Raw genomic sequence first — 70,990 nt, forward strand, 5'->3', positions numbered from 1 at the left:
GAAAAGAAAGAAATGAGAGGAATGGAGGGGCTGAAGGAGGAAAGCAGAGCCGGAGTTTGGACGAGCTGACAGTGTGGCTCAGGAGTCAGCAGGCAAAGGCACATTACCCCGGAGCACTGGGTCCTGAATTGACAGCATGCTTTATAATGAGCCATCTTCACAAAGCATCCAACATTCGACAGCACAAACTTTTCCCCTACCGCAAAAATGGATTTTTTTTTTTTAAACCAAGCTGACTGGCAGAGACCTTTGGAAATATCGAGTTCCAATGAATAATTTTAGTGTGGGATTTTTGTCAGGGAGGGGGGTGACAAATAGCTAGTTGCATGCTACCAAGGCTGAGCGGGAGGTCTGCTTGGACTAATTTGTTTAATTTTTCATGAGTCGTTTCAAACAGAGGAACAGAGAGAGTGTCCTGCTTTCTCTATTTCTCTGCTGGCAAAATATCTATCACTGACAGAACAGAAAGCTTCACAGGCTACCAGGGAAGAGGGCAGTGGGTGAGAGAGGAAGAAAAAGGAGACGGTTGTGTTCTGCGTGCTCATTGTTTGTGGAGTTAAATTGGTTCTGCCAGCTTAAGTTCTTGTTTGATGCTTTGTTTTCAACAAAAAAGAATTAATTCAACTTTAGAAAGCCTTTCTTATTCTGAAGAGACATCCTCAGTCTCCTCACTTAGAAGATAACCATTGTAAAACGTTCTCCAAAGATTAGAATATTACAGAATATGTTGCTGATTTTCTCTCAAAATAAATTTTTTGTTTGTTTGTTTTAAACAAGTTCTGTCGTGCTTTTCCTGTGACAATACGCAAGCGTTTGTTGAAAGTGCACATGCGCAATTATGATGGATGTTGGTCAAACAAAAAAAGCACATAGGTGGTCGCAACTTAGCAAGGACGCCCATGAGGAGGAGCTCACAGTAGTCCAGTCTGGAATTGACAAAGACAAGACTGAGCTCTCACGAACATGGAATCTTGGTTGTGAGTGGTGGAAGCATATTGCTTAGTGTAGGAAGGATCAAACTTTACACCAAAATTAGAGGCCTCTAATAAAGGGAATTGTACTACCAGTGATGGTGATGCCAAAATTACATGCAATTTTCACCTTGACTGAACAGCATGGTCTTGGTCCCATAGCTTTTTAATTTAGAATAGGTTTATTACTTATAGGTTTGGATTTCAGCCATTTTTTGTGTCATCTGTATTACTTTGTAACTTTGTATTACTTTGTACTCTCTAATGTGGTGCCAACTGATGATGTCATCTGGGGTAACATTTAATTTTAGAAGAGCAAAGGACCTAAAACTGAGACTTAAGAGATGCCAGAAGCTAACATGGAAAGTGATATATAGTCTTCTGTCTTCACAGTAAAAACAAACAAAAATAAAGACAGTTACTGAGAGGTCAGGGAATGTCTTTAGTTGTTGTATCATGGGACTTTATCATTTTGACAGCGTAGTACACTGAGTTCGGCTCCAGAAGGGAAAGTGTGCTTAGACAGTCTGAGTGTGCAGCCATCAGCAGATCATTAACTACTTTCACTAATGCAGTCTCAGCACTGGGCCTTGATCTGAACCTAAATTTTCAACCTACATTTTTTTTTTCCAGGGGAGGAATTAAAGGAGCACAGATGCCACCACTTCCTCTAAAGCTCTACCAGCAAAACGCTGTCATGCTGGACACTGAAGCAAAGAGACAGTCTTTGTACTACACAGGCGAAATATGGACTGGATGATTACATGTCTTTGGTAGTGTGTGTATTGTGTACAGTATGTACATTTCAGCGTGTTTGGCTCAGAGAGAGAGAGGGTGTGTGTTTGTTCAGGGTGTGAGTTTTACCCGCTTGTCAAAGTGGAAGTGAATCAAAGATTTAAAGATATACAGCCCTATTTTGTCAGTGAAATGGTGCTACAGTTGCATTTCATCAAGGTCTATATCAGAATAAAATTTGCAGAAGAAAGTGTAGGAGGCTGGCGCTCGGGGGAGTCTAAAATTCAATCTGACGCACGTGCTGTGTGGGGGTGTCTTCAACTCTCTCACTCCTGACATTTTTGCCATCACTTCTAAAGATCTACCACAATATATACTTTTGAAGCGATACAGAACTGCTGCTGGGGAACTGCTTGTGTTCCAAATCTCCTCTCATTGCTACTGAGGCTGTATCTCCTCTCATTGCTGCTGAAGCAATTGCTGCTTTTCTATCAGACTTTAATTGTGTCCAGCCCACCACTCCTAATGGATGACCTCCTATCTGCCCTCTTCCTCTTCATCCCTCCATCTCTGTTCCTTGACTTCTTCTTATTCTCCATTCCTCTTTACTGTAGCTTTGCCTCTTTTTTTTTTTAACTTCTCATCACTTCTGAGTGCTGGTGTTTTCAGAAACTGTGCAACAGTGATTTATTACTACTACACTGCAAAGCTTCCTGGGAAATGTATTTTAGTTTATTTCACAACCACATGTTAATGTCAATGGATTACGGTAAATTGACACTGCTGCTCCCTTATCACCATTACTTCATTTAATTAGTTACCTGAAGGCCTCATGAGAGACATATATAGTTTATATATAACATGTATACAGCTGAGACAATTTTATCCATGTATCTTGCTAAAGAGTACAACAGCAAATCTCCACCCAAGGCTGAATCCTGCAGCCTTATGGCTAAAGTCCAGATCACTAGGCAACATTGCCAGCCTAGTGTGTCTGGAGATGCTTCCCTATAGCATCATCACTCACACCTTAAATTGGCCCGTGAACGCAAGAGCCCTTCACAGCTCACTGGGATAACAATAAAGGTCACATCAGCAGGAACACAAACCTGAAAATAAAAATGAAATGTACTCCATCCCTCAGGTAAATCCAGCTAAAGTCCCGGAAATGTCCCAAGCAGAACCGTCAGACAATAAATTCTTCCTGTTGGTCTGTTGGTGCTTTTAAAGGTCTCATGGAATGTGGAAGCATCATTTGACGAAAACAGCAATGGACAGGAACGTTCAGTGCCTGTTCCTTTCCCTCACAGATGCACTAAACAAAAACAGTATTTGGTTGAACGCACCTTGTGAACAAACATTGGTGTGCAGACACTTGGACACGTGAGATTTAGTGTCTGTTAAGGTATTCAGCATCCACAGAGGACAGTATAGGTGTTTCTCTTATTGTCTGTTCATCCACACCAGTTTTAATGTCCCGGCTATTTTTGGTTGTCTTTGGTCATTGATAGCCAAGTTAGTTAGGTAGTTCAGTTGTGTGTACTCAGTTTTACATAAATATATATAAATATATAGTACAGTACACACACACACACACACATGTATATATATATATATATATATATATATATATATATATATATATATATATATATACATAGGGACAACTGAGTCCAGAGAAGACCCTGTGGTCCCTGCTCTACTGCTGAATTTATTAAAAATTCAACACCAAAGCATATTTCCCCCTCCTCCACTTTCTCTGCCTCGGAAGCATGTTTTGTCCTCATGGCACTCCATAAGATGTCACACAACACCTGATTGAGAGCTCTCCATGAAATCACCAGCAGTCAGTCCTGCAGCCAAAGACGTTTCTCCCTGTTCAGTAATGATTGCTGGATATTTTTAACTCTAATTTTCAAAAATGTTTCTGTTTCAATGAGATCTACTGTGTTATATCGCAGACTGTTGTTTTTTTTCTGAGTGTGGTTATTATTCCACTGGATTGTGTAACGTGTTAAGAACCCAGCCATCTATGTTTTAAAAATATATCACACTGACATTATGTACCTGCAGGGTCACAGTGCGTACTGGCATTCTGTCGCTCACCGGTACAACTTTGTTCTCTCAAGTGTAAAGAAAAAGGCATGGCAACGGGCTTAACGAGCAAATCAAACCATCAGTTGGCTCTGATAAAAAAACAGCTTCTATCATTCCTACACGTATTGATTTTTAATTCAGTCTAATTTAAGTTGAGGGTTGGGGTCACTGTGACATTGGTGCCTTTGCTTTAGGGATAAATGTCAGTTTCCAGCACTGCTTTTTTTCTGTTTTGGTCAGGAGTAGATTTCCAATGGATGGTCCTGGTGAGCTCACTCATGAAGCTCAGTGACAGAGCCACTGGTGTTTATTTGGTGGAGGAAATGACATGTGGTTTGCATGCATATGTGTCAGCCTGTCTGACCAACAAAAAAAAAAAACATCACATGCATGACGCGCAAACCGTGTGAAATTCGATCTAATTGCCTCGAGTCTGTTTGGCTCTCTGTTTACCTTCATTCTTGTTATGACAGTTTTGATCCATGTGATGTTTTGGGTGTTTGAAGATCCACATTTTCCTACCAAAGGAATGAGAGGAGATAGAAAAGGAAGGAAGGGGGGGGGGGGGTAGGGACAGAATGCAGGAGATTAGGGGCATGTAACGCACATCAGAAACCGATAGCAACATCCTCCACACTGCATACCTTGATGCTATTAATACATTCACAGGGACATGAAGACGTCAACCTCAGAGTATTCTCTCTGCCGGGGCCTGAATGGTGGAAGTCCAACAGCCTGCATACAGACAATAGAATGCTGCTGCCTGCTCATGTCTTCACTGGCACCATAATGGCACGCTTACATTCCTTAAGAGAGAAGGACACACTGTTTCTCTGCTCCTGTTTTGCCTTTATTTTCAGTTGGGCCATTTGCCTGGTTGTCTGAAGATGTCTGATAGGTCCGGCGAACCTGGATGGCATCTTTGCGGTCTTACCGCAATTGGAGATCAAGAGGAGCGTGTTAATGCAATCAAGCAGCCGTGGAACATGTGACAAAAAAGTAACAAACCATACCTCTACTGTTACTTTCAGTGTGCAAAGTGCTGGATGGTACAAAAACACCTCGAAAGTCAAGAATGTCATCCTGGTATTTATTTTACTTTATTTTACTTGATAACTAACAGAATGTTTGGGTATGTTGTACTTGATTAGCAAGTTGCTCAGAGCTGAGGTTAATGGCAGAATCCACAAGAATATTCCAGATGACTGTGAAGCAAAGCTAAGTGGGAATGTGACAATATCTAAAATGAGGTATTTTAGAAATGCACATTCCTGTAGCATTCTGGGAGTAAATTATAATCTGTGTAGCAAAATGAAAAAACTTCCAGCTAGTTTTTCAATATTTCACACACTGCCTTGTGTGTCTCCTCTTTGCATCTCCTCTTCAGAATAAACAATATACAAACAGCACATGTCTTCCAGTGAGGCCAAAAAGCCAACTGAGAACTCCAGGTTGTGTCCCAACACCCAAAGCGTTCCCTGCACAGTGATTCGGCATCTTTGAAGATTGCCGTGATTTATTGCTGTTTAAGATTGCACTGTGACCTGCAGCAGACAGTAGTGTACTGGGAAGTTCTTTTTGCTCAAATCATTATGAAGGCACAGAAATAACTTGTGCTCAGACATACTGCCATTCTGAAAACAAAAGGTCAGGCAATCCGAGTTCAGCCAAGAACGCACAACCTCTCCCCTGCATCATGACCCGATCACTGAACTTTTTTGGCCTGGAAAACACTAGGATTGGAGCTGGAGGATATTATAAAGGGCTCACCTGGTATGTTTGTGCACCTGTATCTGAATGCAATGAATTCCTGTGCCTTTCGGTTTTGGTGTCAACATTAGTCATTCTTGGTTTTTAAAGTATCTTCATGGTTTTATATTTTTGTCTCTTGGTAATGTGTTCCTGCAGTGCTGACTGTGCAAGACTGTGTGAATTGATTCAGCTCTGTCTGATAAAATGACAGAGGGGATGTTGGGTGGTGGTGGGGGGCGGGGATAATGTAACTGTGTTATTCTGTATTGTGTGGATCTGGTGTGACACCATTGATCTGGAGCTAACACTGCACCACTGGGGGCCACCTTCATAGTTATCCAGCTTTCCCAAAAGAAAAAGAAGTCAATTTGAGGATATATGTTATTGACACATAGACAGGGGGAACAAGAGAGAGCACGGGGCTCATTTGAACATGTTAGACCTCGAGGGAAAGGGAAACTTTCCGGATAGGCTTATAGAAGCCTGACGGAATTTTAGATTGGCTGCCATTAGTGGGTGGACAGAGAATGGTTTGGCTACTGTCAGGTGGGTAGGTGGAGGCAGGGAAGCTCAAAATGTAAGAGAGAGAGAAAGAGAGACGTGTGAAAGCGCTGTGACAAGCTGTTCTTAACTGTGCTGATGCCCAGAAATGTCAGCTTTATGTGAGATCCTACATAAGCCTGCGTGAGAATGCTTTCATCATCTCGTTTTGCCTGCCTATTTTAGCTTCAATCCATTGTCCTGGTGTCGACTGGAGACTTCCTGCTGGGCCTGACCAAAGCTCTAATGGCCTGGTGCTCTTGGCCCAGGGACTGCCTTCGTGGGTGTTTCCTTTGCAGTTATCAGTGGCACAGAGCGAGCTGCTATGATTTATTGTGCCCATTCTTGCTTGACCCACCCACTCATCATATGTGGACAGATTTTTCATTTCGTTTCTATGTGGTGGAAATTCACGCTGTGGCGCTTCTAATTTGGCAGTGCCTTCTCATATAATCCTTCTCACAATACTTACAATGCCCTGTTCCATTCCTTAGTCAACCCTTATAACTGATCTCCACGCCTTTATCTTACTGCCATTCTATAATTTCCAGCCTATCTTTGGCTTTGCCACCTCAATCTTTGGTCTACAGTAGGTGCATACATAAAGCGAAACAACATTTAAACCAAATACATTATATGCATTATTATATTTTTTCATTAATATTGTCTGTTATGTATCCTTCTTGCTACCCGATTTTTTCTCCTATGATAAAGGTCCTACAGATCTATTGTAACCTCTAGGATTCAACAATGTTCCTCTTGTTCAACAAGCAGATATTGGGAGGTGCTCAAATGTTCACACAATTTCAGGTTTGTGATGCCTTTGATGACTACAAGGAGCATTGTGTTACCTTCTGTATGTCCATATCATCTGATTTGGCGATATCCCAGACAGAGAATCCCACAGACAGGAGACTCAGTTGACCAAGACAGCTGTAATTTGTTATCTTCCCCTCCCTTTCACAGTGGTACCAAACACAAGTGTGGTGACATTTTGTAATAAGTTTTCCTAATTTGGTAGGTAAATTCCTGGATAAGGCTATAATGATGGCTATTAGCCTTTATTTGAGCCACTGAAGCTGTGATTGTCTGTATACCTGTGATTTTCTATGAAAATTAAACATATGAAGTAACATATGGGTCATATACAAGGGTATATAACTATCTGTCTCTAAAATGACTATATAACCATTCCAATGCAGCATGGAACTTGCTCAGAGTTGGGCTTGACCAAGGAAAATCCACAACCAGCAATTAATTCCTCTGAAACAAGATACTCAAGTCATTTCACTTTGGGAAGGTGACATCACCCTCTGTAACCCAATGAGTCATTAAACTAAATGAGTGTTGTTACACTCTAACCACTCGCTGCCACCTCAACAACCAGCACGGTTCAGGCTCTGCAATGAATGGCGTAGTGGATTGCACAGGTCCCAAGGATGATTAAAATGACATATCAATAGCATTGCATGAAATGTTTCTTAGAGATGCCCAGGCCTCCGTGTCAAAAATTTACTTCGCACAGATTTCTTTAGATGCGAAGATTGTTGTACACATTACTTGGTTTCAAGATGCCCATGGTTTTACTCTTCAGGCTCTTTTGTCCCAGAGCTAAGCCAGGCCAGAGGGCAGGAAAGGTATGAGCAACCATGCAGTCGCATGTGCGTCAGGGGGTAATACTGAGATCGGCGAATCTTGAGTTAATCATTCAAAACATGCGCAAAAGATCGAGCCTCCGTGAGTGCTTTGTGTGTTCCCATGTAACATGTCAGTTACTCTCTGAATAATTAAAGTGAAGCTAAAAGTTGGCTGAAGATTTTATTATATTTTGGTACACAAAACCCACTCGTGTATTCTGGGCGAGTGGAATGGCATTCCGTGTGTGTCTTGTTGTTCTATATTAGATTATCCATCTTAGAAACAAAAAATTGCAGTAAAAACAAGTGATAGTTACATGACGCAAAGGTATCATCGCTCATTCAAATTAAATGGCAGTCAAACTAACATATTTGTTTTACGCATTTAGGAGGAACATTTCCTATGCGGCAGTGGACTGTCAGTCATACTATGTTGGCGATTGTGCGTAAGGGTCATTAATATTCTTCTGCTTATTAATTAAAAAGTGAACGCTAATAATGATAAGTGATTGGTTTATTCCAGTTTATTTCCACAGTTGCATAGTTTCATAAACGTTAATGGCATGCTTACAATGGTTAAAATGATGACATGAAACCTTTGCATGAACCTCTGTTTCATTCAGTTTCATTGAAATATTGGTATTTTCAATGGGAACTCATTAAATGAATGAATACAACTAAAAACAAATAGAATTCGACTTCATTTGGTTACAAGCAAGTAACGAGTGGCCGATTAAAACTCTATCTTTAAAGTACGATGCACATATCATTCAAGTTTTTTATCGTATGAAAGTCATGCAGCATTTTTAATATCATAAATGTGCAAAAACAGTGAAGTTTAAATCAACCTCAAATGAATACGCACCGCGCATGCTTCTCTGTGGAAAACATCCGTTAAAAAAGCGTAACATGCTGAACTGATAAACGAGCACGTGCCCTTTCCCCCAGAGTGCATATTGAAACTGAACCATGAAAATAAGAAACACAGTCTTTAGAATACATCCACAATTTATACTGCCGTATGGATTCATTCGATGCACATGACTTAGCATGCATTATTACCTGTCTTGTTTACACATGTAAAAAATACAGCAAACACGAATTAAGGTCTCAAGATAAAAACGTGTAAACATTTCTTTATCTTTATACAGTCAACAATTTAAGAGGAGGGTGTTTTTTTTTTTTTACAAAGTCTAACATCAGTTGCCTTCCCCCTTCATGTGATGAGAACATTTTTTCTTCCAAAGTGCATATTAAACTGTAAAATTATAATACATTCAAAATTCGCTGCACACAAACTTTTCTCAATGAAATCTGAAGCACCCAGTCAGACAACTGCATGACTGACTGATTTTTTAACGACTTGATTTGTTTTCATATCTGAAACGAAATCAAGCCGAATGAAATGCAAAAAGCCGCACTTATGACCAAAAACTGGTCTGGTGGTAACCCCCTGGAACAGGTGTCTGCGAAAAACGTGCAACGCCTTGACGGCGCTTAGTTGAGCCCGATGATAACAGCTTCCACGTCCTTAGAGGGTCTTCTTTCCTTTACAAGAAAGTTTATCATGCTCTCTGATTTTATCATGAGGTTGCAGCCGAGAAAGAAAATGCCAAAAATGACCGTCAGTGACAGGACGCACAGAACTGCAATCTGCACTACCCGCATGATAAAGAGTTTCCGCTCGTCCGGAGGCAGAACCAGAGAACCGTCGTTTGTGGCCAGGTCGCTCCCGTTGCAGCAGCCGACGAGAGTACCGGCCAGGTCCTGGCTGCTGTTGAAGAACACGCCGTGCGTCAGGATCGTCTGGTTGAAAAAGGAGCTGTTCATCTTCACGCGGTGCTGAGGTGGCGCAACAGGACGAGGCACAACTCCTTGCGGCCAGACGCAACAATTCCTGGTCGGTGGTTAAACTTTGTCATAGAAATAAAAGCAGTACACGCAAATCACACATATATAAGCTAGTGGCAGCACTCATACATTGTATTATTTGTTCTTTTCTTGAAAGCGTGGAAGTGTAATGCAGCTAGAATTTTCCTTCAAAATAACTTTTTAAGGAATTACTGACATTCAACGTGCCGTCTTCATTACCATTACCATCGCGACTATAAGCGTCGAAGGAGAACAAGTTGGCATATTGTGATTCGTACCAGTAGGACAACTTGTTCGCGGCTCAGCCTCAAACGAGTCCCCTTGGGCATGTCGTGTTAAGTGTTTTTATTTCTCCGTCAGGACCTATGGGAGGCTGCTGCCTTGCACATGTGCTCGCGTGTGCTCTTACTCAAAAGCAGCGCATCCTTTCTAAATGGATTATGAATTCCCCTCGGACCACACCACCGCCCCTGAAGCTGGGGGAGTTTTACATCGTAATGAGCGCGCTGCTCCCCAGAACTGCATGCTTAAGGCGGTATATTTCCGGTGGAGGAATGAGAGAAAAATGGTGTCAGAGGGAAATGTAATTATGTGTAGACTTGTATCGCTGAATTGATACTTACAATAGAAGATTTGCAATTACTGTACAACATTACTGCCCTTTGGCTAGGACTGAGAGGACTGTGGAAAATACTCACATAATCTACATAGTAAATCATAATGAGACCAACCTTTCAAAATGTCCAACAAAAGATTAACTTAAAAGACAATAAAGGTAACTGCAACTGCATTTTACAGCCAAAGAGTTAAGGGAAATACGGGAGAAATAAACGCATGATTATATTATCAAAACTAATAATGCTTAGAAGTCTATGCAAACATCGGAAAACATTCTCTGCCGACTTTCCCTTCTTTTCAGGTTATGTAACAGAGGTTATTTTCCTAGAGATTAAAATACTACAGAGAGAGGTGCAAAGCTGGCTCACAGTTTTATTAAAGCGTCTTATTTAAATATCAGTTATCTGTATGTAAACTTTCCATACAGAAGATATTGCAGTTTGCACTGAAGAAGAACTTATCTGTGATGTCTCTGAGTTCGAGTGTGACACAAATAATGGCTCCAATATATTGGAATCTTCCAATATACAGCATGAATAGTTAAATATTAGATAATGTTACCTTATGAATAAAGGGTGTCTGTATATATCAGTTTCTGGCTCTTGTAATTTTTGTAATTTCTTGACTTTTTGAGGGGCATGTTAACCTGGTCCTATCCACTCTGATCTCCAAGGCCAAAGGGGGCTGTAGTTTAAGGGTAATGACAGGTCTCCATGTCAAACCTTAATCTTTGGCCTCCCTTCAGCGTGAGGCCTTACAGAGCATCTCATTAGCCAGGTTGGGTTTTGAGGCAAAGCGAAGTTTTCATAATTTTTTTGCATTAATACTTATATTATAGGAGCGTTATTCCTCATTTGGTGTCACTTGGCATTGTGTTCCCCTTTGACACCCATTTACTTTGGGTTCTTACATTTAATTCCCAAGATGCCTCTTTCCTAATTCCTTTTCAGGTCGTTACCCTTGTGTGGGACCGCTGTATATTACACTGTTACAGAATGCAGTTTCCAGGGTCAAAGTTGACCAAGTTGAAACCATTCCATACAAAAGGCCGTGGTGCAGTATATATACATAGTGTTTTTTCTACTACGCTGACTCAATCATTTTCATTATGTGTTTGCAAAGGTGCTACTCTTGACATCACAAAATAGGTCATCTTTCCCTGTTAGTCCCACAGACTCTCAATTAAATATTCTCATGCTGTCCTTGTCTCTAGTGGTTTATTAAGAGGCTCTTCTGCTAACTCTACACCTCTATGAAGTTTATCAGACAGTCAGACATCAGACTGTTAAATATGATATTAAACTTTACAGCTACATACTTTCCGCAGCAATTCAGGTTGAGCACCTTGACTTACCTAGAGTAAGGCAGCAGTGCCCCTCTCCACAAATGCACAACTTTCAAGTTGCATGTCTGGTGCTCTAAATACAATACTGCACTGCTGTTTTTTTCTCTAGCCTATAAACCAACATCCCAGCTATTTTAACAATCTAAGTATTCTTTCCAGTTTCAACAATTGGATGGAAACTCAGCTGAGACACAGATTCCCTCTCAGCAGGATGTCATTCTGCTCTCATTCAGAGCTTGATGCATCATATTTTGAGGCTTTCACAAGATAAGGCACATGCTCACTGAATGAGGGGATGTGTGCACTTTATGTTCGGTGGATTTTGCATTAGTCTTCTTTTAAAAGCAGAAGCTATAAAATCCAATTTCTTTCCACGCCAAATCTCGATAAGCTGCTTTCGGCTCATGACCAAAATGCTTATGCGCAAACGATGATTAGCCAATTAAACAAGCACTTTTAATTAAAATTTGAGACAGCAAATACAAGTCCATTGATGGCTAAATAATATCTGAAACAAACACCTAGTTTCAGACAACATGAGATTATCCAGTTAATTGTTCCAGTTCTTCTCTGAGCCTGTCTGGCTTCATTTATCTCATTCATAGTCAAAGGCATCCTTTTGTCTCCAACACTAAAACTTTACAGTTAATTACTATTTTGTGGACTTTTGCATAATCTTTGCTCATTTGTGACACTGGTGCCTTCAAATATACTGTACCATTGCATTGCAAAAAAGAACACATTTTATTGTGAATGGTGCTGTTAAGCAAGTATTGCAAAAGCACCAGTGTGCCGAGACATTAAACACCCATTCTAAACTGTTAGGCTCTGTACTATGAATCTACTAAAGGCTTTTACAGATATTGCAAGGAAAATGTGCAAACCATTGTTTTCATAAAAGAGAAAAAATCACACTACCATGTTAAAGACCAGGTGCAGTTCCATGATAATGATTCATTTTCCCTTTAACCCAGAAACTATATAACATGCACTGTATAAAAGATTACAATTCTCTACTTAAACCTCCTTCTAACACAAGGAGATATGGAATGTGTAATTCTTCACTGTTTGTTCTTTGCCTCTGGGTTTATTTTTAAACATACCCAGTTCTTTATGGAGATGTAATCTAGCTCTACCTCATCATTATTGCATTGTTTCTGTTGTGTCTTATAAGTGTCAAGTGGGAAGGAGTATACTTGCATTCATACACACACACACACACACACACACACACACACACATATATTACATATATATATAAACATAAACATGCACTCTGGCAATGATTTGTTGCCTAGCAACAGTCGACCAGTACATGTAGCGACAGATGGTGGGGGAAGTTATTTTGGTTAAGAAAAAAAGGGAGGGAGGACTGGGGAGCCTGACCAAAGGAGTGCAGAAAGCAATTCCACTTAGCGCAAGGGAGCTGGCAGCCTAGCAACACAAACTAAGGGAAGACTCCCTGAGCAGCAGAGAGACAGAGCAGGGAAGAAGCCCCCATTTTGGCCCTTCATATCCGTATTCATAACCCGTGCGCAAGATGCTGCAATGCATTCAGGGTTTCCCTTAGACCTTAACAGCTGCGTTATGTGGTTCCTGCAATCTGGATCCACACAGAAATGCTTCTGGGAGACCGCAGCAAAACCAGCAGGACTTTGACGTATGTGCCTCACCTGTGGGGATGTGGTTCACACTAAATGCAGTCATTAATTAGACCCTGATAGCAACAGACAAACCACAAACAACAGAACAACAGACTGGTTTGAGGATATGACCTCTGGACGTGTTAACCCGCACGCTCATTATTCATTAAGCCGTTCTACGCAAGTAATGGGTTGCCGTGAGAGATTGGTGTCATGGGTTAGGCTGTGTTTTGGTTAATACCCTTTACATTGTATTTCTGCATCTGGCTAATAGCACACAAAAGGCCCCCGTCAAGTAGCGCACGGTCCTTGCTTTGAAAAGCCTCTGAACAATATGCAAACGAAATGTCATGCCACACTTTTCCCCCTTCTCCCTCTGTGTGTGTGTCTCTCTATCTTTCCTGGTGAAAGCCACCGGGCTGTGAGTGACACAGCAGGCGAGCCGGGACGCCTTTCAAATGAACACTAATGGAGAGCGCTCCACCTCGAGGGGCAGTAATGGGCTTACACAAACGCCTCATTTGAGACGCTCTTTATTGCAGGTCACCTGCTCTGATGGGCAGCCATGCAGACAGAGGGAGGGCAGCAGCAGAAACAAGCCTTTGTTAGTATGGCACCAGGGGAGCAGGACAAGAAAGAGATTCTCAGGTCATTCCCCGGTGAGTAGATTTCACAAAAGAAACAAAACATTTACCTCAGAAAACCCAATTCCCCAAAGCGCTGCTCCCCTCCCGACAGTTTTCATATAGCTTTTAATTTACTGTGAGATTAGAACTTGGAGGGGAAACAGAGATCTGTCACCTTATCCAAACAATAATTTCACTTTAAGTAATTGCATCCAGATGGACTCAAAACTTGACTCCGCTTCTAGGGACTGCAGCTCAGGGTCAATCCCTTTCTCACCATCTTAATAGTCTGTCATCTACCAGCCTCCCCCTGGCCTGAGGTGAGTAGGGCTCACTTCAAATGTCATTTGCGTGAGACAGGGGTGGGTGGAGAGGGCAGCAATCAGGGTGCAGGGGCCAATAAAACCAATCAGCGAAAGGCTGCCAGTATGGAGGTGTCTAAAGAGCATTCCTGCCCCAGGAGCATTCAGAGTGAAATGCCAGTGGGCAGTCGGGGTATTACAGCTTATCTATTTATTTTCCATTTTTCATCACTGCAATTCCAGAACATTGGTGGCTGTAGCTTAGCAACCAGCAAGACAGAAAATAGAAGTGGGCAGAGGGGCCACGATTCAATAAGAGACGAAATAAGCAGAAAGATCAGTGAGACGTATTGTCTGTTCGACTTCCTCCCCCAAGTCAATTTCTGCAGGGTGGCAGCACCAGTGGAAATGGGCATTGATCTAATCTGTCTTTCTGTCTCTCTCTCTCTGTCTCTCTCTCTTTCCCTGCCTCCTTCCCCCTCTCTCACTGTCTCTCTTTCTCACTGAGGTACAATTGATCTCATGAGCATGTACACTATCAACATTAAGTACAAGTAGATGAATTTTTTTTTCGAATTCTACATGGTAGAGACACTGATAGGCCAGTTGTAAAGACTGAGGCCAATGAGCACACAGATACGAACCCACAACAGTCACCTCAGTGACACACAGACATTGACCTCTTTGTACACGCAGACATCCAGTCCTCCTGTGCCATGTGAGTGACTGATCTCTCACACATACCTAGCAATAAACCGCACAGCCTGTGAAAATGTAATGCTAAAACTCAGTTCCAGTTTCTGGAAAGCATAAGGATTTCAGGTTAACAAACATACAGGCTTCACTGGAATGGAAGACCACAGACAAGACCACATGGTTTTTTCACACAGGTGGTTTGACAACTGCAGGCTTACCTCAAGCTATCCACCTTCGCTTGCTGTGATCATTGTATTTCTCAATACCTGTTGATATGATCTAGCTAACCCAAGCTTCATTAATTCAGCTAAGTTCATGCATGTCAAAACTTTAAAGGTATTGTATATACCAATCACTAATTGGTTAAAAGCAATTTCAGGGGATGAAATATCTTCTTTAAAGCAACACTAAACATTTAAACAGGGAGAGAGGGAACTCACTAGCCTTACCATAAATACAGGAAGCCTATTGGTGGCTGCAAGATACAGTAGAATAGGATACTTTCACAATATAAGAGATGTTTAATATGTATGGTCAAAAGCACTAACCAAGTGAAGAGGTACACACAGTGTCATGGATTTAACCTCTGTAAACTGTAGCTGTTCATTTAAATATAATATGTGCATGACAAAGTGATTGACCAACTCATGCAACAAAATAGTAGCCCACCTCTTATCAAAACTAATTTCTTGAATTCTACAGTCATACTTTCAGAACAATATACTGCTTGTTTAAGACTGTGGAAAATGTGACAACGTTATCACAACAGCTTGCAACTTGGTCAGCAGCGAGATCACCCTGCAACCTTCTTCTGTCTGATGAAAGAAGCTAAGGAGGGCTGGGCTTGGTATTGGATGAGCGACTACCTGGGAAATCTAGGTTGCTGCTGGAAGTGGTGTTGGTGTGCCAACAGAGGCTAGTTTTCCCTCTGGACTTTTCATTAGGTGATACAACATAACTAATGACAGCAAATGTAGCTTTTGATTCCAATTTTAAAAACTACAAAATGTGAAATGTGCCAAATGCGTATGACATACCTTTAAATGATACGAAGACGGTAATATCAAAGATGTAGTTACAGCAAATCCTCATGACCCCATAAGTAATTGCCCGGTGTCCTTTAATCACTAGAGGGCGCAACAGAACCACTCGTAGAATCATAAATTCAAATGAAGATTTCAATCAAATAGAGGAAAAACGGACAAATGAGGCTTGAATTACTGTACTACAGCTCCTTCATCACGTAGACATTCATGTTTACGATGCATGAAAAAGCTATAATTGTTACAACAATACGATGTTAATGCAGTTCAAACTCAAAGATTTCTGCCCAAACGTGCAGCTGTGGCAAGAATATACTTTCCACCAACGTTTGAGATGCGCTGCATTAACCTTTTCTGAATTATTTGTTTTTGATGTATTATCTCACTTTTTCCTAGTGTGCACGAAGTTGTCTGACTTATATGCTTAGTATGCTGTACTAAATGCTGATATAAATTGTGTTCTGTCCATCACAATTTACTGTGAATAACTCCTGCAAAATATTGCCTTATTTTAATGGATATTCCGGCTTTAATGAACCGCGTTTTGATCTGAGCTAGTTACACCCAGGGCGCATCCTTTCTCCACCCAACTTGTGTCATTTCAGGGCGCGGCAAGGTACTGGAAACGCGTTACAGGTATCCTTAAAGGTGCTTACAACACCTATTTAAAATCAGCATCTTGCATCTCAGAACATATGGTGACTAGTTTTTAGTACAGCCCCTGGTCTACTTACTCATGACCAAGGAGTTGCGTTTTACATTAACTTCCTGTAAAGAAAAAAAGACGTGCTGGTTGAATATCTTCACTTGTTTCCGACCACAGAGGGAAAACCGTCTTATAAAGTGATCGTCTACCAGTCCACCAACGGGATTTTGGTTTGTCAAAAATGGGAAAGTTGAAACATTATATTTTGACATTTTTACTGGTCGTAATTGCTGCCACTGAACTTCTGGGTAAGTACTATTACTGCACACTAAATTTATTCAGAATGCATCCCTGATTTTTATGTATATTTTTGCCATCTCATGTATCCAAGATATGAACCGGTTTGCCCACTGATATTTATAAATTAAGCATGTACCGTACTCCAAGTTTTCCTTGAGAGTCGGAAGCCTAAATGAGTTTTGCATTAACGTGAAGAATAAAGAGACTGATTTCTTGCGAACATCAAAAACTTTGTTTGGACTTTGAAATGTCCCCGTAAACCTTCCAATCGTAAAGAAAGCAGTGCAAATATATGTAACTGCTAGTGTGCGTGCAGATGTAGCTCTGCCGCGCCATCTCCGTGGTCACTAACCTAATAAGCGTTTGTCCTTAGCTTTACTACACGATTTAAATGAAGTGGTGCATTTTCTTCAAAAATATAGCTCTGTGAGTTCCGTGCTCATCAAAACAAAGTAATACATTTTTTGTAATTCACTGAAAATTCTATGTACGCATAATTACCCACTATTTTCAGTGAAAATTCGTTCAGTCGTGCTTGACTTGTACGGTAAAGCCTTTCTTATGTTCAGCGTTTGACCTGCAAATTGGTGAGGATTAGGATAACAACACACGGTGCAAGCCATTGCTGGTGCTGGCGTTGGCGTTATGACCAACACAAATATACCGGGAAAACGTGGGGCATTTAGTGTGACAGAATGTGGACAAGAAGCTATGGTTTGAGTGTCCATACATGGATTGACAGAGTGTGTCATAGTGTACCCTAACAGAAGGGGAAAACGGCTCAGAGAGAGGAACGTGCTGGTGGAGGACAAACTTTTAAAAGATATTTTAAAGTGTTTGAAAAGGCAAAAAATGGTATGGAGACCAGACATATCTTGCAAAATGTGGTTCTTTGGTTTCTGGAGTGGGACCGTGTTCCAGACTGGTTTGAACATGCCCCTCACATAACACACAGATAGCACTCTCGCTAGTAACAGTTGTCGTGACCACCTATGTGCCCCCCCCCCCTCAATACCTGTAGAGTGAGTTGGCCTCAGTGCCATGGCTCTGCATGTCCATACCAGGGTGTGGTCCTTATCAAGTTTTCAGTGCCAGTCTAACGTTGAGAGTGCACTGCATAGAACGGTGGGACGGTGGGAGAGAGCTCCTCCAGCTGAGTCTCATTACACTACAAGTCCTTACCTGTCCTGTCAGCTGGAGTCAACCAGATTCATATAGCAGGATGTATTCTTTGCAACACAGAGGCTCCATACTCAGCCCGAGCTAAAATATCACCAAAGGATGCAATGTGTTGATAGTTAAACCAGTCAACTGCTGCTTATTTGTGTGGTGGCAGTATTCATATGTAAAACCTCCCGTGATCTAGAACTGGTCTTGGAAGCTGACCAGGGAAAAGTACCTGTGAAAGTAAGAAGCTATGATTCTATTATGTGCAGTGTATATTGATACATTTATCTCTATACCTGGGGCCTCTGGCTATATTTTACTGTGTTCACAAGCCTTGTAGCTTCCTCAACACTGGGGTAATATGTTAGCATAAGGGTAAGGAGCAGGACGTACAACTGAAAGGTTGCCGGTTCAATTCCCTGCTGCGGCACTGCCACTCTACCCTTGGGCAAGGTACTTAACCTAGAATTGCCTCAGCTCTATAAATGGATAATATGCAAAAAATTGTAACGTATGTAATTTGCTCTGGATAAGGGTTTCTGCTAAATGCCAATAACGTAAATGTTACTGCACTGGGATTGCCCTGCATGTGAATGCAGCTGTAGCCTGAGTCAAATCTGCGTGCCGCCTGTGTGGATTCTGCTCTGTGTTTCAGGCTCCAACATCTGCACCTCCCGAGGTGTCAGCACATGCAAGCAGTGTCTGGCTGTGCACCCCAGCTGTGCGTGGTGCTTCCAGGAGGTAAGCCCCCACCCCCACCCCCCTTTGCATGCAGTCTCATGCATCCTCAGCTCTGTCCTTTTCTCCCCTCTCTGCCATTCCTTTCCGTCGCTGTCTCATCGCGTAGTTGTATGGTCTGCTCCAGTGCCCATCCACCCAATACGACAGTCTCTTGAGTTTGCCGCTGTTTCCAAAGTCTGACATTATGGACTCCCTTCAACTCAGAGTGCGGCCATTATGGCCAGCACGAATGAGGCGTTGTACAAATGGCAACTCAGGTTGAAACATTGCCTATTCACAAGACTGTGTTCCTCTCTGAAGGTATTCCCCCACCACTGGGGATTCGTCAGCTGTATTTTGTGTTCCATTTCAACAAAGCATTAAGTTTCAGCCAAACTACCTCACTCATGCCCTTTCTTACGCCACAGCATTAGGCAAAACTTGGTTGAGAAAAACAGAAAAAAAACTTGGAACATGTACAGTGTAAAAGGTTTGAATCATTGTACTTGTATCAACAGGAACATGCTGAAACAAAAGTAACATAGTTGTTATTAGGCAATTTCTGAAAAACATCAGCTCTCAAATTTCTACATACAAGGATATAAGTGTCTTTCAGTTTTTGCTTTCAGGATCCACATTCTGTGGCATCACATACGATGTCAATACACAGGAAATAGTGGGTGGCATAGCTGGGTGGCATTTATTCCTAATTTGGCTGAACATGGTGCCTTGGTGCCTCACGTGAAATCACTAGGTTCATAGGGAGCATGTCAGGGCTTGCTGTCCTCTTGATGACATTCAGCCTATTAAGACAGACCTGCAGTTGTCATTCCCCAGATGACTCTTAGCCCATTTTGTGTTAATCGATGCAAAGGGAGTCTGCAGAGTCATGTTGTGCTTTTACTGGGAGACAAAACGGTCCATCTAGAAAAAACAGTGTCCTGAGCTGTTGTATGTGGTGGAAGGGGTGGTGTCTGTGCCACCTGGCTGAAGATGAATGATTGGCTAGCCCAGCACATTGTTGTCTTGTGTACACAGGAAATATCTCATGTGCTGTGCTGGCAGCAATACTTCATTACATTGCTCTGTTTTCCACTGATGGAGCCATGCTCCAGTCACACTGGCACTGAACCAGGCTTGTCTTAAGCTTTGTGTGCATATTACCACTCTCTGAAAAGCTTGAAAATTGTGGTCAAGTATGCTGTGAGTGAGGCTGATGCATATTTTGATTAGGATACTGCAGAATCCTGTGAGACAACGCTGACACACCATATGCGTTTTGAAATTGTGGAATTGTACTGTGTGTCACCACCTCACGGCCTGGTAGCAGTTGCCAAGCTGCAGGGTGCGGCCCAGTGCTTACTGATGCTTCCCTATAAGGTTATGTGGTAGTTTAAGTTAACCCAAGAAAGTACAAATTCACCGACTGTATTGATAAAACTGCTAGTTCCTTCCACTTATGGTGCTTCATTTTTTTGGAGTTATAACCAATTAAATACACCTTACTGCTCTTGCCACAGGTAAGTAAATACTCCATCTTCTGTTTCTGCCCAGTATATCTTTTTGGTTTTACGGTGGACACTTTTGCATATACATTTATCACAGGGCTCTCTCCTTCCTTTTTGCTGTAGTTCTATAGGAAATCCTAGCAGCTTAAAAGTCTCTTTCATTCAACAGTGGAGGAGAATTTTAAAACTGATGGATGGAGCAATTATTTTTTCACCTGACACAGTACATGATATAGGATTTTTAACTAAGGTACGATTTCAGTGTGCATATGCTGAATTTTGCCCTGAACTTTGGCTTATTAATAGAAAACTTGCAAGGTACTCAAAAGAGGTAAATTGCGGGTAATACCGTAATGTGTGCACTAGGCATTATAAAGCACAGCAGCTTGTCATTTACAGTGCTGGAGCTGTAGTCACACATATTTGAATAGAAGAGATATATGCTGTCATAGACTGCTAAACAGGAGGGACAACTGCACGTTTTTAGTCGTCAAACTTGGTCAAAAACAAGAAAAATGAATATGGTTATCTGCATTTTTACTCATCGTTATTAGAGTGGTCTCGTGTAGTACACTGCTACCTGTACCCATGAAGTTACCATTGCTTTTGATAGTTACAGCTATCACATCACATATCTGTGTTGCAGGAGATGACAACAATGAAAATTTATGACAATTTCAAAAGTTTAATTGATAGCTACAATAGACACAGTCACAGACTCTTTGCAAAAGTTTCTTGGAACCTTTCACTATTCACGACAGCTTTGCATCTGTCTGATGCAATAGCAGTATGCTGTTTGCTAACTTTGCTTGTGGTCTCGTTATAAACAGGCCAACAGCAGGTAGTTCATGGAATTTACACAGTTGTTTAAATGAAAATGCTAAATTAGCAAGCTTAGTCCCTGTTCTTCAGTGGAACGGGGGTATATGAATGCCCTGTGATTTGGCTGTCACATTCAAAGACTCCATCAAAGCTGTATTCACTGAACAGCACACATGAGAACTGCGTTAGGAAGACTTTCCTTGTTATTTTCCCCTGTATAAATAACGTTTACCTTATCTTACGGGTGTCACATTGTCTGGTTAGGATTTTGGGCAGGGGGTGGCCAGCTCGTCGCGCTGTGACCTCAAAAAGAACCTTCAGATGGCGGGATGTGCGAATAAGGCTATCGAGTTCCCAGCTAGCAGCCTGAGCATCGAAGAGAACCGGCCTCTTAGTGACAAAGCGACCGGAGAGGCCAGTGGTGTTACACAGATCCAACCCCAGCAGCTACACATCACTCTCAGACCAGGTGAGGGAGGTGTCACAGACACACACACACACACACACACACACAGAAGTGTGCACGCACACCATATGTATTCACACATACAAACACATGTTGACATACACGCAAAGACAAAGCCATACACATTTTGGTACTCACACATAAAGAGCATATAGAGACCTGTGCAGCAAAGGTATTGTATGTATAAGTATTTGTAAGTAAACAAAATGCACATGGCCATGCAGCTCAGGTCACGATGGAGGTCATTTTCTGACACTCCCCATACTACCCATGTCCACCAAGGACTGGCTCATCATGCCTTGTTTGACATGCCTTTGTCTCCTGCCTGCTCCTGTTCCCTCTCCTCCTCAGATGACTCCAAGCGTTTCACGGTAAAAGTGCGGCAGGTGGAGGACTACCCTGTGGATCTGTACTACCTGATGGACCTCTCCTACTCCATGAAGGATGACTTAGTCCGTCTGCGTCTCCTGGGCAACGACCTGGCCAGGGCGATGGGCCAGACCACCAGCAACCTGCGTATGGGCTTTGGGGCCTTTGTGGATAAGCCTCTCTCCCCATACATGTTCACCTCTCCAGCAAAGGCTGTGGCAAACCCCTGCTACGGGTGAGTGGTTAAGCTCGAGCGTCAGACATGCCAGTTTGCGTACAGCAGCGAGGGTTACGGGAGCTCTGTGGGGTGTGTTGGTATCAGTTGGCTCAGGTAACCCTCTTTCCCTCTGGGATTGGTAGGATCCAGACTGTCTGTCTGCCTCAGTTCGGGTTCAAGCACGTGCTGTCTCTGACGGAGGAGGTGAGCCGCTTCACGGAGGAGGTGAAGAAGCAGAGTGTGTCACGGAACAGGGACTCTCCCGAGGGGGGCTTTGATGCCATCATCCAGGCTGTTGTCTGCAAGGTGACACAACCCAACCTCAAGCATAGGTCCCTCTTTTGATTTTAATAAGCTGGATGAAATTTAGTCAACTGTGAACAAAAGAAACAAATAAATTAAAAAAACAGGACAAACACTGCAAATACTCTTTGGAGAAATGGCTGCACCTGTGAGAACAATAGAAAGTTCTCATAGGTAATCTGATTGGGTCCGGAAAAGCTATGGGTCTTCACAAAATAAACACCCTGCATCATTGAAACCTGTGTGCGCCATGCTGATTGAATCTCATGTGTCAGATTTTTAAACAGTTGAAGTGTTTCCACTACAGATGATTTCATTGTTTGGCTGGACATAAATATTTCTGAATTTGTTTACTTCTAACCTTTCTATCCAGCAAAACTGCTATCTGAAAAAAAACACTGCTTGTGTTTCATGGTCAAAAGAAGTTTATGAGCAATATGCTGTCGAGAATAGCAGCATGCAAAAAGGTTACGGCAATGAAGTTTAGAACTGAGGATATTGTTCATAGATCCACTGTGGTACATTGTTGTTCTTTTGTTGAACAAGGTCTTTGACCCAAAATTCCTCCATTAAACAGTGGAAAAAGGTTCAGAAATATTATATTGGTAAGCCGTTTGAATTGCCAAATGAATAACAAATGGCACTGGAGGATAATTTTTGAACATCAAGACCACGTAGTATTTGTTTCCAAACTGCATAATCAAAGACTCACAGATAATTCCAGATGTCTGCTAGATGTTGGGTCTGGTCATAATTGGGCGTTGTGTCAGCACGGAACACAGTTTTTCTCTGTCTTTGTCGGTCTAAGGAAAAGATTGGCTGGCGGCAAGATGCATCCCACCTACTGGTGTTCACCACCGATGCTAAGACACACATAGCCCTGGATGGTCGCCTAGCAGGCCTTGTGCAGCCCAATGATGGGGAGTGCCACTTGGACAGCAACAACAACTATGACAAGTCAACTACACTGGTGAGACATATGTGGTAAAAGTGATGTTTGATGCATACTGCCATTGTCTCTGTATTCCAGTCTTTTGCTCAATACTCTTTTCCCATCTTTTTTCTTGCAGGATTACCCCTCTTTGGCCCTGCTGACAGAGAAAATGTCAGAGAACAACATCAACGTGATCCTTGCTGTCACTGAACCTGTCGTGCCTCTCTACCAGGTGAGGAGACCTGTCTCTGTTCGTTCTTTCACACATGATGTCCCTGGAACAGGAGAGGAGGGCTGAAATTGCCACACAGAAAAGTCCGATGATCTGGACAATTTGTGATGATATCCAACATAAATGAAGTTATGGGGTGGCAGTGTGTCATAGTGATAAGGAGCAGGACTCATAGCCAAAAGGTTGCCAGTTTGACTCCCTGCTGGGGAGCTGATTTGTAACCTTGGGCAAGGTACTTAACCTAGAATTGCCTCGATTGATATCCAGCTGCATAAATGGGTAACATGTTTAAAAAATTGCCACATGTGTAAGTTGCTCTGGATAAGAGCATCTACTAAATGCCAATAATGTAATGTAATATTGTAATATATACATTGTATCAGAGTTACTGTACCAGTTTTCTGGTGAATATTTTTCAGTGGCAGTATTGTGTCCCTGTAGTTTGCAGGGGAGTAAAATATTTCAGCCACATTCACATGTAGTTTAGATGAAAGGTTAACTGAAGGCTATTGACTGTACAGTTGCTGTATTTCAGAGCACACAAGTAAGTGTGCACCATCAGAAATCTCACTAGAAATTTCTAGAAATGGTAGTTTCACTCGAGTGGAGCTTGTTCTTTCAGAATTATAGTGCGCTGATACCAGGGGCTGTGGTGGGGACGCTGTCGGATGACTCCGGAAACGTGATCCAGCTCATAAAGGATGCCTACGCAGTGAGTGTGAGCCGGACTCCTGAAAATCACATCAACCGTTAACAATTGTTTGATTTCTGCCTCATAATAGCAATCGGAAGTAAAAAAGTGAGCAACAAAGGAAAGAAAAAGGTTAAGGAAATTCACTTAGGAAGATTGGTATTTAGCCATCAGGGGTGTACAGATTATGGCAATTCTAAAAGACACATCTTCAAAGAGATGAAGCCAGAGACAGCAAATAGAAATCACACTGCATGAAACTATTGAAGAAGCAGCACAAGATATTTGAGTTTAAAGCGTGTTTTAAATGAAGTCAATAATCCTGACACTCTTCTAGACCAGGACTAATGATTTTTTCTACTATGGTTGCTTGAAATGAGAGTGTTGTCATAAAAACAGGAAGAAAAACAACATCAACATAGCTGCAAAAAGAGGCAGTTCAGTTTTCATTGAACTGAAATGCAGAAGTAGCATACACAGCTCACCTTATGAGAGGACAGCTTTGTCTTGTCATCTTTTTTTCCCTCCCATCCAATCTTAATGCACACATTTAAGGATTGAAATTACAATTTAATTTAATGTGCAGATATAACCAAGATAACTTGGATAAGGAGGGACACCTAGCATTAGCGCCTGCAGTCGTTAAGGTGTAAAGTCGTGCAAAGGCATCACAGGAGCTGTTTTTCATACCTGTTTATGTTGTGATTTGGTCCATTCTCCTGATTGGTTGTGCTCTGTGGCAGAAAATCCGCTCCAGGGTGGAGCTGGAGGTGCAGGGGGTGCCGGAGGAGCTGTCCCTGACCTTCAACGCCACCTGCCTGAACGGTGAATTCATCCCTGGAGTGAAGTCCTGTTCCGGCCTGAAGATCGGAGACACCGTCAGTCCCCTCCGCATGCTTCTGTCTCCTCCTTTTCCCTCTGAAGCCTTTCCTGATGTGGCAGACTGCAATCAGCTGAGACAGCCATGCCAGCAGTCAAGGCATTAATAGCACAGGACCATCAGTTTAATTTCTCATTGGCAACCGCAGCCTGGTCTCGGTCCCAAAACCATGATACATTGCATTCATGTCAGAACTCGGAAAGAGATTCACAAAGAAACTTAATTTATCCCCAGGCATCCTCCTTGTGCATTTATTTGCTTGGGATTTGCATAATCTGTAATTTTGAAACAGTGTGATGTGTTTTCTCCCTCTGCGACCCTCATTAATGCTCAGATTCCTCAGTGTAGCACGGCTCCTTCTCAACAGCCAAGGCAAACAGCCCTTTGAATTTCACCATGTTTTTAATGATGCCCTCATCTCATACCTGCTGCAAATGCACCTGCTGTAGAAGTGACCCTCCAGTTGCTACTCAGCGCAAGCCTGCTGAGCTTACTGCCTGGTCTGTGTGGTGTGCCAAAGGAGGTCTGGAAACTGGGCCTGCCAGCTTGTTTCCTGTCTGCCACTGCAGAGGTCTGCGTCACCTCTGCTTGGTGTCACCTGGGACAAAATATCTTTTGACATCATCCACACACACGCGTATACACACAAACATGAACACACAGTATGCAAGGAGGAAATGCCCACAGACCAGCATACAAACAATAGCTGACACTCTCAACCTGGCAAACGACTTCTTTGTGAACTTGTAGGCTATACCTTCAAAATCCGCCAGTGAAGTGAATCCCCGCATTGCATAGACTGACAGGGTACACCTCCCACCCCCCTGCCCCCCCTTCTTGTGGTCTGTCTCTCCTTCAGGTGTCCTTCAGTGTGGAGGCGCAGTTGCGCGGCTGCCCCAAGGAGAAGAGCAAGACCTTCTCCCTGAAGCCGGTGGGCTTCAAGGACGCGCTGCAGATCACGGTGGACTTCAAGTGCAACTGTGAGTGCCAGGCCCAGGCCCAGGCCAACAGCTCCGTCTGCAACCAGGGCAACGGCACCTACGAGTGCGGCATCTGCCAGTGCCACGCGGGGCGGCTGGGGCCGCGCTGCGAGTGCTCCGAGGGCGACTACAGCATCGCTCAGGAGGACAACTGCAGCCCCGCCCCGTCCGACCCCAGCACCCCCATCTGCAGCGGCCGGGGCGACTGCGTCTGCGGCCAGTGCTCCTGCCACCCCGCCTCCTTCGGCAAGGTGTGGGGCAAGTTCTGCGAGTGCGACAACTTCAACTGCCTACGCTTCAAGGGCGAGCTCTGCTCAGGTAAGCGGAGAGCTCTGTTCAGACACAAAGGGAGGGGCTAGAGATATTCCAGTCAGGAGGACGTGGGAAGGGGAAAGGGGCTGAGAACATACAGTACCAACCAAAAGTTTTCTTTTCTTTTCTTTCTTTATTTTTGCTATTTTCCACCTTTTAAAATGATAATAAAGACATTATTATTATTATGAATTATGAAATGACACAAATGGAATTATGCAGTGGCCAAAAACATGCTATAAACTAATAACCAATAAACAAAAGCAAAAAGCAAAAAAATAATTTTTTAAAATGAAACATTTTATGTAAAGAACTTAATACATTGGCATCAACTTCACTATTTATAGTTGCCTAAGAAAAAAATTTCAAGCATTTAAGCATACGTCTTTAGATCAAGATGTCTTTGAGTACGTTTTCCATTATCTTAATCAGGTGTGTCCAAACCTTTGACTTTTACTGAACATTCTCCTATGCAGTTCAGATTAGAGTGTGATTTTCAGTACTCTTGCAGGACAGTGTTGTTAGGGTGTGGATGAGCCCTCAGATGACTTTTACTGCTTCTTAGGGTATAATCAGTAGCGAACAGCCAGATAGCTACAGAACCTGCCTGAACGTGGCTCTGAGGAACCGGAGGTAACCGGTTCAGACTGCCCCAGCTAAGACACAATGCTGCCATACTGTTGCTTTAACTTTAGAAAGTTTCATTTGAAAGTGATGGTGGTGTTATTAGAAAATATGTTTGCTGGGTCATCTACTTTTTATTATTAATGTTTTGTTTTTATTTTGTTTTTGTCATCAGTGTCTCTTTGGGGGTAGAAACACGACTGCTGTCTGTCTTACTGTATGACACAGTTAGCTAGAGGTATTTCCACGCCTGACCTCGGCCAACAGTATGTTAGCCAACCGTAGATATGATAGTATGTTAACCTAGGAAATAGGGGCCATTTCTATCCTGTGTGCAGCACCAGAAGATATGTCTTGATACTCCTAGCACACTCCTAGCTAGATAGCATGGTCTTCTGCACATATCAGTTACAGTTTACCATAGAAGAGAACAAATGTGTTATCTCCTAAGCTGTGGCCTTTTTTGTTTTGAGCTCTCAAAGACACGAGCATCAGGATCGTGTCCTCCGCCATAAGATGGGGGGGCAACCGCAGAATTTTGGAAAGTGCTCTCACACCTTTATTTACAAACAGTTCTGATATAGGCATTGCCAAAAAGACATCAGCTCTTCAGCAATTGCTCATATACTATGAAACTATGGATGTTTGCAGTGTTGAAGGAGCAATTAAAAGATACAGCAACATTTGTAGTTGCTCATTATTGAACTACAGCTCCTGACATTTACTGCAGAATATTGTGAGGCTGTGTAGGGCTGTAAAATGACCGAGCATTACGGCGCTTTCCCAGACACACAGAGCAGAATGTGTACAAAGAATTATTTTGGCTGCATTTCCTCTGTATTTGGATTTTTTTTTTTTTTTGCAGTCACATTTTTCAGTGCGTAACTGATGTCTTCAATCAGAGAGGCGATGTCATGTAGGAATGACACATGCCTGAGCAGCGCGTTAGCAAGTTGGGAACCGTAGTTCAGGGAGAAACCTGAGTCATCTACCTTTAGCACTGAAAACAAACAGCTTTGAACCAATGTTAAATCAAGCTTCCTTCTCAGATCTCATTTTTCACCTTTGGGATACATCAGAAGGTTTTACAAGAGAATTACAATTGAACACAAAATACAGAAGGGCCCACAGTCTTTCAAAAGAGGTGGCCTCAGTTATTTGCATTTCTGATAGAGGGGGCTGCAGTGATGTAGTGTCTGTTGCAATGGAGACCTTCTCCAACATGCAGGAGAGAGGCAGCCTCAGGTGCCTTTTTTACAGAAGAACATATTGGCTGACTCAGTTTACCGTGTGAGTATATGTTAAGCTGGAGATCATTTCAAGCCAATCTGGAGTAGTCTTGAGGTTTGTATTAATGATGAATGGTTTTATTGATTCTCAGCATTCAGTCCCAGTCCTGATTCATAGTTGTCCTCATATCACATCAAGAGATGTTGGAGGAAATTTGTTTATTCCCAGGGAATGCCAGTGGTATGCAGCGTGTGGTTGTCTCGTCCATTCCTATGGCCTGAGTTATTTTCACTTTGTGCTTTCCTTTACTAGTTTCTTCTCCTCTTTCTTCTTTCCCTTGCACCCCCCCCCCCCCATCCCACAGAGAGGGCCAGGTTTTACAGGACAGTCCTTGCTAATACAAACAATCTGCCCTTGGGGGAGAACAAAACATGGAAACAAAAATCAGACAGCAAAAGAAACACACTGTCAGATCATTGCTTAAATCATTTTGTTGCTGTGTGTTTGTGATGAACAGTCCTGGCCCTCTCTGATGTTCACAATACCACAACCAGTTCTCACCACCAACATAATATGGGAGAAGTTAACAACAGTCACAACAATGCCCCCTTTCCCCCAGATTGGGAAAGGCTGTCATCTACCTCAGGCAGTAAGGATGGAGAGTGCAATATGGGGACACACTCATACAAGTTGTCCTCTCCAAGGCTTATCTTATTTCACAGTCAAATGTTACAAGAGGTTTTACATTTAGTGCTCTGGTTCCAATGATAGTTAAAATGCTCCGTGTCTCTTAAATCTAAAGAGGGGTTTTGTGGAGCGGAGTGAGTCTCTATACTGCCACTGCAGTACCCGTGTTTCAGTGTTACCGTGTTACACGAAACCTTCTTTGGCAAACCAGAGTTAAGCATGTCATACCATTTAACATATTTCCACAACTTTTCATTTCCTGTTGCAAAATTCATCACAGTCCCCACATTGTTTTAACTAGTTTGATTGCCCCTGGCTATGATGATTCCCTTCTCGTTGTAAGACGAAGGTGCTTCACTTTGAAGTCAGCAGATACATTTCCATACAATTGCATGGAAATACAAAAGGTGCAAAGGTTGCGATAGATGTGGATATAGCGGTACATTTATTTCGCTTGAAATCCAGAGAAGGGAGTGCACCTGGCTGTGGGCCAAGGGTGTTGACCCCCTTAATGACGTCATAAAGAGAAAGGGGGAGATGGGGTGGAGGAGGGATGCCATGAACAGCTGGTGGTTGGGACTGCCTTGTCAAGGTTTGGTTAATTGCCTAAGGATTGCCTGAAAACTCAGCCCCCAAATCTTTTTTGGAACTTAAGTTCAAAAAGAAATTTTTACCATTATGCATTGCTCATGCAGTTTTTGTTTTGCTCCTAATGAAGTAATAAATATAAGTCATAAACAATAAAAATAATTAAATAATAAATAACAAATTAAAGACAAATTCTAGGAATAAAAGTAAGTAATAAAGACATATCGCTGGCAGAAAATGGTTATTCAGTGTTGGCTCTGGCCAGTATGAATTCAAGCATATACTAACTGTCTGTGTTTTTCAGGTCAGGCAGTGTAGATATGCTTTGCACTTGGTTCTTTTGGTCAGTTTAATGTCTTTTTGAATGTTTGGCTCATCTTGAAGTCGACTTTCTTGAGGGGTTATGTTTATGACCATAAGCCTAAGCAAATAAGGCAAAATGAGACATGGACATAAAGGCCATAATGGAGATCATGGCAAGTGAACATTCCATGACAGCTGCAGGGCCGGAATGGTGGTGATGGCTGCTGTTACACTATAGAATGGCTCAGAGTGCCATCGCCAAGCTGTGTGAAACAGTGCCTCCCCCTGGCTGCTATGAGGTTGTCAGGGGCTGAGACATGAGAGCGCAGGGCTGGGGAGTGGCTGCGGAGGGAATGTGTTGCAGGCTCCTGAGAGCTGTGCAGACTTGCAGACGAGAGGAGCTCTCCATATTCAGCTCCCCGCCTGACTCTGCAATCACAGCGGGACAGATAGGCCCGGAGAGTCGGCAGCAGAGGGGCACTGACAGTGTCATTACCCCCCGCTGGCGGGGCTGCTCGTCACATGATGGGACTGATACTCATCCCCAGAGGGCATGTTTTTCTTGCCATGCGCCACAGCCCAAGCATAGTAGTAGGTGTCGGCACTCATAGCTCCGGGGAGCGCAAACAGTTCAAGAGCCAGAAAGTTCACATTCCTCTGGATAAGTCTGATTCTGCCCTACTCTCCCTGCTCACACTCCCCTTTTCTCTCTCTCTCAATCTGTCATATAAACCTCATTTTCCATCAATGTTTAACCTGTGGAGGAAGAGTAAAGGTAAACTTTGCTCTGTAAAGGGTAGTGTTTTTGCATTATTTACATTTGTATTTAATTTGTGTCCGTTTCAGGTCATTAGCTCTGTTTCAGTTTTATCAGATCAAGAATGAGCTCCTCACTTAGAGAAAAAATGACAGCAATACATGCATTGCACTCATTTTTTAATCTGTCACTTATTTGAGATGGAAGATGGAAAATGATATTTTTGAACAAATGTATTCAGTACTACTTGAATAAAACCATATCAGTTTTCCAGAAATAGGTTTATTCTTGGTCTGCGAAAGGGCAGAACTGTCATTAAAAGAGCTCTGACTCAGGAATTGTACTAATTACCTCACAAAGGTAAACATAGACTCCATTAATATCATCCATGTTGTTTTAACTCAGCCTCAGAACATGACCTTCCTTTAGAACACAGTGCCCCTTCCCCTCGCCCCAAACTGTCATTCTCACAACCTCACATTCTTCCTCCCAATAGCTGAGGATTGTCAGAAAAAAAATGCGTAGCCCCCTTGACACATACTGATGATGTCATGTGTCTAAATGCAAACATTAGAGGGGACAGGGTGCAATGAGCTGGAGTGAATGCCTCCTATGGGAGGGGGAGGAGTTGTCCCACAGCAGAGAGACAACAGGGCAGCTCCTGGAAGGGGTCAAGAGTCTTGGGATTTGAAGGTTCTAGGTTTCCAGGTTGCTCCCTCACAAAATTTCCTGGCTTTGTGTGGCCTTTTCTGACACTTTTCATGAGAAAAGTGGTTATTGTTGACACTGACACAGGCTAGATGACACATACCCCTGTGCACACACAATTGTGCATGTATACACCCAAACACACACACACACACACACACACACACACACACACACACACACACACACACACACACACACACACACACACACACACCTCTTTTGTGGGAAACATTATATTTAACTGAAATGCTTCTCCGTCTTTTTTAACATACAGAAATACCGGGCTTTAATTATGGACCAGGCAAAGCAATTTACAAGAGGTCCAGTCAATTCAATGCAGGAATTCCAAGCATTGCAAAATCTTACTCACAAGAATCAGATTTACAAGATTAGATTAAGCCTTTCAGCACCGTTGAAGGTCTTTTCTTTTGGTTGTGATCGTTTAAAATTACACTGACTGTGAAAGTCAAAGATTTACCAGTGCAGTATTGTATCGTGTAGTATGTGTATGTTAATGGTGCCTCCCCAGGTCAGGGAACGTGCAACTGTGGATTCTGCCAGTGTGACGCAGACTGGAAGGGGGAGAACTGTAACTGCTCCACGCGCACTGACACCTGCATGTCCAGTCTGGGTCTGTGTAGCGGGCGGGGCCAGTGCATCTGTGGCAGCTGTGAGTGCACCCAGCCGGGAGCCTACGGCACCACCTGCGACAAGTGCCCCACCTGCCCTGACACCTGCAAAATGAAGATGTAAGGATGGGGGGAACTGCAGCTCTGCTGTTCAAAGACAGGGGGCAGTAACTTTAGTACGCTCCAGTACATACTGTGTGAACAGTTGTATACTGGTTACTGGGATGACAAAACCATGAATATTAAGCAGGCTCTGATGTAGAGTTTGTTGAACATGGAAACGTAGGGTAACGGATCTGTAAAAACCAAATGTAAAGGGGGTATATTGACACCCTGCAATTGTTAATTAGTAATATATCTCTCCAAAAGATATGTTTGTCATTATTCACATCTTTGAAATAATTTCTTCCTAAGACCTTCTGCTGTGTTGCCTCCTCCCCAGACTGGAGTCAGTTGCGTTGCTCCAGTTAGCCACCAATGTAGCTTTATTATTTTGTAAATAAGGTCCCTATTTCTACTAATTGGAAGCTCCTAAGTAATGTACAGTAACACATTTGTTATGTATGTCTTATTTCTTTATGGATTATAAACAGACAGAAAGTAATACATTAAAATCTTTTTAAAATATACACGATTTTCCCTTTGATAATAATGCCTTCAACCATTTTTGCAGCAGTCTAAATAGACCCTTAAAAATGAGGTTGACCTTGCTGTACATCATGTAAAGCAGGCCTTGCTTCACCTCAGTGTGTGACTGGCTTTGCATGTTTCATAATCTCTTGTTGTCCTCCTTCATTTTTCTGTCTCCCTGTCCATCCTGCTGTCCATGATGATGATGATGATGATGATGATACCTGGGTGGTAGCCCTGCTGATAATAGGCTTGTGTGTTGATTGCAGGGAATGTGTGGAGTGTAGGCACTTCAAGCGAGGGAAACTCTTTGAGGACAAGAAATGCATGCAAATCTGCAGGGATGACATTCAGCTGGTGGATGAACTGAGTAAGGAACTGGTTCATTTCATGCAGGAGTCCCAAGTCCTGTGCTTGCAGGATTCTGCTATTATAACTTCCAACACTAAGACCTGGGTCAGAAAAACAGGAACATAAGCAGAATTACATATTGTCTCACTAACCTAAGTTTTACCAAAGGCAGTAGTGCAGACAAATGGGTAATTTCTGACACAGTATTTGAGAGCTTCATTGGTTTGAACTTCAGGTGGGACACTTCCTTTGAGGAATTTATATGCATTTACATTTTGTCATTTATCAGATGCTCTTACTTCCAATGTGTGAGTATAAATTGCATTTAACAAAACTGCATGAAATGTTGTACAAAACAATGACATGTACTTGATTCAATATGTACTCTACCTCATTAAACTTCCAGCTGCAGAAGTCAAAAAAAGGTCATGAAATCAGTTATAGAGTGTGTTGCATATAAAACCTTATCATCATAAATTATTATAAATGCTCTTAGAAAACAAATAAAAATGTTACATCTTATTTCCATTTTCTTTGATCTGAATGTGTGTAGAACCATGCCTAATGTGTGACTGGCCTCAGTTGTGTTGGGCAATGCTGTCCTATACAGGTTATCCGTATAGGACAGCATTGCTGTTCTCACTCCCACCTTCCTCTCTCTCTCCTTCTCATCCTCTGCCTCTTCTGTCTCTCGCTGCCCTCAGGCTTTCATGACAAGAACGCGGCGAACTGCAGCTACAAGGACGAGGACAGCTGCATGCAGCGTTTCCAGTACTACGCGGACGCCACCGGAAGGTCTGTCCTCTTTCTTGTCAAGGAACCAGGTGAGCCCAAGGATGGACTGAGCACATCACAGACCTCATGCAAATGTTTGCTTTCTGCGCTTGGAGTTGGCACCTTTTGGTGTGTGTTTGTGTTTGGGACCCAGAACACATGTGCATCCGCGCGTGCATTCTGGTCTTCACAAGACTTCTGAAATCCAAGACATTCCAATGTAATGCTGTTCATAAGATGCCTCCTCTCCTCCATGAACAGCCCACTTATATGACCTAAGCGCAATAGCCATGTCATTGCATGAGCATGAGAAAAGTGTTCTCACCAAAGAAGGCCTACCATGTTTGGGAGCGGCACCTGACACCTCCACCCTCGCACTTTTTACACTTCACTGTCACATACCTGACAGAAGTACAGCAGGGTTTGAGACCCCTCTCTTACCTGCCGCTCTCACTGCCTTTCACTTTCAGCCTTGCCTTATGTTTTCACATGGAATGAGACTAAAGCTTACCAGTGGCGGTCCAAACAATGATTCAACACTAAGAGCACCACAATAACAACATCGTAATATTTCTACCAGGCTGTGACAGATCATCATGAGCTTTAGTTCTGTGCACCAGGAAATCCACTGGGGGTAAGAAAACAGCAAATCTGAGGAGTGGACTATATACACAGGAAGGTACATATACACTGTGAGTTGCGGTCAGGGACCTGGACCTGAATCAGTCAAACATGTGCATAGTAAGAGATCTTGTTTCAAACAAATGCTGTTTATGTAAAAGTGGTGAGACTGGATTTAACTACCACAACCTTTCCCAGTCAAAAAGTACATGATCCAGGCTATGTAACCAAGGAGCACAATTTCATCTGTGGAACTGCATTCTCAGAACATTTCCTGGATAACGCGGCAATGTTTTCACGATGCGACAACACCGCAGCGACTTCAAGGGGAGTTTAAGTGTTGGTTGAGACCAAAGCCAACGGAAACACACTGGAAGTCCGTGCTTTAATGTACAGTTTTGCGTCTCTCCCTGCAGAATGCCCAGAAGGGGCTGACGTCCTGGTTGTGTCGCTCTCTGTGGTTGGAGCCATCCTCCTCCTCGGCCTGGCTACCCTGCTCGTCTGGAAGCTGCTGGTCACCATCCATGACCGCAAAGATTTCGCGAGGTTCGAGGAGGAGCGAGCGCGAGCTAAGTGGGACACGGTGAGGCCATGCACTGTCAGCACACTCCCATACGTACACTTACGTTAAGAGCACAGACCTAAACTACATGCACACAAAGTGACACTGTACCATGAATACACTTCTTAAATATACATGTACAGCTATAAAAATAATCTAAACATTATTAGAAAATGTGAGACTTTTGTTTCTTTGTGAGTTTGTGTGTGTGTGTGTGTGTGTGTGTGTTTGTGAGAGAGAGAGAGAGAGAGAAAGAGAGAGAGTATAAGGAGGGTCATGAGTTATGTTATTTCCTTCTCCTCCAAAAATGAATTAATTATGCTAATTCTGATTTATGTCAGGACCTGTTGCTTAATTTATCATAATAAGTAAAGGTGCCTCCAGCATGTGGACCTCTTTGTAGTCCCTGCTATCTCACTGTCAAATTATGTTAATCAATTTTTAAAGCTGCTTTGTTACGTCTAGCATTATTCCCATAACAAATGATTGTGGAATTTTTGTACAGACAGTCATGCTACATTTAGTTTTTTAAAGGCGGAAAAACAGGGCTGGACCTGGTGAGTATTTGGATGGACACTTGCTAGGAAAAGCAGGTTGCTACTTGAACTGACAAAGTTTAACCAGAAGAGAGCACTCTTCTTTCTGGAATACAAGGAAGTCAATAATCCTTTGCAAAATGCGACACTGTGTTATAGGAGGTTTCATGTTGGGGATGAGAAGATAAACCAAAGTGCAAACACAATTTTCACTGAAGATCCCATAACATGTTTTGAAGAAGGCTTAGACTGATAACCAAGGAGATATTATCTTTGCCCACTTAATCACTCTTAATTCAATTTTTACAGTCTGATACCTTTATAATTACCTCCAGGAAGTTTGTTTTAACAGTCCCTTGCAATTCATTCATCTCTTTTTCTCCCACTTCGTGGCAGTAAATGAGAACATCTCATTTTCACTGAGTTCTCATTTGAACTGTGTGATCAGTATGTATGTACAGTATGTATGTCATTTCTTTGACTGGATCACAGGCTGCCACTTGGTGGTGAATATAAGCATTGCAGCTGAGTTACAGTGGAATTCTGTGTGTGCTATGTACTGTCCAAATCTCTGATTCTTTTTTTGCTGTTGTTTTTGTTGTTGTAGGGTAACAATCCACTGTACAGAGGAGCCACCTCTACCTTCACTAATGTGACATATCGTGGAAATACAGAGTGACACCTGCCTCAGCCAATAAAAAGCAGTGAAACTCAGGGGTCTATAAATATGTTGTTAGGGTGGGGCTGCAGAAGGGGTGGGTAGTGCAGAACTTGAACTGTGTTCAAATTTCCATGGTACCTGGGATATTGGTGTTTTTATATGCTGATAACTCTCGTTGGGGAAAAGATTTTATGTGATTGTAAATATGTATAAAGTGTGCAATGATCTGTTCATAGACTAAGTTCTGCTCTGGAACACACAATATTATCACCCCTTTCTCCAACTGCACTCGCACACCATCACCCACTTTGCTCAAAAACCCAGAACAGAAGTCTTTGAGGCGAGCCTGGACATAATCCCTGTAGAGCCCAATTTACCTAATGCAATAAAACTGCTGTATGTCTCCTTAAAGCAGAACAATGTAACATAAGCAACCATTCTCCACTTTAGTACCGAAGCATAGCTGCTTTTATTTGCTGTTGTAAACGAGAACATCATGGTAATAACCACAAACAGCTGGAGCAAAAAATAACCACTTGCTTGCACAATGAAACATGCACAATTGTTTAGTGATCCAACTTTATTGTAAAAGTAATGTTATATTAGCAATACTTTTATGTTCTGTGAGCGTGCCTACCTTCAGTAAAAATCAATCAATCAATCTGAGCCCCTCTGAGGCTGTTGTGCACTAAATGAGGGTTTAAATGATGCCATTGATCATTTGCAATGTGCATAAACCTAAATGAGTTTCAGATTCAAATGATTTCATAAAAAGAATGTGAATACTTCCTAATGTGGTGGATATATTGAAACAAAGATGCAATCTGATATTTCTCATGTTGTCATCTCTGCAAAGATTCTTTCTTCAGATTTTTTGCATAAAGTTTAAGGAGATGTAGGACTGTATGACATTAAATGTGGAATGCTGTTACCCTGATTTGGAAGAGGTTAAAGAAAATGTGTGTGTATATATTGTTTATGTGGGATAATCTAATTTAAATAACAGATTACCTCTTGGAATAAAGCCTGTCTGTTCTAGATAGGTAATTATTTCCAGGGAAGCTAAGAAAGGTCAAGGCCTGTAACTGTCATAAATTCATCATCATGCATGTACACTGTTGTATTGCTTACTCAGATGCACTCACATACATCTCTCAGATCTGACTCTGGAAGGCCACAGTGTCTACAGACTTCATTTCCATTATTCCTGTAAAACTCTAGTGTGGTAAGTGCAGTATGTGAAAGAATATGCACATATGGTTAATTGCCTCAAATAAGAACATTTGCCCAACAAATACATAATAATTGTGAGTGTTTGACCCCGTCATTGGAAACTTCAATAAACTAATGTAAACACTTGTCTAGATATTAAGTGCTATTTATATTAACAGGGCAAAGCAGCTGAACTAAGGACCTTTTCTATCAAGGCTGGGAAGACCTCATGGCTATTAATGGCTAAATTAAAATTTTGGATGTACAACACAAATGAGATTTGGGGACCTGCAGGAATGGAGTTCATGTTGTTTTACTTTGCTTCTGTCCTAACCATGTGATATACCAGCAAACCAAACCCCATGAATCAAACCAAATGAGGTTTATAGGTGAATATTTGTTTTCTTACTTTCTCGTTGCTGTTCATGTTTTCTGATTACATCCCTTTTGCCAAAAATAAAAAAAACATAATTAAAATAAGTGGACTAGTCTATGATTTGTGTGATTAAATTTCTATGCAAATCATATGACTTTACTTTTTATACATGTAAACCATTGTATTCACAAAAACTTCAACCAGCAATGAAAGTTAATGATCAAATAAGCAGTGTAAAATATATAAAATAAGCAGGATTGTGTGATCCACTGTACATCATACGATTCAGAGGATAACTAATAAATTTTTGGAGGAATGGCGCCCTCATTCGCAGTGAATTGGAGCTACCATTATTATTTTGGTGCTAGCGTATTTTGTGACGTATGTTAGGTGGCTGTTTTCCGTTTCCGGTGTTGCAGTCCAGCATGGCGGCGCCCTGCGCTGTCGGTGTGCCTGATGAGGGAGACGGTTCCGAAATAGTGTTTAGTTCGGTAGAATCACCTGCAAACGAATGTAAGAGACCGCAGTTCGGAACCCGTTACCTGAAGGACCCGCGTCAGGTTTTTCAACACAATGCGTGGTATGTATGCGGCAATCTCTTGGATTTATAAAAACAAGGGGATAAGCCGGCAGATAACGTTAGCTAGGAGTGTTGATGCCATTCCTGTATAACATTGGTTGTAGATTTAAAACTGCCCCGCGCTGATCATACTCTTAGTGTGTCTTCTTAGCCGGCTGATCCGTGCGGGTTTCTCAGCAAAAAGACAAATTTTGCTATTCTTGAGGATGAGTAGGTTTTAAACAACTTACTGCTTGGTGGTGATTAGTTAATACACGTAGTAGCAGGTTGGTAGTGGTTTTTCTTAGGGGGTCTACATGTCAGGTCCGACATGTATTCAAGGACTTAGTAAGGTACGCACACTACTTTTCTGTAATACATTCTGTGGAAGTGTCTAGCGAAAGTGAAGTGATCATTCACTGACAGCAGGAATTGCTAGGGAGTTATAGCTTTAGCTGGGTTTCCTGATAACTGAACTGAAACATATGACAAGAAAACTGAGAATTAGCCAGACCCTCATTTTCTTAAAATCGGTTTGATGGTGATGGGATCACGTGCTGACTACAGATTATCAGTAGCAAAACCTGCAATACACTGGGGGTCAAGGTACAGTTTCTGTTCCGTTTGTAGGTATTGTAATGCATACATTAGAGCTCTTTGTAAAAGCTCTCAATGACCACATGACACAAAATCCAAACATAATGCAAACTAGATAAAGTTAAGGTGGTCTGTAATGGAGCATTACATTTATGTGTAGTCGCTTAGCAGACACTCTTATGCAGAGCACGTTACATAGGTTACAAGCTGGATATTTACTGAAGCATTTATGAATTATACACCTTACTTAAGGGGATAACAGTAGTAGTCCAGAGGGGACTGGCAACCTTTGGTCATGAGCCTCGCTGCTTACCCCTACATCATGTTGCCCTCTTGTAATGTCATCTCTCTTGCAGGGATAATGTAGAGTGGACTGAGGAACAGGAGGTGGCTGCCAGACAGAAGGTCCAAGAAAACAGCCAGCCCCTTCCAACTGAGAAGCAAGGTTTGCTTGTCACTCTCTTAATATGTAAACTGTGCCCATACTGTTTGTTCTTCATTTCAACAGTGTTTGAGTAGGGCCATTAATATGCGTAGTCTTACCTGATGTATAGTGAACCTTTGCAACCACGTTTCTCATCCGTTACAGTGATCCTTGTCACCTCTCTTTCTTGAGCAGAGGAGTACGATGTTCGTGCCAATGAGTACTGGAACGACTTTTACAAGATCCACGAGAATCGTTTCTTCAAGGATCGGCACTGGCTTTTCACCGAGTTCCCAGAGCTAGCGCCAAACTGTAGACAGCACCAGAACTCCAGGACAGAGGGTGCTGGCGAGGGCCCTGTCCATTCTGATGCAGGTCAGAGCCAGAGCAGTGATGTCACCAGTGCTTCACCTGCCCCCGAAGGCGATTTCCCGGGCTCATCCTGCACATACCGCATCCTGGAGGTGAGAAACCGCTGCAATCTTTCTCTCTTAATCAACCTGTCCCACTGCGATTCTGACTGACATCTTGCTGTTATCCTCTCTGAGTTATGATTTCACAAATTTGTACATCAGCATACAGGTGAAGTTGGTAGTACTCAAAATGTTGACAGAGATAACAGAATTTTCCATAAGTGATTGTGTGTGTTTTGTAGAGATGTCTTGTTGTCTCTCATTGCTCTGCAGTTCCCCCAGTCTTGTGTATGTAGAAGCCACTTGTGTGACATGCCTCTATTCTCTTTGTGTTCCCCTACTAGGTTGGCTGTGGTGTGGGAAATACAGTTTTTCCCATTCTGAAGACAAACAAGTAAGTTCAATGTGCTTGGCTCATCTGTATCTGTAAATATATGTGGTTTCTTATTTGTACCATAAATGAATTTCAGTCATGAGACTAATTTCATTTTGTGCAGTTTACAGCGGTCTGCTGTTGACCACAAAAAAGTTCAGCGGTTTAGTTCTAGCTGCCATGCTGATTGGTTTAAGTATAAATAAGTATACGCACATTCAACAGCAATTTTATAAATGTGCTTTGGTTCTCACTAAACTTTACTATACAGGAATTTCACACAAAAGAGCCTTTATTTTTTATTATGCAACAAAGTCTTACAAATTATAACATCTTCATAACATTATAAATGGATTAATTAGGCCAAGACAGTCACTGAAACATGCTTTGAGGGCTCATATCTAGATAGTGAAAAATACTGACATGTTGCAGAGAGTTAGAGCTCAAGTATCCGCTCACTCTTCATTTGGGGCAATGGCATGTGTTGATGACTTGTAAGAGTAGACTGAGAAAAAAGTGGGAGAATTCTTTGCTCCTGAGATGTTTTCACAGTATTTCACATACATGTTAAGTAATGCATAATCTAGGTAATGTTATAAAGGTAAAGTTGTTTCAACGGTTGTTGATCTTTTGTCTGGTCTGTGTTGCAGTGATGCTGGGCTCTTTGTGTACTGTTGTGATTTCTCCAGCACAGCAGTCGAGCTGGTCAAGGTGAGAAAGGAAACCAGTACAAAGACACACCACATAAACAGGATCCTTATCAATGTCTCCTCTGACTTCAAACATCATCAGTAACCATCAGTGCTTTAATAAGTGTTCATAATTAATTTGGTGACTCAAGCAATATCAGTTTCCAAACAATGGGTTTTTCCCATCAGCCATGTACTACGCAGTCAGACATAGCTTGCCTAGTAATGCCTGCAGTATGTGTCAGCAAACTTTGTATTTGGAAACACAGAAAAACAATGCACCCATGTGAGCTAGGATTCACCTGTTAATTTCCCTACCTAAGAAATCCACTTTCTTTACTTTATGAGTTCCGTTGTGTAGTGGATATGAAGTGTAACAGTATGTCCTCTCAAAACAATAGACCGTTTTTCTCTCTCCTGCTGCAATCAGGCGAACATGGAATATGACCCTGACCGCTGCTTTGCCTTTGTCCATGACCTTAGTGACGAGGCGGCCTCCTTCCCTGTCCCAGAGGGCAGTCTGGACGTCATTGTGCTCATCTTCGTGTTGTCTGCCCTCCACCCGGACAAGTGAGGGCCGACCCTGCTTTGGTTGCCCATAACCTCTGCGAGTCTGTCTGTCTGTGTTCATGGCCTGCTTTACACAATCCAAATGTCTGGCTCATGTACAGGCTGTTCAAAGAACACGTTTGTCACTTTTCAATCCACAAGAGAGCTCCCAAACTACATAAAGGCTTTTCCATCCATTTTACTGACAGTTTACATCTACAGTTTCATCAGGGTTATTATTGGCACACCTGTGGTGTTGTATTTAATATAATATGCTTCAGCCGCTTTATCCAGTCATATATTGCATGTACATTTTTGGCTCCACCCTGTGTGTGTGCGCAAGTTTGTGGCTGTCAATAAAATAGTTGAACAGCAGATTTATGAGTGGTGTGCTGCTAGCAGGTGAATCCTGGCCATGATTTCTTTGCCACACAATTACTTGATTCAGGATTTTTTAGCATGCACATAATGTTCATTACCTCTCACCAGTAGATGAAACAGAGGTCATGTGATTTCCCCACATGCATTTGTCTTACTATCTGTTTGAACTGGACAACTGAAAAAGTTATGAGTGGAATTGGATGAACAATGACAAGTGGTAATTTATCATTTAAGGACTGTTGCTAAACTCTTCACAACTGGTATGCACTCTGAGGGAACTAGCTGATGCTTCTTACCAAAAAATAAATTGAGGGAACAAACTTACAAAAACTAATAACATATTTTAAAAAGCAAGGAAACCTGCGCAAACACAACAGCCACAAGCTCCTCACAAAAGTGAGCAGTAGCCACACTCACACCTGCATTTAATACACTTTTGATTAGGCAGGTGTGGCCCATTAACCAATGGCTGGCTTCACATGCACATCAGACAATTAAAATGACAAACAGGCAAACAGTTAACAATTAACAAGTTTGGGTCCAGTTGATGAAATGTGATCTGCTGTTGGTATATTTGAATTGAATAGAAGAAAATGGCCCTTGAACATTTAACATTTTAACAATTAAACAAACTAACAATTAACAGCATTCAGTTTCTAGGGGACAGGTGAAGGTTCTCCTTCACATGCACCTATACCTATACCTATACCTATAAGTGGCACTCTAGGTCCTTACTGTGGTAGTAGCAGAGCTGTTAGAGGATTGCAGATTATAGTAGAGTCACTCTTGTCCCCCAGAATGCAGGCATCCATCAGAAGACTGGCACAGCTGCTGAAGCCAGGGGGAGTGTTGCTGCTCAGGGACTATGGGCGCTATGACATGGCCCAACTTCGCTTCAAAAAAGGTACAGTGATTTTGAGAAGACTGCAGGTTTAAACCCCATGCAGGACACACCTGCAGTGCCCTTGAGAAAGGTACTTAATCAGTATTGATACCTATAAATGTAATTGTCAACGTGGCTATTATCTTGTCCAGGGAGGTGTTTGTCAGATAACTTCTACGTTCGAGGGGATGGGACCCGTGTCTATTTCTTCACTCAAGGTAAGAGTCCCGCATGTGGATATTTTTTTTTTTTTTTTTGATTCGTGTAACATCTCCACATTCTAACCCAGTTGTACTGTAACTCATTGTTGAGAGGTGTAACTAAGCCATGCATATGTATTAGGATGGTTGTGTACGTTTCTGATCCCTGGGATCATGTTACCAAGGACGCCATAGTGAATGAGTGATATCTGTTTTGCAGTACAGTTAATGCTGAGAATTATACACCACCACATTCCCCTTCGCTGAATTTCAGTGAATGTGTATATTAACAACTAATTCAACCATAGTTGTTTGAACCTTTATGAGAAGAATGTCAATATTAGGATTCATGAAAGTCTTGTTTTAACTGCCCTCTGAAATCTATGCAATCAATACCATTTTAGACATTTTCTCAAAATAACCCAGGATTGCATTTACCTGGATGTACCAAAGCATTTGATTCTCACTGTAGCTCATCTTTAAAAGTACTCTCCACTAGTAAGTTGGAGTCATATGGATTATTGCCTGTCTCTAAAAAAAGCTGGGCAGAACACTTCTCATGTTTGGAATCGATTCTGGAACCTTTTTGACTTTGAGACAAAGTTTTTTTTCAACACCTGAAACCTAGGTTCTGTCAATGGAAAATGGCTTTTTTTCCCCCAGTAGAGTGCCAGATGGGGGGGCTCTGACCCTTCAACATCCTTTCTGGCTTTGTAGTACAGTTGATTCTCAAGCATTCTGTCTGAAGATGACCTTTTAATATTTTATCAATACGCTTGATATCCACACATCATATTTGAGTTTACTGTTGTTGTAAAAATATGAAATTGGAAAAATTATTCTTAATGTTACAGCTGGGCAAGTAAGCACACACGCCTATCCAGGTAAAGTGTAAAACTAACCATTTTGCCAACAAGTGTTTTAGTGGGCAACTTATTTTCCAAACACAGAAGACTTACTGTATCAGTTCTATAGTGTGATTACTTTGATTTTTTTCCTCTTATCATTCAATAATGATGTGGCAGTTCTAGTTTAAGGTTAAGATTGTTTCATAACATTTTTCACTTGATCTCTTAAAACCTCTGTCCCACCGGGCCTTGTACAGGGTTAATGTGTAAAGGAAATGAAATGGCATGGGCAGAAATTTTAAATATTTTTGCATGTACCAATTACACAGTTTTATGTATACAGAAATAGAGGTGTACAATAAACAGTTTGGAATCAGCTGCTCATTAAGGGACCCATCCAATATTTAACCTCTTATGGAGGTTTGGTTTAGATATATCAAGAACGCTTGGGTGGAAAAAATGAAATTGTACATACCTACATACAATACACATCCTATTCTGTGTGAAAGACACAATATGTAATTAATTTGTTCGCAAGAGTACCCCCTTTAACACCTTCCCCTTGGCCTCCTCCAGACGAACTACACGACATGTTTACCCAGGCAGGGCTGGAGAAAGTTCAGAACCTGGTGGATCGGCGCTTGCAGGTGAACCGCGGAAAACAGCTGACCATGTACCGGGTCTGGATCCAGTGCAAGTACCGCAAGCCTCGGCTGCAGCACACACCGACGCTGGAGTGAGAAATGCACCTGACCCTAAAGCTGAGCTGGACGTGAAACCTCACAGAGAGGAACTGGTATGGCTGCCACAGCAGCAGCAAAGGGGTGTAAAGTTGGTCAAATGCGGCAGGGTTGAAGACTGAATACACGGACCATTCTGAATGATGATTGACATGCCATGTGTTGTAATGGCTTGCCCTTGGTGAGCAGTTCAGATCAGACCACAATTCAAATGTGGATTTAAGGGCTCTGTGTGGTAAAATCCAGCAGTATTAAGGTAATCAACATTCTCTTTTGAGCTGGCTGGACAAGGGCTGAATCTCAACATGTTTTTAGACTGTTTGCCATATTTGGCCATTTTTATCCTGATCCAAGTAAGGTCATTAAGGGCCAAATCATGTGTATTTTAAAATAATGACTTTGTACCTTCGGAATAAAGAAACAAGTAACAAACCAGAGATTCTCATGTTATTTACTGTATCTTGTTAATAATGTTATAGATTATACACCGAAAGGTAGAAGGTTTGCTGTGTAATGTAATCAGGGTTTATAATATGCTATAGTTATTCCACAGGTTATGAAATTGTGAGTTGTAGTAGCTAGTTTGACGTCTTGACGCTGTATGCCAGCTTGCCTAGTTTCTATAATTCCGTGAAGTGAAACAAACTGCTTAAAAGTCAAACAGCTGAGTGGTCTAAATCAAATGTTTTTGAAGAGGCTGTGGAATGAATCTGCATGGAGTAGATGTCATCCACAGCTGTTTGTAGGTGATATTCTAATGCAAGAAAAAGAAGATATTGGCTGCATCTGATTAGCGCATGGTATTTCACAGTATACAGATACAATAAACACAAAGAGTTTTTGAGATTTGTGTTCCAGACCACACAGTCTGATGAAACATGAAGGTTAGTCCTCATCAAAATATGAGGCTCCTTGTTTGCTTTATATTCAAAATATGTTTTGGTTTCTGGACTCAATTATTTTAACCCGCATTTGATTCTTGTAAAATGTATCTTTTGCTTGCATGCAATGTACAAACCTGTCCTTCAGTTTTGATGATGAGTGGTCATGATAGCATCACTAACTAACCCATCCGTGGTCCAAAATTTTAGTCGTGTTTTTCCATTGGTGCAAATCTGAGACTGAAAAAAAAACTAACACAATATCACGAGAAATTATGAGATTTAACGATTATTGTTTACATTGCTTTAAAAAGGCGAGAACCGAACCTAATCGATCCGGATTTATCTGAACTGATTAGAACAGGATCACTTCCGCAGCACATCACTGCGACCGGGGGTGAGAGGAGTGCAGAAGTTTGCACGCTAATACAGCACACCTTCCTACCGGCTGGACAGAAATCTCATAGCCATCCGGAGTCATCCGAAGAGGGAAAAAAACGAAAAACACAAGTCAGCGTTTTGATTTGACCATCCCAAATGAAAGTTAAAGGTGATGGTTAGCTAGCTCGCTAGCTATTGTTCCATGTAGCGTGAACCAGCAGAGCACCGGGGCCCCTCGAAGAAGAAAGGTGATTAAGCCCGGGGTTACCCGTGCAGGGGGAGCGGAAGGTGGGCGTGGGAAACTCCGAGGATCACCAGGCCCCAAGCTGCAAAGGAATTGGGCCGCCGCCTCTGTGGCTTGACTCTGAACTCAGCATAGGTGGGCCTCGTGGGGGAGTGTTGGGACAGACGGGAATGGTGATTGGAGACCAGGGATAACAGACGAGAGACCCCGGGGCCGGTGAAAAACGATACCACCACAGCAGGTAAACAAAGTAGCTAAGTTAACGTTAGCTAGCAAGCAAGGGTGATGGCTAACAACCGTGCCTACGTCTGTGGAGAACAACAGAGCAGGAATCTCATCAATCATCAATGTAACGTTAGCTAGGCTACCACCTGACTTGTTTGCTAACGTGTTAGTATCTTAAGAAATCATGCGGTAAAAAGTATTTCTTAAGTAACGTTACCTGTCTATTGAAATAGTTATTAGCTTGCTAGCTTGCTACTCCTTAAGTAGCTAGCTATACCTAGCAAGCTAGCTAACATTGGGTAGCTAGCCAGCTAGCTGTTTTCCATCTGAAAATTATATGATGGCTAGCAAGCTGCTACCTAGCTGTTTTAGCCAGCAACCAAGGTATGGTAAATATCATTTTGATGTCGATGGCTCTAGCTAGCCTAACAAACATTGGAGAATATTCCAGGTCGAACTCTTAAACCAGACATGGTAGTTGTTTGCTACCGATAACGTTACCATCTGTAACGTTAATTTACTTTGTTTAGTTTGCAAAAAAGCTGTAAACAACTAGATGGTTGAAGTGACTTAATATGTTAGTTAGCTAACGTTAGATAATGCTAGGTAGCTAGTTGGTTGATTGTTTAGGTTTGAAAATGTTAAAATGTTGGCAATTAATTTTTAAGATGCAGGTTTGTGGGGGGTTAAAACCATTGCTACCTAGAGATATTAAAGGAATAAAATGCCGAAATGTATACCCCGTTTTCTCAATTCTTTAATACCGTTAGTTAGATAGCTAACTTTAGCTACTGTAGCTAGGTTAGCAACGTTATACAGCTAGCTAGCTAGCACTAGCATATGATGAGCTATACAAATGGTTTAATTTTCCACTGTTAAAAAACAAGTTGGCTAACGTTAGCTACCTATCTAACGTTCTTGTATTGTAAACGGATAGCAAGAGTGTACAACTCGCGATTTTTTTTAATAAAAGGAGCAAGGCTAATGTAGCTAGATTGAATGTATTAGTTAGCTAGCTAGCTAGCTAGCTATACGCGTAAAAGAAGTGATATGGGAGCTATCTAGGTGTAGTCTTGTTTTACTGACATTATTGTACATGCTCAAAATTAAATAGCAGTCTTACTAGCTTGCCAATTATCCATGGTATGTGAACAATGGGCTTTGCTTCAGCAATGGAAAAGCACTACACATTGGTATTTAAATGAGCATTTTCGATAAACGTCTCAGATAAATACCATTTTAACACGAGGGATTATGTTTTCAGGGCATTTTGAGCGATATTACAGACACTATCCAAATTAATCTGGCGATGTCATACCCAAATAATTGGCCGTTTTGATTTGTTGCTTTTGGAAAGAAAGATAAACATCATTGCTGCGTTTAAAACGTGTCCCTGTGAAGTCCTTTGATGTTATTATTGTCTTGTCTAGAGAGGATAGTTTTTCGAGATATATAGTGTGTGTGTGTGTGTATATATATATATATATATATATATATGTAAAATCTTGAAAAATTAATTAAAATAATGACTGCCCATGACTGACTGGTTAAGGGGTTAGATTAGTTACAAGTGATATTTAACAGATAATATTGTATTTTTATGGGAAATAAATTGTGTGTATTGTATTTGAAACTGCTACATGTGAGAGCCAAAAAGAGAGTCATGGTTCATAAGAACTGTCTCAGAGAGTGTGTTCTGGAGCTGTGACTCAGGCGCAGTAATGCATCATTAATGTGTCATTGGCAGTACTGTAAAGAATTATGGTGGGGCAGTGGCCATTTTCTAACCCCTGTTCATGCCCCCCCCTTCTCTCTACCTCTTTCTTGCTGTCTAAAGACATGATGGAAGAACTGCATAGCTTGGACCCGCGGCGACAGGAGTTGCTTGAAGCGCGATTCATGGGAGTCGGGGTGGCCAAGGTCAGTGCACGTCACGAGCGGTGACACAGCGCCGCAGACTTGGCACTCTGTGCCACCAGAGCGGGCTGTGACTGCTGGACGACGCTAAGCGGATACGCGTTTGTTGGATTTTTGCATTTTGCCACTGGGTCTGGGTTTGTGGCTCCTGCATGTTTGCGTTTTAATAGCTGCCAAAATAAGATAAAGATGGAAAGAAAGAATGCGGACGGCCGAGCTCGCACACTCGCACAGAGTGGGCTGCCCCTGCCCCCACCCTTAAAGAAACCTGACCAGATGTTTGAGGGCTGCAGTCGGGCTTGTGAAAACAGTCTCGCCGAGCAAGAGGAAGCCCTCCATCTTGGGCTCCTTTGTTGAAAGTGATCTGGCCAGGCGGCTGCTGAAGCGCGGGTCTGTGGAGGCAAGAGCCGGAGCCAGCAGCGGGCGCACTGCCAGCCTGAAGAGCAGCTCCCGGCGCTGGGCAGCCTGCGGGAAAATGCCTGTCGCCCACGTGACCCGGCACAGGGCTGCGCGGAGACGGCAGCCTGCGTGGGGAGATGGCAGCCCTCCACCTTGAGCCATAGCGTGTAGCCCAGGGGTGCCTAATCCTCAGCCCAGAACCTTACATTCCAGCTGGTTGTTTTTTTCTGCTTTCATTAAATGACCAACTGTCTGAGCGCTGGTGGGAGTGGTTAAATTGTTTCTGTTTAGACTGTAATTAGTTGAATCCAGCAGTTAAGTGCTCTGGGAAAAAAGGCAGATGGATTTGATCTCTCTCGGAGCAGGCATAGGCATCAATGAAACGCACTCTCACTGATTGTCGTTGGTAGCCACGAGTCCTTTGCCAAAGGTTATGCTCTGTAAGCCACATGGAACAGAGACAGTTGTCGAGACTGGTTAGCTTGGAAATGGAACCTTTTTTGTTTGGGGTTTGGAGCAACTCAACATCCTGTGGATGCACCCCGTCAGGCCAAATCAGATCAAATAAACATTGGAGGATGCAGACAGGGAACTGTAGTCCAGACACTGATGAGTAAAGAGCCTGTGTGATTCATCGCACTCACCTGAGACTGCCAATGTCCAGCGAACACTTCTCCCCTTGAGATGAGCTGGGCACCGGCTCAGAGCCATTACTGGGGAAGATTCAACATAAATACCCCTACTTCTTAGTGGCAGCATTGCAGTAGCTTCAGACTCCTTTCATGAGGCATAACGAATCCCAGGTTGTGAGCTTGTCTGTTCTTTCATGTTGTTCAAACTCGGCCCGAGCCCATGTCTCTCTTTTGCCCGCTCAGATTGAACACTGCAGAGGTCAGAATGGTTCTTCATTCGGTTGTAAAACTATCCCTCTGTAATGTACAGTGGGGCTCTTACTCAGGGACACAAGAGGACAGCTGTGGTCCCTTTCATTTCAGAAAAGTGATCTGTTCACATGGAAGATTCTCTGAAAACATGGTGGCAGACTCAAGCTAACACCACAATTGTAAGAGCGATAAAAAACAGTTGTTGTGTTGCCTTACATGTGGTTGTCTCCCACAGGGTCCAGGAAACAATGAGTCATCCAACCAGAGTCTGTGCAGTGTGGGCTCCCTCAGTGACAAAGAGCTGGAGGTCAGTGCTCCAACACACCTGCCTCAAAACCCGCTCCTCACTCAAACCCCTTCCTTCACCCCCTGTTCAGACCTATAGATTCTCTCTAGTTCAATACCGTGGTCTTGCCCTGCCGTTCTAAGACCTAGTGCTTGGTTTTTGACAGACTCCGGAGAAGAAGCCAAATGACCAGAGAGCGAGGAAGAGGAAAGGAGACCCATATGATAGCAGCCAAGGTGAGGCAGCTTTTATAAAGCAGTTTGTATAGATCATTTCATCAGTCAGTCATGTCATTTCATTGCAACCTCTGTCTTCATACTTAGAGTGGTTCCTGATCTCTTCAACCTGTTTTTTTCCCTTCTACTTCAGGGAAAGTAGGAGCAAGAGGCCATAAAATTAGCGATTATTTTGAGGTGAGTAAATATGTCTGTGGTGTACTCTGCACTTCTCTGGATGGCAAAGGAAATTCTCTCTTTCAGATATATATATTTATATACTGTAGATCAAAACACATCTAGTCTTGGACTGTAGCAAGGAGATGCACCGCATAGCCAGAAGGTGCTTCACTATTGGGATGCATCTGTCTATGTCATTTGCTCCTTCTCTTATTTTTTCCTGGCTTGATTCCCATCTTTCTGTCTCCTTTCCTCTCTCAGTTTGCGGGTGGTAGTGGTCCTGGCACAAGTCCGGGTCGGAGTGTCCCACCATTGGTCCGCTCCTCCCCCCAACATTCCCTTTCTAACCCCCCAGCCTCGGTGAGCGGTGACTCTTTTCCTCATTGTTCGCTTTAGGGCCTGCTGCTTAACAGTGCTACGTACCTCCTTTAAACCTGCAGGGCTGACAGCAGAACGGTAGTATCCAATCAGAAAAGTAAGTGTATGTGAAATACTACCTCATGCTGTCAGTTAGAACAGGTACCATCTAAGAACTATCATGAAGTAGCAAAGCAGACTGATTGTTTAGGTAACGTTTTTGCATGGGATGTTTTGATGAACTCTACCTGATATATTGGAAGGCATGCTTGAAATGTAGATGCTGAGCATTTAGCTGGTATCCGTCTGTGTGTGTTTGTGTGAGACAGGTGCAACAGGGCAGCCCCTCGTCCACAGGCTCCGCCAACACAGACCACTCCTCCTGCTCCCTGAAACCCGTTTCGCTCCACGTGGTCCATAAAGCCACACAGGTAGCTCACTTGCCACCCAGAGCCAGTTTTTAACACTCAGTTCTAATCAAACCATGTCTAAAGGAACACAGACCTACCTGTTGAGAAAAAGCCTTGATAAAGCAGTTTGTTTCAGCTGGGCTGGATGTACAGGAAACTGTTGTGAGCTCCAACAGATAGTGTATGTTCAGTTCCCCAGACTGGAATACCAAGAAGATAACCTAACTGGGCAGCAGCAGAAAAAACACTTCTGGTGCTTAGCAGTTTGATCCATTTCAGATGGAGTAATAGCTTTTAAACACCATTGTCCTAATAAAGCATCTCAAAGCAGGTTATCATACGTTAATGTAAGTGCTTACTCGCTATCAGTGTGCAGTTGATAAAACACTAAATTGTTCACACCACTATTCTGCTCATTCACGCTGTTGCGTGGACTGGCACTCTGTGAGGGGGAACTTTCACGTGAGCTTGTGACCCATTTTGACAGGGGTATTGGAACAGTAGAACGCTGTGTGCTGTGTGTCGTACTCGAAAGCGCATCATCTGTCACGTCTCCCCTGCAGTCCGACCTCACGATAGAGAAGCTCACGGCGCTGGAGAACAACAAGAACTCGGACCTGGAGAAGAAGGAGGGGCGCATAGACGACCTGCTTCGGGTGAGACCGGCACTGCCGCCACCGTAACCTTCCTGTGTGTTCAGGGTGCATGCCCCTCAGAACAAGGGGGGGGGGCATCAGATCACCCTAACCATATGTTAAGTGATCTCACTGATCCTGTCCTTAGCCTCTGAAGTGGTTAACAAGGTCAGATTTGCCCACAGTTACTGAAGGGTGCTGCATAAGTTAGGCCTGTCTATGTAATGATGATGTGGATTTAGGCTGTTTTGGCTTGAACGCAACAGGAACAGGGCTGTGCCCTAGAGTTGGTCATGTTCTTCAGGTGCTTATTGGATGTCAACTGCATGATTCTCTTGATGTCCGTTGGTGGTCAGAGTAGGTGATTCACTGGGTGTGTGTGCGTGTGTGTCCCAGGCAAACTGTGACCTTCGAAGGCAGATTGACGAACAGCAGAGGATGCTGGAGAGGTACAAGGAACGGTTGAACAAGTGCGTGACCATGAGTAAGAAGCTGCTGATTGAGAAGGTGAGCGTCTCTCATTGTCCCTTTACGATCGCCACCATACCAGCCTCCAGCTAATATTAAGTCTGATACAAACTCAAAACAAACAAGTGCTCGTACTCCTAATCACACAAGCTATAGTGTGAGTACAGGAATGATTAGGGTCAGTGTTTGCACTTGACGTCACAGACTTGCTTGCCAGTGTTTATGCAGTATGTTGGGTATACTTGCATGTCAATCCTGGGTGCCGTGTCTCTGCCTCTCCCCCAGTCGAAGCAGGAGAAGATGGCCTGCCGGGACAAGAGCATGCAGGACCGCCTGCGCCTGGGCCACTTCACCACCGTGCGGCACGGGGCCTCCTTCACGGAGCAGTGGACGGACGGTTACGCCTTCCAGAACCTCATCAAGTGAGCACCCCCCTCCTCCCTGCTTCCTCTCTGCTCTTGTGTCGGCAGAGCTGGAATCCTGCCCCCTTGAGTCGATGGGTGTTTTTGCACGGGCTGTATGTTTCCTCTCTATTTTCCAATGAAGTGGCCCTTTTGCGGCAGTATACGTGAAAATGTGGCCTCGCTTGAAGGTGACGGGCACTGGACCCCGAGCCACCTGTGTTTCTTGCTGTGATTGTGCAACATAAACAGGAGATATTTTCACGCTTAGGTGAAGCAGTTTTAATCATTTATCATTTCTGTGCTTGCGTATGTAAAAAAGCTGAAAATAACCATGACCCAGTTTTCATTGCATTCTTTTTCGTCAGTGTGTTTTTAAGTAAACAGGATTTTTGTGGGTATTTCTTGGGATTCTGAATATTTTAATCAGATTAAGTGACCCGCAATTAACACATGTTGGATGTAGCTATAGAAACCCATAATTGTTTTCTGCTGCGGCGTGGGTATGTTGTTGCACACAGTGAAGAGGTGCTAAGCAGAACAATAAGCCAGCAGTAGTTTGTATCTTGAATCGGTGGTGTTCAGTTTGGTTCGGCGAATGTTGATCGTCAGTGAAGTCAGGACAGTTTTTCATCAGAGCAGTTTTGCAAATAAGAGAAAACCAGATGGCATCGCAGCAGCCAGGGATGTGTCTCATGGGAGACACTGGGTTTTCTTTGAAGTCAAGACTAAGTAGAATCCAGTGACCTCAATTCTCTATGTTCCATTGATCGCTGAGTTTAACCAGTGTCCAGGTAGATGTGATTGATTGACATTATCTCATCAGCTAACAGGCCAGCCCTGTAGAGTCACGTGTAGTTGTGCTGGCATTGCATGGAATATTGAATAATATGGCTTGTAAACACAGATCATTTGGGTAAACGATGGGTTGCAGCTAGATCTGCTATGAAAATTTCAGTTTAAAACTTCATCATGGATGTTGATGGTCGCAAAATTGGGCTCCATATTTCCAGTTTGATCAGTTGTGTCCTTTCTGCTGGAGGCAGTTATATACACATTGACTGTTGGCTGCTTAGGAAGCGGAGCCCAAACAGCATAGGTATGAACGTTGATTGTGACCCTAAACTTGATGTTGATGCTGTCATTGAGTGGTGCATATCACTAGCCTGTCAGACACCAATGGCCTAGGTAATGAAAATGTTGACTAAGCATTTGATCAAAATACCCCTATGCTTCACACGCTGAAGATGTAAAATGATGCATGAAATGAAAAGCCATTGTAAACTCTTGATACCCCACCAGTCTTGAATAGGTACAGAATGAAGAATGGCTGAGTATAGGGTACAGACAATTATGACTGATAATGACAGTAATGACTAAGATACCACATTTTGTGCACATGCCCCAATATATCAGATAACATGTGAATGTTGAGTGATGACTGGAACCTGCTATTTAGTGATTGCATCAGCTAGATTTGCTGCAGACCCTGCAGTCATGCCAGGTGGGATAGTGCTGGCGATTGTTTAACACACAGTGGACATGGTGTGGTACAAGGAGCCTGTCATCATGTAGCACAGTGTGTGTACTTAGTTCTGCGCATCGCATCGATGTTACAGTTAGGAACAGAGATGGCCTTCCCGGGGTGGAGGCAGTGTGAGCAGATGCAGTCAGAGGAGTGATGCTTGTATCAGTACGTCATCCTCCTCCCTATTGCACAGCCCCCTTTCCATCTGGTCCCCGCTCCCTCACCTGTCCGTCTCCATCTGCCCTGAGCAGGCAGCAGGAGAGGATCAACTCCCAGCGGGAGGATATCGAGAGGCAGAGGAAGCTGCTGGCCAAGAGGAAGCCCCCCGCCATGGGCCAGACCCCGCCCCCCAGCCTGGAGCCCAACAAACGCAAAAGCAAGACCAATGGCACAGAGAGCGAAACGTAGGTGCCACCTCTGTCTCCAGCCATATGGCACTGTCACACTGACATCACAGGTGTACTGTGGCATGTGCCTTCATGTAGTGAGAGAAGAATTGTACATACTGCTTCACAAGCTTTTGATTCATAGTCAAAATAGTTCTCATTGTGTCCTTTTTTTATATGGGATGTGGGCAAAGATGGTTCCTGTCCATATGGTGAACTTGATTCCTTCATCTTAAAATTTAAAGCATTTAGAGTTGGGCTGACTGTCCTGTGGGTGTGAAAATCCCTGGTTAAAAGAGGGTCCTGGAAGCTGTAGGTCTCTGGCACTGGAGTAATGAACTCCAGTCCTCCCATATACCTATTGCAGTGCTTGTAACACCATAAAAATTATACATAGACCGAGATTGTCACAGAATCACTGGAAAATTTAATTTCATCTGATCTAAAAGACGTGTCCCTTGTGTCCTCTTTCCCACACAATGTAAACTCCCCCTTTATTTTTTTTTTTGAAGGCTGACGCTTGCAGAGTACCACGAGCAAGAGGAGATTTTTAAGCTGCGGCTGGGCCATCTCAAGAAGGTACAGTCACTGTCATTTGTCTGTGTCTGGGACACGCGCTTTCTTGTGTCTTTATGTTATATATTCACTGGGTCCTTGTGGCTCTGTTTTTATTCATCCGTTGTGGATGGTCTGGGTTTGACACATGCGGTGCTTGTCTTTCTGGGTGAATCTCATTTGCGTGTGTGTGTGTGTGTGTTTGACCCTGACCTATGGGACTGCTCTGCACCGCAGGAGGAGGCGGAGATTCAGGCGGAGCTGGAACGGTTAGAGCGCGTGCGGAACCTTCACATCCGGGAGCTGAAGAGAATACACAACGAGGACAACTCGCAGTACGTGTCCCTCCTGTGGTCTGCCCCGACCTGCTGCTGTTGCATTGAGGTCAACATGTCTGTTTCACCACGTCCCTCCACTGGTAGTTTAGAGTCTGAATGTATCCTGCTGGGGGTGTAGGGAGACGCCCCCAAGAAGGCTTTCAAGAGCTGCTACATGGAGCTGGTAGCATTTATTAGTCACAGAATATTGTTCTTAAGATTTCCTTGGAAAGTTATGGTTTTTTAGATATGCAGTTAAAATGAAGTCTTCTGAATTTTATGGTCAAATATCCACAAGATTCTCATTTTTAGTACAAACAGGCAGTAATTGTTTTCTATAATTGCTTTCATATTTTCCAAATCTGTCTGGACTTTGGGATTTAAGGTGTACTTTTTAAAATTATTTCCAGATGACTAACTCTTTACTATCAACGTATGAGCTTCTGGTTAATTTGTATTTCTAGTTTTAATTAAATCGCACAGCTGGCTGGATTTATTTCAGTGCGGTTGTGAGTCTCAGGCCATGGTATGAATCAGTGTTTTGCTTTGGTGTTGTCCTTCCAGATTCAAAGACCACCCCACGTTAAATGACCGGTATTTGCTGTTACACCTACTGGGCAGAGGGGGCTTCAGTGAAGTCTATAAGGTGAGAAACCTGCTTTATTCTTCATTGGATTCACAGGGTCCTCGTCCCAGTTGATCATAAATGCTTGTCCCATGAAAAAAGGACATGAGAACCTGTCTGTCTACTAGCTGTGATTCTGTTACTCCACAGCATCAGCATAGTTATTTTTAGTAATAATAGTAGTATTTGTCATCAGTATACCTAGCAGACAGTCTAATTCATCCCACCACACGGTTTTAGCTTTACTGAGACCATTTCGGACCAGTGATCAACCTCATGGTTACAAGACCAGTTCCCTAACCTGGAACATATTGAATTGAATTGTCCCCAGGCCTTTGACTTGACAGAGCAGAGGTATGTCGCTGTAAAAATCCACCAGCTGAACAAGAACTGGCGGGATGAGAAGAAGGAGAACTACCACAAGTGAGTGGAGACGCCACTGACACGCATCTGCCCACTGACTTTTGTTACACAGTCAGCATCTGCTCTAGAATGGGCATATGCAGTTTTTACGTGTGAAACAACTGCATTCCAATCAGAGATGGAATTAGCTTAGTTGACTTCTTTTTGTGAATTGTGTCCATATTGAGCTTTTCCAGTGTTCCCACAGTTTTAACTCGGTCACTCTTGTTTCAGACACGCCTGCAGGGAGTACAGAATCCACAAGGAGCTGGACCACCCCAGAATAGTTAAACTATACGACTACTTCTCACTCGACACCGACTCGTAAGTCCCTCCGCCGCTTGGCTCGAGACATGGTCACCATGGGCTGCTGATCTTATTACACAGCAGGATGTGCCAACTGTGATGCCTGGCCTTATAACATTGTGCAAACTGGCCTCATAACATTGTACAAATACAATGCCTCCTGCTGTGTGTTTTGGGACAGGTTCTGCACGGTGCTGGAGTACTGCGAAGGGAACGACCTGGACTTCTACCTGAAGCAGCACAAGCTGATGTCGGAGAAGGAGGCGCGCTCCATCATCATGCAGATCGTCAACGCCCTCAAGTACCTCAACGAGATCCGACCGCCCATCATCCACTACGACCTCAAACCCGGTGAGAGAGCACCGGCGTGTGGTGCTGTGGGAACAGGGCTTATTGGCAGAAGTATGTAGGGGCAAATCCCAGGTGGAGCACAGGTGTTGTATCCTTTTTGAGGGTTGATTGCTTCCGTAAATATCCATTTGTATAAATGCATATGTGAAATATGAAGGGTCATAACTCAACTACAAGAGGTCCCACCCTTTAATCTTATACATAAATTTATTTGCCAACAAATAAAAGAAACTATTGCCTGAGAAACCAAAACAGCCATTTTAAATGACCGCATTCTCAGAAGTATTTGAGATATTAATGTGAAATGTTGCTTCTTCCTTCACCTACAAAATAAATTCAAGTGTTAAATGTTAAATGCAAGTGCTAAAACTCAGGTTGATTTCAAGTGGCCCTTTGGTTTTGCCTGAGTGGGCAGTGCTCATACAGCTTTGTTACCTTGTGCAATGCTGGTGTTTTGGGTCAAATGACCTCACTTCCTCTGTGTCTCTGCAGGGAACATCCTCCTGGTGAACGGTACCGCCTGTGGAGAGATCAAGATCACCGACTTTGGCCTCTCCAAGATCATGGATGACGACAGCTACAACTCGGTGGACGGGATGGAGCTGACGTCTCAGGGGGCGGGGACCTATTGGTAACAGCAGCCTGCACTGGACGAAAATAGGCCTGTCACACCTCAACCCTCAGTGTAGTGATCAGGCAGCAGCGATCACTATTGACACACATGTAACAGTGACTCAGAGCTCACGCGCCCAGCTGCAGCTCAGAGAAGTGGTTTGAAATGCTGACAGTGCTATTGGTGGCTGACTCCAGAGGTGATACATACTCTTAATATGCTCCTTCAGCACTAGTATGTCTGCTGTTTCAACACTATGGAATTTCCCTCATCTGGAGCTATACCAAGTTACTGTCTGATTTCAAACAAAACCATTAAATTAGTTTTCTCAAATATTTCTTTTGAGATCACTTTCCTGTGCAACAAACTGCTCTGTTGCAGGGTACACTGCCCTCAGCTTGGTTTCCAAATTTTGCTTTCTGCCTATAATGCAAGTAAAAGGACAAGTTCTTTAGTCAGTGTTGAAATCGAGGAATGAATGCTTAGCTTTACTTGTGATCAGCAGATTGCGGTCTTAACTTTTGTGTTTAAAGACTTTTGGCAGTCAGACTGCTGATTGTCATCAGAACTCTGCAGTTTTGCTGCAAATTTCTGTCAAATGGCAGCTGAGCGGTAGAGGTTGAAGGAGACCCCATGGCAAGAAGGCAGAGGTGCTGAAGTACTAGTTTTGAATCTGCAGGTACCTTCCGCCAGAATGCTTTGTGGTGGGGAAGGAGCCGCCCAAAATCTCCAACAAGGTGGACGTGTGGTCAGTAGGGGTCATCTTCTACCAGTGTCTTTACGGCCGCAAGGTAAGGCTCCGCGCTCCAGATGCTCGTGTGCACATGAGAGTTTGCTCTCGGTTCGGGAGAGCAAAGACATGGAATCTCCCCTTCTCCTCCTCTCCCTCCAGCCGTTCGGACACAACCAGTCCCAGCAGGACATCCTGCAGGAGAACACCATCCTGAAGGCCACGGAAGTACAGTTCCCCCCCAAACCCGTCGTCTCTCCTGAAGCCAAGGTACACCTGTTCTCTGTCCAGCCCTCTCTTCCCCAGACGCCTTCTCCTCTCATCCCTCTCTACCGTTCTTCCTCAACCCCTCCATTACTTAACACGTCAATTTTTTCACATCCCTCCTCCCAGCCCCCTTCTCCTCTATACACACACGGCACTACACCGCTCAGAATGCAGATACTCAGGATGCAGTGGGTCATGCTCTGAAAGCAGCCTTCTCTTGGAGAGGTCGATCAGCAGACACATTCTGGGCAGGAAGCACTGTAGTCCACACCCGTCAGGTGGAAGGTTACATATGAGAGCACTGTAGTCCACACCCGTCAGGTGGAAGGTTACATATGAGAGCACTGTAGTCCACACCCGTCAGGTGGAAGGTTACATATGAGAGCACTGTAGTCCACACCCGTCAGGTGGAAGGTTACATATGAGAGCACTGTAGTCCACACCCGTCAGGTGGAAGGTTACATATGAGAGCACTGTAGTCCACACCCGTCAGGTGGAAGGTTACATATGAGAGCACTGTAGTCCACACCCGTCAGGTGGAAGGTTACATATGAGAGCACTGTAGTCCACACCCGTCAGGTGGAAGGTTACATATGAGACCCTCCAGTAAATCCATGGAAAAGGAGGCTATACCTGTAGCTGGCCTTTCTCCATTCATACCCAATACAGATGTGGTAATACATTTATCGTATGATGATGTCAGAGAGAAAGAGTCACAAAAATGTATACTGTGGTAAATGGTACAAGGACATTTGCGCACCATGGACTAGCCAACTACAGTTTCCGACTGTACATCAACTGGAGCTGTAGGTCAATACAGGGCTATTTTATACAGTACCAAATCAAAAGTTCAGACACACCCACATGTAGGGTTTTGCTTTATTTTTACTATTTCCCATATTTTGCAATAATAGTAAAGACATCAAAACTATGAAATGACACAAATGCAATTATGCAGGCCTTCATCCGACGTTGCCTGGCCTACCGCAAAGAGGACCGCATCGACGTGCACCAGCTGGCGAGTGACCCCTTCCTCATGCCCCACATCCGCAAGTCAGTGGCCACCACCGGGGTGTCCGGGACGGCCATGCCCTCCACCTCCAGCTCCTCCAACAGCAGCGCTTCAAACTGAGCCGCCGCCGTCCCCCCTCCCTCGCTGCTCCGCGGAGGTTTCGTCAGCCGAGGGCCCCCCCACCGCCGCGCGCGACGCCACACCAGAGCAGAGGGGCCGGGCTCGGAGGGCCAGAGGATGGAGGCCCCGCCCCTTCCTCCGCTCACCCTCCTCTCCTCCCCCTGCTCCTCCCCCAGAGGGTGGGGCGTCCTGTGGGGTCAAAGCCCAGGGTGCCCCAGCGTGGAGACGGGTGCCGCGTTGCCCTGATGAGAGGAGACGTACTTTATTTGAACCCGCTGGTTATTTTGTCCTGACTTAATGGGGAAACGGTAGAAAGCATGGCTGCTCAAATGGAAGTTTTGGTGTCAAAGACCCTGCCCCCACAGCCCCCTGGACTCGGATGTTCGGGTCTCGCAGCCCTTTCCCATTGGTTGGAGTTGGTTGCTGACCGTGCTGAATTGCCCTTGATTGGCTGACACCTGGACGGACATTGAGCATTTGTGGTGCCTGGGCCACTCGCCCCTCCCTCCCCTCCCCCTCGATGGGCCTGTTCTGTCGAGCCGAGTTTCTTGGTTCAGATGGGGGGCTCTCTTTGCTTTCCCTTGGACGACCAAAGTTGAAGACTACCTGTTGGTGGCACTGTTCAGTTTTAGTTTTAAAAGTTTTTAGTGGTGAGAAGGAACGTTCGTTTCTTGAAGTTGGAAACGGAAAGGTCACATTCTCTAGGTTACAATTCTATCCTTTTTTTAAATGTTCTAACAGACATCAAACTGGAAAATTTGACTATCTTTGATAGTTCAATTTTTCATATATTCCCCCCACACATATTTATTTAGTTATGTTTTCAATTTTTACATAAATGCAAGGGGCTGGAACATCAATGTGTGCTGTGAGGGGGAGCTAGGGCCTTAGCAGAGAATTGCATATAAACCATTAAATACTATTGTTTAAAAAGTTGTGGTCTGAGTTTGTATTTGAGTGTTTTCTCTCAGTTACATGTAACACATCCCCAAGAGAAGCAATTGGGCTTCAGCATTTTTCACACTGGTCATACTTAATATTCTGGGAGGAATATTACAGCACAGAGCAGTAGCCTATTTATAACATTTTGAAGAGATAAATGCAGCAGAGGCTTGGGGTAACAGTCCGATCCCACAAGCTGTTCCTCCCATGGACACATGATTTTCATACGTGCCTGAAGTCACTGACATTTTTACATCTCCTTGTTTTTGATTATGTCCGTGTCTCTGACATCTGTCCCTGTCCCTATCACCTGGGAATAGCACCATTAGCCAAAATGTGCTTCCTCTCTTCTCTTGTTCTATTATACATTCATATTCATGGAGTGACCTTTAACAGTGTACCTCAAAGCACATTATTTAAGTGGTGTATGTAAACCAGACATCACAGAACCTGTGTTGCCAATATGCATTGACCAGTACAGAAGTGTGGAAAATGTCTCGCAATTCAAGTCAAAACCCATATTTTGATACTTGTGCTTCTAATATAACAGCCTTATATGATGAGTAATGTATTGAAAATGAAAGCTGCCTTTCACTGGGCCAAACCTACTTCTGTTTAATCACACTCTTAATCATTGTAAGGTTTTATGGAGTAGATTTCTGTTTCTGCTTGGAGGTGCACATTTGGTGTGAGCTTGAAATATATGTCCATATGAAGTGAGCTACATTTATATCCAGCGCTTTCAGCTAACAATTGCCTAGATTGCACTCTGCAGGTAGTTTGGAACCCAGTAATTTTCTTTCATTCTCTGCTTTTTGCCATTCATTATTTTCATATGGCACATTGAATTTACAATATCCTGTATGCAGAGAAGTTTTAGATTTCCATTGTTTCCATCACAAATCCATTAAGGTATTGTATTTCCTAAAATACATATTCTAAAGTCATTTGTGCACTCCGTGAGTGTGTTATAATTATGATGGCACTAACTGATTAGTATTATTAATGATATGTGGCACAATGTTTTCCTTGCCTCATGCAAACCACAATTAAGAAATCTGTCTGACCTGATTTTGCTGTGTTTGAAGAATGAATTAAGCAGCAGTTAATTAAACACTGGACTTCTGCTTTGGTATACCCCTGATGTCTAATCAGTTTCAGCCTCCAGATGGCAGAAATAAAGCCAGACAAGTGGTATGATGGTAATGTTCAAGTATGCCAGGTTTAATTGTGTCTTGTAAAAATATCACTGTTGAGCTGATAAATATTATTTTACTATAATAGTAAGGTCTGTTGACAGTGCTACTAAAACTAGGTTGAGTAGGCATAAATCAAAGTCAAGCAAACTACAGAAAATGTTTCATGATCTAAATTGCCATGCAAGTACTTAAGTAGTTATTTTAGTACACACTACGTTGACAACGTGTTTTATGTAGTTTGTCCACATTCATTGCAAACTCAGCTAGTTATAATCCAATATATTTTGTGGAAGACAACATATGATGCATACATGTATGAATAAATACAATACTCGGCTAGGGAGAGAGAGACCTTAACTTTTTGCAGTAAAAAAATCAAAAGTTCAAGGTGGAAATTTGAGAGGCAATGTGGTGTGATGGGACAGTTTGTCCACATGATGGCAGTCTTGCAAAAGTAGTTCTGCACTCAGAAGAATTCTGACGTACCCTGAATGAGTGTACATCTCTGTCATGGAAATGTTGTCAGTTGCATTTTTGATAGCTGTAACTACACTAATCTACATCAATTGATGGTTTTCCATCCATTTCAAAACCAATAGTTGTTTATTAAAATTATTTAAGTTGTGGAATACATGCTGCTGAAAGCCATTATGCTCCGGCCAGATATACAAGGAATATGATGTCTACCAAGCTTTTTTTTCTCCTCTGAGACAAAACGTTCCTTAGTACCTTTTTTTTCAAAGTAAGCAGAAAGCACATCTGTGATGACGGGAATCTGTAGCTCTGATCTGAAGTATCAGCTCTTTCCTGGAATACATCTGGAAATTCCCAAGAAAATTGGGGCCGCAGGCTATTGCAAGTTTTTTTTTCAGATTATTCTCTAATGGCATATTTTTGTAATTAGTTAATAAGCTGAGTACATTTGATATCCCTCCAGACCCCCAAAATATGTTTATTTCTTTGAGTCTTACGGGAACAGCTTGACACTGAATTCAAGCATAGCCGTGCAAACCATGTAATGCATTTGTCTAATACAGTGCTTAACATCTGACTGCACAAAGAACAGATACACTATCAAAGCCTGTCTCAACCGCAGCCGGCGGTACTGAGTAGCAGTTAATAGTCCCCATGCTTTGTCACAGTGATGTCATAATACTGACATGTTTTTCATTCAGTACAAGTATTAGCGACATTTTGACTGCAAACAAAGGAATGTGTAACACTTTTCTGCAGATATGTTCGGCTGGTCCCTGGGTGCCATTTTCCATTCGTTTCAATGTACAGCCATCAGCATTTGATTTCAGTTAAAAATCCAGAAACAAAAATGCATAACAATGTATATGTACAATAAAACAGACACTAATTTGAAATCAATTAATGCTAACTATTTTTCAACCTCAAACCAAGTTTCTAATTGATAAAACCTATTTAAGGTTTCACAAATCATCCAAAGAGACTAAGAGATACCATAGTTCAGATAGGGCTAAAAAATATCTAATGCCATTCTTTGTAAAATAACAAACTAATTCAAGCAAAAATTCCTTTTCAGTTTTAATGCCATCAGTTGATGTAAAAGAGAAAAAAAATCACTTTGGTTAAATGCCAAAATATGGCAACCCTCCTAGAACCCACAGATTTACCTGCATCTGTGATGAACATTTTACATTTACCAAACAACACAGATGCAAAAGCACAGCAATGCATGTTAAATACAGTTATGTAATGAATATTACCTCACTTTAATATACCTGAATATACTCCATTGAAGAGTGGTGAATCGTACATCAAGACATGTTCTTAATGTCACACTACAGGCTACACTATACTCGAAGTGTGTGCCTGTCTTCCTTGTTGACCTGGTTTTTCGCATAACCCTTCTCATCCTACCAGGGGTTGGTACATTATGGCCTTGTCAACTCCTCTCCATCCCTGGCTCCTCTCAGAAAGGGGGGACTGCAGTCATAAGATGCACTTCTGGTCTGTCTGTGCACACAGTGATGGTGTAGGCGCACCTGCAGGGAGACCAGGCTGTTGTGTAGACACAGGCAGAGGATGCATTACAGGAAGAGCCCTGGCAGAATGCGGAAAGGGAAAGGTCAGCCTGGAAGGGCTCATTGGCAGTACTGTCAGCGAATGAACATCACCAGGGGAGGCCTCTGCCTCCTAAACTTCCAGAGGAATTCAGTGATGTTAATTCATACTGATGATTCAAATAATATGGAAGATGTTGCTTGGTTATGAGGTTAAGTTCATTTTGTTAGTATTGGCAGACTAAAGACACATTTAAAACCCGAGTTCAGGAAAGAGGTATATATTTTCTGGTATAATATAATAAGGTTAGTGAACATGGATGCAAACAGCAGTGGTGAAGTTTGTGGACGTTTGATATAGAGAGGGCCATTAATATGTTAGTCAGTTGTGCCTCACTGCTACATATAAGCAGAGTCTCTCAATTTCACTGATTCATCCAAACTTGGTGATTTCTCCCTGCTTTTGTACTGACTTACAGGAATGGAAAAAACCAACCGTCGTTTTGGCCTAATTCTCCTTTCTTAGGAATCAAGCTGGTCGAGCTGACAGTGTTTAGTTAGGCTCTGTGCTGAGGTGTCACGGAGCTACAGTAGTGTAGATGACGACTCCAGAGCTTGGCTTTTATTCTCCAGTTGTGAGATCACTGCTTGGCTCCTTTGGCATTTTTCAGGATGAAACCTGAGAGAGAGGGGGAGAGAGAGAGACTTCTCAACTTTTAAAAGCCCTTTGTTACAAACTACATGAAGCTCAGGATTATTGCAAACATGTCGAGAGTGGAAACTGGCCACAAAGAAAACAAGAAAAATAGAAATAACAAAGAAACTAAACATCATTTCGACTCATTTAAACAACATTTCCTTTTTAATTTTGGATAAGTCAGCACTAAGGCCCTACTTGAGGGTATTTTACTAGTTTTAGGAAAGTTAACTGATCAGCACATGGCTGCAATGTTGTTTTCCCAAACAGTTAATGTCTTTAACATTCTCAGTTCTGTCATACTCTTCATCCTCTTCTTCTTTCATTATTATTATTATTATTATTATTATTATTATTATTAATAATACTCTGGATGGCAGCCTATGCTATGTGGAATGGGAGGACTGTGCAGTGGACTGTGGATGATGGTGGTATTGGTCCAGCAAAGTGGGCAGTCATGTAGTTGAGTCCATCCCCAATTTCCTGTTAGAATAAGTGTTTGCTATTTATGCAGTGTGCATGGGCGCAAGACAAAACAACACAAAAAAATTCCACGAAGAAAAACTGGTAATGATAGTGATCATACATACAGCTCAGCCACAGCCCCCACACAACTTTGTTCCTCAATTAGTGTAATTGTGTAATAATCACAAGCCTATAGTTTCAAAAGTACAGATTGGGATGGGGGGGAATTTGTTGTCCATTTAGCACAACATCGTCATCAGTGGCAAGTTTTGTAATGGCTTCAGCTTTTTGTCTTAACTGAGCAAAATAAGTTATTCTTAAAATGTTCCAAAATGGTGTAAGAAGGGTATGATTAAGCACATTACAAAATGAATGTGGTAATGTCTTTCTCACCCTCTCTTTAGACTCATTGGGAGATCATGCTACAATGAAGTTTAGAGCATAAAGGTGCCTCCAGATTTTGGTACCCTTCTTGCACCCCCCTGCCCTCCTATAGGATCCAAACGTTCAGTTCTGAGAGCCTGACTGGGTTTGATTGACTCTTCCCAGTGAGTGAAAGTATTTGGTGCAACGTGTGATTCTGGGGTGCTTTTACACAGTGTGGGTCTCGCCTGAGTCAGATGGAGCAGGAAATGCCCTGCTCCAGTTACTGCCTAAACTTCATTTCTCCCAGAGTGACAGTTTAGATAACAACCCTAATCCAATTTGTAACAAATGGTGTATTGTCATTATCAGCAATTATTTCCTGAATATGTTACAAATGGAAGAAATGACAGCAATAAAAACATTCAACGTCGTTTTGGAAAAGTTACCTTAGAAAAATAATGTACACGATTGATTTCACTGATGTCAACCCACATATTTCCAGAGGATATGTTCATCTGCAGAGCCAAAAAGACATTGCTCAGCACTTCCTGTCGTGTGCTGGGTTTCGATTACTGCTTTTGGAATACCAAGTGAGACGTTTGGCTTCCTGTGATTTGCAGGAAAGATAAATTAGACAGCAGCACCCAAGATCTGAAATATAAATGAGTGCTCAAGAAGCCATTTAGTGATGCCAAAATGGAGGCCTAACAGTTTCTATGAGTTTATGTCTTACATTTCTTAAATTCTTTTACAGTCTACAACTCTGACTTGTTTAAAGCCATATCGTCATTTCAAATTCTATACACAGTTTTTACAGAGGCAGGTGGACATCTGCCTGTGTTGTTTAATGGCCCTAGCCAACAAGAAAGGTTTGTCTCTCTGCACCATGCTAGCCAGTGGGAAACACATTCTGTACGTCATTTGAGTGAGAGATAGTGGAACAACGGACACAGAACTCTGAAGAGCTCTGGTCAGAAAGGTGTGTGATGGGTGCAGTGGCATCTGTGCTTCATTTTTATTTGCTAATTATTATTAGCACCTGAGACCCTGGGGAGTAATTACAAAAGCAACCATTCACACTAACGTGAAAACAATTCATGTGGCAAAAATTAATGCGTCAGCTTGCACTCACAATATGCTTTGCCATTCTTCAAGGAATTTTCGTGAGTCCACTGAGCCAGTTTAGTCATTTTTATCAAACCGGTTCTCTCTTTTATCAAGGTTCTGAAGTTTAGGATTTCCCCCAGGTAAGTGAGCATTTCTACATTCGGGTGGCATTGGTACGCAGTATCTCGTCCTTGCTTCCGTGCGCGTTGTGTCATTACTGTGTTGAAAATGCACGTTTTAGTTTTACTGTACAAAATGTATCTATCTCAGAGGGTCAGATGATGGCATTGAACCCACTTTTGACACAGATAATACCTCTCAAGCCAGTCGAAACGAAAAAACTTGCTAGAAAATTACAATCAAGTTTTTAAAAGGAATGCATTTGCCTAAAACGGTACTCTTCTCATAATACATAATACACAATACATTGACCCAGTAACAAAGACTTTTAAGCGAAAAGTTGTTTATAGCATCATGCTTTAAATACAGCATTAAAAACATTGATATGCTTTGTCGGGCATATTTGATCAAGTCACAAAAATAAACGGAGTTACTTTGAAACATATCAGTTAGTTATTTTCATTAGAAACCCCTACGTAGGAGGAGGATAAAACGGTTCTATAAAACATTAGGAAAAGAGGTTTTCGTTTTTGTTTTATCAGACTTTTTATGATGTGTATGCTGTTGTTTTGGTGTGATTGTGATTTGTAAAATTAGCGTCTGTTTGTTGCTGGGGACGTCGGTCGACCTGAGAGCAGGAGTGTACGATGACGCAGCGTCTGCATCTCTCATTGACTTCGGGCTTATTAACTGACACGCAGAGACAGCATCCACGCAGCCCGCGCTGCGCTCTCTATCTGCACTCCATCCATCCGCCCCGAGCGAAACGCACTTCGTTCCTCTCGCTTAGAGCAACCGTGGGCATGCATCGCGGCGGTCGTCACAGCCATTCCGGAAAATCATGGAAAAGCTGCTTCTACTTTTGCAAATGCACTTTATATTTATTCACCTTTAGTCTGGAACTAAGGACGACCTTTTCAGGTAAGAACAACTGTTGTTGCGTTTAATTACTTGAGACATTTCTTAAGTTCGCGCAGTGAGACGGCCAAGTCTCACCAGTGATCAGGAGCACTGTGAAAAAATTTATTTGGTGTTTGTCTTGAAAGTTGAAGTTTTTTCGAGCCGATTTTGGATCTGCATTAACTGATGCGGTGGAATGCCACCAAAGTCCAAAACACTGAGTGAAACCAGATGTGGAGTAGCTTGTTGCCGAGGGGGAGAGTGAGTAGGGATTTCGGAAGGGGGAGGGGCTGGCCTTATTTAATGTTTTACCGCATTTACCCCCTTTCACCCCCGGTAAGCAGAAATCTTTTTAATGTCGCCCTAATGTACAAGTGTAGAGTCACACAACCATCGCATTAAAGCGCATACACGTTGCACGGAGCGCCATTTGACATCAACTATGGAAATGTTTAGTCGAGTTATAATAGTGCAATTAGTTGTCTGTTCTGTTTAGAATAGCACTCTCAGTCCTGCAGTATAGTCGCTCAGCGAATTTGTTTTTTGCCATGACAGTTACCTCATATAGGAGTCTCATAGTGGGGTTTTTATCTACAGTGTGAACTTTATTAGGCATACGTAGTAGATCAAAGGATTGATGTTAGTTTATAAATTTAAATATACCACTTCATTATTAATGGCTGTCACTGTTTTTTTTTAAGCAAGAGCAGAAGAAGTTGTAAAGAAAAAGTTAATGTATCAAATAAATCGTATCAATCAAGCAAGCAAGATGTCACTCAGGAGTGCAAATATTCCAGTGTCATAGTTTTACGGTTTTGACGTGAGAGCAGTGATGGTAAAGATACATTTTATTTATAAATTACTGTATGTATTTAAACCTTTTAGCAAAATAAAATTAAGTGCCTATTGTTTGAGACCTTTATGAGATCTGTTACATGATCTGTTGTATATGTGTTATATGGTGAGATGCATAAGTATCTCATAAATCATTCTTACCAGAGTGGTGTCACATCACTAACACATGAATATGGATAATTACATTCTATTATAAAAAACAGTTTTCACTTATATATCTAACTCATTTCAGATGAGGTTAATATAGAAAAATGAATGAAGCTGGTAGTGATAAATTGTGTTATATAATAATATGACTCCTTGTCATTGTCATTGTCATCATCCTCCCCCTTGTCATCAACATACTTGTAAATTGGCCGTGTTAGATTTGGAGCAGTTGTGGTATAGATGAGAACATTTGAAGAAAAGATGTGTTTCAGCGAAATTGCCTTGTCAGCATTTGCTTGTGTTCAGAGCTTCGGCATCCAGACACTTTAAAAATATTTTTTGTATATTTTACTGCTAAGTTTAACATGGCATTGAATCAGAGAGGTGAACTGACAAAAAAAAAAAACTGTAAGGAGTTGGCCCCACTTGGTGCATTGGTCCATAGCAGTATTAGTATTGCGATGCAGAGTACCTTGGAGCGTGTCATGTGACTGATGTCGGTGGAAGCCCAGGCAGGTCCTGTTGTATCGGGCTGCTGATGGGGGCCTTGCTGGCCACTGAGCCCCTCAGCTGCACAGGTTACAGACGGGGAGAAAGGGAGCCGTGGGAATGTGTGATACAGCTGGCAGAGCTCCACTGGAAACAGCTGACTGCAGAGTGAAAGCAGACGGGGTATGCTGGTGCTAAAACAGTGAGAAGTGCAAATGTGAAAAGACAAAAAGAAGGTGACTGTCCCATTGTTGACGTCATGTTTAACTGAACTTAATAAACTCTTTCCCTTTTGCCTTTAGGCGGAAAGGCAACATCCTACAAAATTGTTATGGCTTTAACAAATGACATTTTGTTAAAGCTGTTTTAAATCCATATTTCAAACACAAATAAGTGACAAGTTTTAAAGTGTCATGTAAACTCCTGAATGGAGACTAGGAGCCAATGAAATGCTTTTTCCCCTCAGTGTTTCTGGTTTATGTGATCCTGACTTAAGATTTTTTATTTTTACTTTAAAGTTTTATTTATATAAGTTTTGTTTTATTATGTTGCATGTAGATACAGTAACTGAATTACAGAAATAAAACCTGGAAAAACCTGGCAAATGCAATTTGAAGACTAAATGATTCATACAATAAACGGAGATTTATTATAGTTTTGTCTGATATTCTTGTAGTAATTTAATAATTCTTTAATAGTATATGTGTGGTTGTAGTTATTGGACCATCATAATATTCCTGGTACAATTATTATGGTTATTGAGTAATCACAGTATTTCTATAACATTGACAATATTCCTATAACAATACTAAATAGTTCCTGGAACATTAGAAGCATTAAAAAGGATCTTATGGTGCTGCTAATAGGTGTGACTGAAAATAAATGATTGTTATTGAAACAAAAATAATGAGATTATAATTATATAAGATATTATTATATAATATAAATTACAGTTTCACATAAGAGGATATTTCTGCTTCATTGCTCCATTTTATATTTGCCTTATTGTTTAGTTTCATGCTGTGGCATTGCAGTTGTTTCAGTTTATGGATGCCTGCCTATAAGGAAACCTTTGAAAATTTTAAAAAAGTTAATGGTATGTCTCTGTTACAGATGGCCAAAATTCACCAAATATTTTCATAAAACTTGTTACAGCAGTTTACAAATTAAAAGATGAAAAATTTGAATTGTGAGGCAGTTACAGAAAACATGATTCAGTACATGGAACTGTATTATTTAATCACTGGTATAACTGAAGACTTCCTACTTTCTTAATAGGTATGATTTATGTAATTCATTTCGTACATTTTATAAATTTTATTTTTTAATAATGTTTAATTTTTATTGATTTGCACTATTCAATTTCATTTCAGTTTTAGCTTTAGTTGAGTTCATTTCAATATGCTTGTTTTTCATAGCTAGTTCCATATACAACTGTGAGTAAAATTAACAGATATAAATAAAATGATAAATATAAAAAATAAAATAAATAACACAGTGATATGTTCAGATATTTTTTGACTGGAGTGGGTGCGTAATGGTTGCAGTTAGGATTATGGTTCCCGCAGCTGAGCCTGGTTTGGTTATTGGAAGTAAAATGTACAAGGAGCCAGTGATGACTAAGGCTGAACTCAGACATAATAAATAAGCTGTCAATAGGTAGCCAGATCCACCCGATAACGGAATAAGACCGCAAACACTCCAAGCCTCACCCATCCTTCTCTGTACAGTCCAACCAAGTCATGGGCCAGGCGTCTCTTTGGGGTGAGGATATTAGAAGTGAATCAGTGGCGGATAGCGCGGCCTGTCTGTGTTCATCAGCGAAGAACTTAATGTCCCACCCAGCCTCTCACATTCCACTGAGGTGAACCCGGCAGTCCAACGTCAGCCCCGGAGGCTGCAGTAAAACAAAAAGAAACAAACACAGTACTAATGGAATTTCCTGTGTGTTTGTTTGTTGCTCTTACACAGGACACGGGAATCGTCTGTTAAGCCCAACTAGTACTGCCTCTCTGAACATCTGTGAAAATAAAAAATGTCCCCTTGTCTACGTGGATCATTGATTCGGAGGCCCCTTTCCCACGTGTTCCGTCCCGCCACCCCCCCCCCACCCACTCTGATCTGGTCAGCCTCCCACCCCCCCTACCCTTGTCCCAGGACCCCAGACGGCTTGAGTTGGGAAGACGGGGGAGGCCACAGACCTTGGCCTGGGAGGACTGTGTCAAAATGCATGCAGGGGAGGTGTT

At 42.5% G+C, this 70,990-nt stretch overlaps 5 protein-coding genes across 6 annotated transcripts in view; 4 read left to right on the plus strand and 1 right to left on the minus strand.

Annotated features, from left to right (window-relative positions):
- Window positions 1-7,907: 7,907 nt before the first annotated feature.
- rprml (reprimo-like) lies at window positions 7,908-10,017 on the minus strand. Its single transcript, XM_036553286.1, has one exon. The coding sequence runs from the start codon at window positions 9,560-9,562 to the stop codon at window positions 9,230-9,232; it is 333 nt and encodes a 110-aa protein (XP_036409179.1). The 5' UTR covers window positions 9,563-10,017; the 3' UTR covers window positions 7,908-9,229.
- A 6,508-nt stretch (window positions 10,018-16,525) lies between these two features.
- On the plus strand, window positions 16,526-36,749 carry LOC118794743 (integrin beta-3-like). The gene is made up of 15 exons (XM_036553002.1): window positions 16,526-16,831; window positions 18,646-18,731; window positions 21,305-21,509; window positions 21,858-22,110; window positions 22,236-22,398; window positions 23,204-23,365; window positions 23,466-23,561; window positions 24,184-24,273; window positions 24,996-25,130; window positions 25,992-26,430; window positions 31,854-32,073; window positions 32,853-32,953; window positions 33,639-33,758; window positions 34,746-34,912; window positions 36,035-36,749. The coding sequence occupies exons 1-15, from the start codon at window positions 16,765-16,767 to the stop codon at window positions 36,104-36,106; spliced, it is 2,376 nt and encodes a 791-aa protein (XP_036408895.1). The 5' UTR covers window positions 16,526-16,764; the 3' UTR covers window positions 36,107-36,749.
- Window positions 36,750-38,094: 1,345 nt separating this feature from the next.
- Window positions 38,095-44,698, plus strand: mettl2a (methyltransferase like 2A). Its single transcript, XM_036552915.1, has 9 exons — window positions 38,095-38,256; window positions 39,189-39,277; window positions 39,452-39,720; window positions 40,014-40,063; window positions 40,693-40,753; window positions 41,162-41,301; window positions 42,459-42,565; window positions 42,697-42,762; window positions 44,169-44,698. Exons 1-9 carry the CDS (start codon window positions 38,102-38,104, stop codon window positions 44,330-44,332), a joined length of 1,101 nt encoding a protein of 366 aa, XP_036408808.1. The 5' UTR covers window positions 38,095-38,101; the 3' UTR covers window positions 44,333-44,698.
- An 884-nt stretch (window positions 44,699-45,582) lies between these two features.
- On the plus strand, window positions 45,583-60,308 carry tlk2 (tousled-like kinase 2). 2 transcript variants are annotated; one of them, XM_036552666.1, is made up of 21 exons: window positions 45,583-46,079; window positions 47,901-47,983; window positions 49,499-49,570; window positions 49,716-49,785; window positions 49,919-49,962; window positions 50,206-50,304; window positions 50,631-50,732; window positions 51,275-51,367; window positions 51,743-51,853; window positions 52,100-52,236; window positions 53,995-54,147; window positions 54,642-54,708; window positions 54,922-55,019; window positions 55,566-55,647; window positions 55,958-56,049; window positions 56,263-56,352; window positions 56,516-56,685; window positions 57,178-57,316; window positions 57,978-58,089; window positions 58,191-58,298; window positions 59,254-60,308. In XM_036552666.1, exons 2-21 carry the CDS (start codon window positions 47,903-47,905, stop codon window positions 59,425-59,427), a joined length of 2,094 nt encoding a protein of 697 aa, XP_036408559.1. In that variant the 5' UTR covers window positions 45,583-46,079; window positions 47,901-47,902; the 3' UTR covers window positions 59,428-60,308. The 2 variants fall into 2 exon arrangements, with proteins under 2 accessions (XP_036408559.1, XP_036408560.1); XM_036552667.1 differs by lacking the exon at window positions 50,206-50,304.
- A 6,848-nt stretch (window positions 60,309-67,156) lies between these two features.
- The window catches only part of LOC118794828 (C-type mannose receptor 2-like), a 25,617-nt gene continuing 21,783 nt past the window's right edge, over window positions 67,157-70,990 (plus strand). The window contains exon 1 of the mRNA XM_036553106.1: window positions 67,157-67,274. Coding sequence (XP_036408999.1) covers window positions 67,157-67,274 — 118 coding nt within the window. The remainder of the gene's footprint in view (window positions 67,275-70,990) is intronic.

Source organism: Megalops cyprinoides, chromosome 19, assembly GCF_013368585.1.
Source record: "Megalops cyprinoides isolate fMegCyp1 chromosome 19, fMegCyp1.pri, whole genome shotgun sequence".
NCBI classification, from domain to species: domain Eukaryota; kingdom Metazoa; phylum Chordata; class Actinopteri; order Elopiformes; family Megalopidae; genus Megalops; species Megalops cyprinoides.

What these genes read in the sequence shown, in the direction of transcription:
- mettl2a (XM_036552915.1), top strand. Translation starts at nt 38,102, where the DNA reads ATGGCGGCGCCCTGCGCTGTCGGTGTGCCTGATGAGGGAGACGGTTCC. An exon ending in CCTTCCAACTGAGAAGCAAG is followed by an intron (nt 39,278 to 39,451) that starts GTTTGCTTGTCA and finishes TTTCTTGAGCAG; the next exon opens with AGGAGTACGATGTTCGTGCC. An exon ending in TCTGCCCTCCACCCGGACAA is followed by an intron (nt 41,302 to 42,458) that starts GTGAGGGCCGAC and finishes CTTGTCCCCCAG; the next exon opens with AATGCAGGCATCCATCAGAA.
- LOC118794743 (XM_036553002.1), top strand. Translation starts at nt 16,765, where the DNA reads ATGGGAAAGTTGAAACATTATATTTTGACATTTTTACTGGTCGTAATT. An exon ending in TCATAAAGGATGCCTACGCA is followed by an intron (nt 24,274 to 24,995) that starts GTGAGTGTGAGC and finishes GCTCTGTGGCAG; the next exon opens with AAAATCCGCTCCAGGGTGGA. An exon ending in CTTTCTTGTCAAGGAACCAG is followed by an intron (nt 33,759 to 34,745) that starts GTGAGCCCAAGG and finishes CTCTCCCTGCAG; the next exon opens with AATGCCCAGAAGGGGCTGAC.
- rprml (XM_036553286.1), bottom strand. Translation starts at nt 9,562, where the DNA reads ATGAACAGCTCCTTTTTCAACCAGACGATCCTGACGCACGGCGTGTTC.
- tlk2 (XM_036552666.1), top strand. Translation starts at nt 47,903, where the DNA reads ATGATGGAAGAACTGCATAGCTTGGACCCGCGGCGACAGGAGTTGCTT. An exon ending in AATGGCACAGAGAGCGAAAC is followed by an intron (nt 54,148 to 54,641) that starts GTAGGTGCCACC and finishes TTTTTTTTGAAG; the next exon opens with GCTGACGCTTGCAGAGTACC. An exon ending in TTCTCACTCGACACCGACTC is followed by an intron (nt 56,353 to 56,515) that starts GTAAGTCCCTCC and finishes GTTTTGGGACAG; the next exon opens with GTTCTGCACGGTGCTGGAGT.